Source organism: Aegilops tauschii, chromosome 2, assembly GCF_002575655.3.
Source record: "Aegilops tauschii subsp. strangulata cultivar AL8/78 chromosome 2, Aet v6.0, whole genome shotgun sequence".
Classification (NCBI taxonomy): domain Eukaryota; kingdom Viridiplantae; phylum Streptophyta; class Magnoliopsida; order Poales; family Poaceae; genus Aegilops; species Aegilops tauschii.
Window position 1 is genome coordinate 462,653,611 of NC_053036.3, and position 72,089 is coordinate 462,725,699.

Sequence of the window (72,089 nt, forward strand, 5' to 3'; positions counted from 1 at the left end):
TGTGCGGTATTACAAAATTCACCCAGAGTTTTACATGCGTACATACAAACAGAGATCCCATACAATAGGGCTAGCTTTAGCAAATAAGCAACAACAAGGACCATGCAGGGAGTCCTATGCCCTAGCTACTGCCCGACTTGTCCAAATTACACCAGTCTGGCGGGGATTACAGATTCACGGCCTCACAAGGTCAGCACATGATTCCGGCGACGGAGCCGTAAAAGTACATGGAGTTGGCAAGGGGGTCCATGTCGTAGCTGTAGAGCGGCCGGTAGGGCATGAAACCGCCACGGCACACCGTAGCCTCTCCTTCGTGACCGCGCGAGCGGGGCCGCCCGTTGACGCCGCCGCTCTTGCCTGCCGCACCTCTTCGTTTCGTCCCAGCGGCCGCGGCCGCGTCCTGGCTTCCTGCCGACGCGTCGTTGGCGGCGACCGGCGGAGCTGGATCAGGCTTCGTCGTCTTCGCGTTCTCCGCAGCGGCTGCCTTGGCACGCTTGGCGCCCTTGTTGCCGGCGAAACCCACGCATGCCAGCGGGTTGAGATGCCCCATCGGCTTGCGGCTCACGTGGTTTCTGTGATGGAAGGAAATTAGCTTGCAGCGATGGCAGAATAAGATCAGGCACTTGAGGAGTGTCCTGCGTGGATGGGCTAAGCATCTTAGCGGGATTTATAAGGTTGAAAAGGAAAGGCTCCTCTCCCTTATTCAATCCCTAGATGTAAAGGCAGAAACCACGCTTCTGCCAGTAGCGGAGCTTCAAGCCAAGATGGACGCGGAATTGAGGCTGAAGGAACTTCTTAGGGAAGAAGAGTTGAAGTGGGCGTTGCGGGCCAAGGTCCGGAGAGTAGTCCAGGGGGACGCGAACACTGAATTTTTTCATATGATTGCTAATGGTAAGCATCGAAAGAAGAGGATCTTTCAGCTTGAGCAAGATGAGGGTACAATTGTAGGACAGGAGAACCTAAAATTGTACATTACTGAATTCTATAAGCAGTTGTTTGGTCCTCCAGACAATAACTGTGTGTCTCTGGATGAGTCCAGGGTTGAGGATGTTCCTCAGCTCACAGTTGTGGAGAATGATGTTCTGACGGCTCCTTTTACCGAGAAAGAGGTATTTGATGCCGTCTCACAAATGGAAACTAACAAAGCGCCTGGCCCAGATGGATTTCCAGCGGAGTTCTATAAGAAATGCTGGTTTATTATTAAAGGAGATTTGTTGCCTTTGTTCCATGATCTGTTTGCTGGGCAGCTTCATCTTTTTCAGCTAAATTTTGGAACGATCACCCTTCTTCCTAAGAAAGCAGAGGCAGTGAGAATTGAGCAATTCAGGCCAATCTGTCTTCTTAATGTTAGCTTCAAAATTTTCACCAAGGTCGGGACCAATAGGCTCTCACAGATCGCGCATGCCGTTGTGCAGCCTACCCAAACGGCTTTCATGCCGGACAGGAACATTCTTGAGGGTGTTGTGGTCCTACATGAAACACTCCATGAAATCCACACGAAAAAGCTGGATGGGGTTGTTTTCAAAGTGGATTTCGAAAAAGCGTATGACAAAGTCAAATGGCCTTTCCTTCAACAGGCTTTACGTATGAAGGGTTTTGATGAGACCTGGAGACGCCAGGTAGAATCCTTTACGCAAAAAAGTAGTGTTGGAATTAAAGTCAATGAGGATATAGGTCATTATTTTCAGACACACAAAGGCCTGAGACAAGGAGATCCAATGTCCCCTATATTGTTCAACATTGTAGTTGATATGTTGGCTATTCTCATAGGTAGGGCAAAGAACGCCGGTCAGGTAGGTGGCTTGGTGCCTAACCTAGTTGATGGGGGTGTGTCCATTTTGCAATACGCTGATGATACAATCATCTTTATGGAGCATGACTTGGCAAAAGCAAGAAACATGAAGCTGGTGTTGTGCTTATTTGAACAATTGTCCGGTTTAAAGATTAACTTTCATAAAAGCGAGTTGTTCTGCTTTGGTCGAGCCAAGGAGGAACAAGAGGCTTATAGGCAATTGTTTGGTTGTGAATTAGGGGCTTTACCTTTTACTTACCTAGGTATACCCATTCATCATCGTAAGCTCACGAACAGAGAATGGAAATGTATCGAAGATCGGTTCGAAAAGAAACTTAGTTGTTGGAAGGGCAAACTTCTGTCTTATGGAGGCCGGTTGATTCTTATTAATTCGGTGCTCACAAGTTTGCCGATGTTCCTACTATCTTTCTTTGAGGTTCCAGTTGGGGTTAGGAAACGGCTGGACTTTTATCGGTCAAGATTTTTTTGGCAGAGTGGCGATCTAAAAAGAAAGTATAGACTCGCCAAGTGGGATATTATTTGTCGTCCCAAGGATCAGGGGGGGTTGGGTATTGAGAACCTTGAGGTAAAGAACAGATGCCTACTTAGTAAGTGGCTATATAAGTTATCAGATGGGAATGATGCGACTTGGGCACAGATACTTCGTAACAAGTATTTGCAATCCAAAACTTTGTCACAGGTGACAATGCGACCAACTGATTCGCCATTTTGGAAGGGGCTTATGAGAGTTAAGACAGCCTTCTTTAATAGAACAAAGTTTATAGTCGGCGATGGTAATGATACTCGCTTCTGGGAGGACACCTGGCTTGGTGAGACTCCGTTGGCGTTACAGTACCCAACTCTGTATCGTATTGTGCACACCCCTTAATATTCAGTTTAGGAGGGTGCTTGTTGGTAATAGATGGGAAGCCTGGCTTCATCTGGTGCGTAGACTGATGGACGTTCAGCTACAACATCAGCCCGATCAGTTGTGTTGGAAGATTACTAGGTCTGGACATTTTACCGTTAAATCGATGTACATCGATGTTATTAACTCGAGTGTCATTCCCAATTCCAAACATGTCTGGAAAGTTAAAGTTCCTTTGAAAATCAAAGTGTTTATGTGGTTTGTCCATAAACAGGTCATTTTAACAAAGGACAACTTGGTTAAGCGCAATTGGACAGGATCTACTAGGTGTAGTTTCTGTGATCGGGATGAAACCATTAAACATCTATTCTTTGAGTGCCCGTTGGCAAAAATCTTGTGGCGCTCAGTGCAAATTGCTTTTAACATTACTCCTCCGAGTTTGGAACGTGGCTGGATGGGATAGAGTCCGGTACAGCTAGACACATTCGTGTAGGAGTTTGTGCGTTGTTATGGGCAATTTGGAACTGCAGAAATGATTTGGCTTTTAACAGAATAACTACTATTCATTTTTTGCAGGTTGTATTCCGAGCTACGGCGTTGATCCGTATGTGGTCCCTACTCACTCCGACGGAGGCCAGGGAGCGTTTGGTTACTGGATCTGTCCGGTGGGAGATGATAGCGCGAGATATATTCAACCGGTTTGGATGGCGGTTATGTAATAGGATTGGCAATTAGTTTCCATACCTAGTTTTCTGCCAGCCGGTTGTGGCTTTATGGCCTTTTTAGTATTTTCGTGTCGACGTCTATGTGAGCTCGACGTAGTTTTCTTTTACGACTTTTCCGACATTGTGGAACCTATTTTATTTATCTAAGTGGCCGTATGCATCCACCTGATGCAGAGGCCGGGGAATCACCCCTTTTCCAAAAAAAAAAGCTTGCCAAGCAACAGGCCTGTATATATAGATAGCTTGATACGCTGGTACAATAATCCGAGTATAATTAGAGAAGTAAGTGGAGAAAGACTCGGACACAATCTGCTATGATTGGGCTTCGAGTTCTCGTGTCTGCAACGTGATGATAGGATGGCATCCAAAACTTGGGGGGGCTCCTATTTGACGCTCAGTGCGACCTATAGCGTGCGTCGAGCGCCACTCGGGCCAGCCCACTAGGCAAGCACAGAGCGCAAAAAATCCTACTATAATCATCACTGTAGCACGTTTAGGTACTATACAGTGTACTCTAGCCTATTGATTTTTCAATTACTTCGAACACATTTTGGACAGTACGAACGTTTTTTTGAAAAAAATATAACAAATTTTGAAATATAAAAAAAATAGATTTTTAATTTTTTTTAGTTTGTCACCATTTTACTTAGAACAAGAATAAAAATTTTAAACCTGACTATTTAAATACTGAACATCTTTTGAAAATTTCTTTTAAATTTTGAAAAATCTGAACATTTCTTGAAAAGAGTGAACAAATTTTGAAATCCAAAAACAAAGCATGATTTTCTTGATATTATGAAGCTTTCTTACCATTTTCAAACAAATTTCTAATTTTTTTTACATTTTTACAAAAAGTGAACGATTATTGGAATTCCGAACATTTCTTGAAACAAGAGAAAAATTTTAATTCACGAATATATTATGAAAAAATGGAATTTTTTTAAAATCATGAAGATTTTTAAAATTCCCGAGCTATTTTTGCAAATGTGAATTTTTTATTTTATTAACCAAATTAGAAAGATGAACATTTCTAAAATTTTGGAACATTAAAAATCCTGACCATTTTCCAAAAAACGTGAACAGTTTTTGAAAAATAAAAATAAACTTGAAAAGAAATAAGAAACGAAAAAAGGAAAATTAAAAATTAAAAATGAAGCAAAAAAGGAAACGTAAAGTAAACACATAAACAAAAATAAACAAATAGACTGGAAAACCGGTAAAAGAAACAAAAAAAGTTCACGAACCTTTTAGTTCTCTAAACCGGATGGGGTAGTACCTACTCTATTTACACTAATGGGCCGGCCCATCGGGTTGCTCGGTCGCTTGCCCTATGGCAGGCGTCGCTAGTTTGCCACAATATGTGGCGAATAGGGAATTCTCCAAACTTGGTTTAGGGCATCTCCAACGCGGACCCTCAGACCGCTGGATTGCTCATATTTGTTCGAACCAAGCCAAGCAGACGCATTTTGTCATCCAACGCGGTATCCATTGGCCAGTAGACCGGTCCGAACACCCTTTTCCCGCACACCGGAGGCAAACCAGGGGGCTTTGCGGGAGTACGGACCGCTGCCACGTACACTTCGGACACCGGACCCACCCGAAAACCTGTCCCACATCTGCGCCCTCTTCCATGTGAAGCGGTTGTCACGCATGCATGTCGGTCAGCGTCGCTCTAGAGCGTGAGCGCCGCATTTAGTGTCGCAGACGCGACCTCTTCCTGCAGTTGGCATTGAAGCGGCGCGCTGGCCGAGATCGCCGCCTGCATCGCGTCCCGATATCCGCGTCAGTTCAATGCGAGCGCAACGTGATTGGACTGGATGGGACAACTATCTACCGCATTCAAATCGGTTGCACATCGGTCTGCCTGCGGCCATTGAACATGCACGCTGGCTGCATTGGCACAGTACGTCGGTTGGCCTGGCCGGCATCCCTATTTAAACGAGGTCGTGCTCGACACGATCCTCACCACACCACGTCAGCTTCCCATCCTTCCTCCATCCACTATATCCGCCATGGTCGTGAGCTCTCGCATTTTGTGGGAGAGCTTCTCGATGCAGAAGAAGCATGAGCTGGCCGACGATGACCCGACGATGGAGCGGGCCTCTCACAACGAACCGGCGCCCCTGCCTACGTCGTTCCATGCAGGCTTGACCATGGAGCAGGCGCATGCACACGTCGACACTGTCATGGTGGAAGAGCAACCAAAGTCGTTACCAAATGCTGCAGCCAGTATCGACGTTTCGACAAGCATAGAAGAGCAGCACTACAACCTCGACCTCCTCGCATATCACCAGCTGGAGGAGGGCCAGATCTACGGCGAGTTCGCGAGCAAGGAGGCCATGGCGTCCATGTCCACGGGGAACCCAAAATTCATTGTGGAGCAGTGACGCTCTACAAGGCCACGCCCAACGCTCGTGCGACGGCCTCATATATGCCCAGGCCGTGCAGGCAGCCGCGAACTCGAACACCGCCAGCTGCAAGACGTTTGCGCCGGCAGCTATGCACCATTGGCACCGCCGCTAAGACGACGAGGCTAACCCGTCCACGTCCATCATCGACGGCCAGGGCGCAAACTCCAAGGAGAAAGAGTAGGGCATGGAAGACGGTGGCGCCTCGTGTTCCATGTGGGCCAGTCTGTGTCCCGTGTCCTACTCTTCCTTGTGGGTGACCACACATTCACTTCACAGGGATCACGGCCACGAGATGTGGACACGATGGGGAACAACAAGGACGTGGAGGCCTGACGCTTTCTGGGGCTCATGGCAGCCGACGAAGATTTAGACTAGGTTAACTTCCAAACACTTTTGTTTAGTTGAAATATATCAAAAATGTAATAAATTTGGCCTGGTTTAAATAAAAATCATCCAGTTTGTTAAAATACGGTTTAAAACGTATGTTGACATGGTTGGATGGTCGGCTCCCGTATCACTGTTCGGGACACGTCTGGACGCGTCCACGGATAAATATAATATATGTTTTAGTGGTCCGCGTTGGAGATGCCCTTAGGTATTGTTCTGTAAAAAAGAAGGACATTAGAGAATTATACAGTGGAGTAGTGGTAGGGAAGTATATAAGTAGAGGTAAATGTATTTTAAATGGGACAAAATTATTCTAATGGCTGCACTTTCCCTGAGAAGTCTGTCTTTCTCAAGAATGTTATCAATGATTACAAGCTTAGATTTATTGGCCTTCACGAAACTAAGAAGAGTACTTTCACTTTGCCTATGCTAGAAAGAATTAGTAGCAATGATACTTTTTCTTGAGTTTTGTTCCTGCTGTTGGACATTCAGGAGGGCTTTTTTTGGAGTTAATACTGATTTTTACAATGTTTTAGATTCTGATAAAGGAGCATTCCATGTTAGGTGGTTTGTACTCCCTCCGTCCGAAAATACTTGTCCTAGAAATGGAGATGGCTCCATTTCTAGGACAAGTATTTCCGGACGGAGTGGAGTACAAGATAAGATTACTGGAGAGAAGATGCATTTAGTTAATGTTTATGGTGCTCATCATAATAGAGCGAAGGAATATTTCTTCATGGAAATAGTCCATATTTTCTATTTCAATGACTTTCCCATTATTATTGGTGGGGACTTTAATATAGTTAGAAAGATGTGACTCAAATAGAAATAGGCCCCGTAACAAATGGTCTCGATTGCTTAATGCAATCATAGAGAATTGTGGGTTGAAGGAAGTAGAGCTAGCTGGTAGCAGTTTTACTTGGTCCAACAAATCAATAGGTCCATGTTCGAAAATTTAAATAAAATTCCTATGTCTGTATCTTTTTAGAATTTATTTCCTTTAATGTTTTTTCGAACTCTACCTAGAGTACTTTCTGATCATGCACCTTTACTTGGATTATGGTTTGAGTCTCCCAAAATTACTAAGGCTCGTAAATTTGACCTTTGCTGGTTTTTAAGAAATGGCCTACATGTTGTACTGACAAATGTTAAGGGTGATATTTACTGTGGTAAAACTTTGCAAGATCAATGGCAGAATGGAGCTAGAGAACTTGTGGAAAAGCTTAAGGGTTGGAATTTGAATTATGTTTGGCTTTACAAAAAACAGATATTTTTTCTCACAAAATATATAGATGATATTGATAGAAAAAAGTGAACTAATAGGATTGAGTAGAAATAAATTTTTGATGATGGAGAGTTTAGAGGAAGAATTGCATAAAATTAATAAAGATGAGGAGATCAAATGGTTGTGAGTGACCCAAGGGTTGAGGAACTCTTGGATGTGCTGAATAGAGAGGCCATTCACCAAGCTGATGTGGGTAACCCAAGCATTGTCACTGAGGGCGTCATGGACCCAAATAATTTTCCTCTTGGAAATGTAAAAATGGAGGGAGCCACATCCTTGGCACGAATGCCTTGCAGCCAAGCCATGTTCCAGAACCTTGCCTTTCTGTCACCAACTCTGATCTAAGTGAAAGCATAGAACAACTCTATGTCTCTAGATTACATGGGTTGCCGGTGCCCACCCAAGACCGGTCCGGTGAGGTCCACTCCGCCCACGGCCGTCGCACTCTGAGGGTCCAAGCGAACATCTCTAAATTGAGGACCCCAAGGCCACCAAGGGCGGTAGGCCAGCAAACAGTGTCTCAATTGATCTTGCATTTGTCACCCGAAATTTTGTCCGAGCCCGCCCCAAGTCAATGTATTGCAACACGTTGACATAAATTTCAGTGGATGTAAGATGATACATGGCTAGTGCAGTGAGCACCGCCTTGACTAAAGCGGTGCGGCCGGCCACATTGTATATATATGTGTAAGTTATACCAACAAAACTCACCGATGGATAGTAAAACTGCCATTTATACGTGTGCAGTATTACAAAATGAGATCTCTTACAAAATTCACTCAGATTTTTACACGCGATGTACGTACAAACAGAGAACTCATGCAACAGGGCTAGCTTTAGCAAATACTAGCAACAGCTAGGACCATAGAGGGGGGGGCCTATCTCCTATGCCGGTATGCCCTAGCTACCGCCCGACTTGTCCCAACTAAACCAGTCTGACGGGGCTCACAGATTCACGGCCTCGCAAGGTCAGCACATGATTCCGGCGACGGAGCCGTAAAAGTACATGGAGTTGGCAAGGGGGTCCATGTCGTAGCTGTAGAGCGGCCGGTAGGGCACGAAACCGCCACGGCACACCGTAGCCTCTCCTTCGTGACCGCGTGTGCGCCGGCGCGCGTTGGCGCCGCCGCTCTTGCCTCCCGCGCCTCTTCGTTTCGTCCCGGCGGACGTCGTCGCAGCGGCCGCGGCCGCGTCCTGGCTTCCTGCTGACACGTCGTTCGCAGCGACCGGCGGGGCTGGGTCAGGCTTCGTCGTCTTCGCCTTCTCCGCAGCGGCTGCCTTGGCACGCCTGGCGCCCTTGTTGCCGGCGAAACCCACGCACGCCAGCGGGTTGAGATGCACCATCGGCGTCGCGGTAGCGGACTGACTTGCGGTTCACGTGGGTTCTGTGATGGATGGAAATTAGTTTGCCAAAGCACCAGGCGTGTATATAGATAGATAGCTTGATACGCTGGTACAATAATCCGAGTCTAATTAGATGTAGCAGTAGTTAATTTCGTTATTAGAAGAAAGGACGGACTTGTGCTGGGCCTGCACACGTTGTACGAAGTGGAGAAGGACTCGGAGACAAATCTGGTATGATTGGGCTTCGAGTCCTGGTGTCTCTGCAACGTGGCGATAGCATGACATCCAAACTTGGGAATCATGAAAACTCGCTTTTCAATGGTGTTCTGGTGTCACCCCTCCAAAAAATAAATATATGTTGTTCTGGTGTCTGCTAGCCTGACACCTAATTTGGGGATCATGAAAGTCCCGCTCAGCTTGATCCATGTCACCAGGCAAGAACTCCAAGGGAAAATTCACCCGGTTATTTGGCTAATTCAGTGATAATAAAAAAGAGAAATGTTGGTGTTTTGTTTTCAATTGCTGAAAGAGCAAACACATATACAAATTGTTCTTTTAAAGTATACTCATCCACTTCTCAACCATCTCACGTTCTTAGTGTTCCTTTTTTTAAACATCCTTGGTGTTTTTGGTCGTCAGTTTTAATGATCTGAACATTGGGAGCGGCAGGTTAGTTCATTTTCTATCATTGTCTGAAAAAAAAGTTCATTTTCTTTCACTGTATTTTTATTTGTCCTTGATTGTTTTTTTCATTGTTTATATTTTTGAATATACTACAAATACGTCTATTCTGAAAATTAAATTTACTTCAATCGTTAAAAATCACGAATTTGAAAATTGTTAACACAGTGCAAATATTTGCTACCGTAATTTATAAAAGATGTTGATAGCATTAAAAAAAACTTGTTTGTTGAAAGAAGTTCATACATTTAAAAAAAACTTATGTGAAATTAGGAAAAAAAATTATACAATGTAAAACTATGTACGTGTAATTAGAAAAAATATTTCATACCATTAAAAAATGTAAGTTACACTTAAACAAATGTGTAAGTGTCTCAAAAATATGTTTACGACATTAAAAAAATGTTTATACAATGTAAAAAAAATCCCCATAGTTTAAAATATGATTCATATCACTAAAATAATATTTCAAGATGTATTTGGAAATTTGTAATATGTATTCTAAAACATGTTTTGAAAAAATGTTAATCATATATTTGAAAAATGTGAAACTCATACTTTTTCATATATATACGAAAAATCTTGAATGTGTATGAAAAAAGTATACATCAAAAGATATTTGTAAAACTGTTGTCATGAATTTGAAAAATGATAAATGCATACAAAAAGTTGTTCCTAATAAATATTTAGAAACTAGAAACTATTGAAAAATAAAAACACCAAAACATGAGGAAACCGGTGAAGAAACACAAAAGACCAAAACATAGAACAAAACCGTTGAAAACCGACATAGAAAAGCAAAAGAAGAAGAGATAAAAGAAACTATGAAAGAAAGAAAACTAAAGAGCTAAATAAACATAGAAAACCAAAAACTGCAAGAAAAACTAATACAGATAACACACAGAAAGAACAAGGAAAAACAATGCTAAGCTCTTCTCCCGCAGGAACCAGGCAATAGTGTGCTCCCCTATTTGCATAGGGGCGTCCCAGGTACTGGTTCATTCAATGAGAAGAAAGACATGAATGTAAGGTTCGTCGTGTCGGACTAATTCATTCTATGAAAAAGGGGGAAGGGAGTCACCTGAGCTATGTGAGTCGTGGGCTGAGGAGGAGGTCGCTTTTCCCGATCCATCCCGGAGGGTTTTCCCCTCTCTCGCCCCATGATCCTTACCCATTTTTGCTATCGACTCAGCCCTATCTATTCATCTCTCTTTTTTTACATGAAGTTTTTTGTTCTCTTGTTCATAGATCTTGAAAGAGGATCAATAGAGATTTATCAAAGGATCTATCAATAGAAAGATCTACAATCTCTATCATGAACGTTTTCAACCGGATATTTGTGAAATCTTTAGTTAAGGGGTGCCTCTTGCAAAGGTCACTACCTCACCTTCTCTGGTTTGACAAGTGGCTTGTCGCAACCTGTGAGTCTCCCTTTTTCATAATTTCGTTTTTTGAATATTTAATCTCTTGAACCATGTGTCCAAATACCGAATTGTTTTCATCGTTGGATTTCCCGCCTTGAGATCTTCGAAACTATATCCCAGGTTAATATATTTCCACGATTTTTTCGACAAAAAACTAAAAATAAAAAAACCTTTAAATCCAAAAAATGAATACCAAAAAACAAAATTTGAAACCCCCCAAAAAACTGGTTCGTGCAAAAAAAATGGCGAATACCGAAAAAGGAAGAAAAATATTGAATCCTGGAAGAACGGTTTGCGGTTTTGCACTTTGCTTGAAGGACAGGCTATGTTTTTCCTATATATTTTTTTGGAGAAGCACAACTTCTCACATAAGCAAATATGTGCTTCGCGTGGAAGAACATATTTTTTCCCAAGAAGCACTGCACGGAAGCAAATCCGTGCTTCCATGAGAAGCATTTGCTTCTCGTGGAATCACAAATTTTCTCCCTGAGAACACAAGTATGTGCTTCTCGTGGAACACAATTTTTTTTGTGTTTCGCAGATAAAAAAACTTCAAAACCTACCCCTTCCAAAACAAACTCATCTACAAATGGAAAATGTACTCTAAAAATATACAAATGGAAAATGTGTAAGAAAAAAATGAAATCCAAAGAGAGGGTCTAGCACGCGACATGTCACGACCGTTAGACGCATCTGCTCCCGCATATTGGCTGTCTAATTCGGTATGGGCCACATCTGCTGATGCTTGGGCCTAATGTCGGCCGCTTGTAGAGAGGAAAATTTAAAGCCCTCTGGTCAACTGGGCCTCTAGACAGCCCATTTAACTAACCGAGCCACGGTCCATAACAGTTCGGCCTTAGCTTCCTCCCCTCGGAGAAAGCGGACGAGGGGATCAATCGGTCGTTGCGCTCCTCCCACCCCCTTGGAAAAAGCTCGATGCACCCCCAAAAAAAAAAACTCGATGCGGTCGTCGGCGAGGTTGCGGGGCAGAGCCCAGCCGGCGGAGGCGACGCGGGCGTTGTGGTTTCGCCATCCCGGTCGCGGGCCAACTCCGTGCGGTAGAGGTTGGTTGGGGCCTCCCGGACCGCACGCCGATGTAGATCGACGCCAATCGTAGTTTGGCTACTCGGCTGTTCGTCGAGCGAAACTGCTCCGCGGTTTGAACGAAGCAATCATTCCTCGCTTTCGGGAGGAATCCATGGCGGAATGCGGATGATGCGGCCCCCTTGCCGGCGGTGATTAATGTATGTCTCTCCGTTTTACCACCCTTCCGCTGCTTCAGTTCACGACGCATGTGTATATTCTCGTCCAGAATACTGTATGAACATCCATCACCATGGTTCTCGGCTAGGTTCTGTTCTATATTTGTTTTTTCATGTACCACTCCTTCTTCGACCCAAAGATAACATTTGTGCTAATATCCTCCTAATTCCAATTATGTACAGGCAGTATTCATACTGCTGTGGTCAATTGATTCGGCCAGATCTTTGGAGATTGGTTATCACATTTTTTTTTACTCTCTGGACAGGTAATGACTTCACTTCGGCTGACAGACCTTATCCTTGCATGTTTTTACGGCCTACGATTGCTTCCGTGTGATTCATACCATGGTGCTATTTACTACTGGATGCGACAGGTGGCTTAGAATAGAACAACGTAGTGAAATCGCAAGAAAAATGCAGCCATGCTGTTCTAGAGGGGGGCGAAGCCTCAACGTTTTCTTGCTTCTATCCATAAATGAGAAAAGCCCAAAATATCCGCGTATACTTTGTTTCCTAAATACACGGTGTGAAAATGTAAAGGAAAATCGTTTGGCTATTAATGTCGCTGTTTTGATTGCTTGCAGCGAGTGATGTTCCAAATTGGCATTCTTCATCAGAACTAAGGTATAAGGCGCGCCTTCAAAACAAGGGAACAGTAAGTTGCCAAGTAACATGTGCGTTCAACATCATTTCCCCATTATTCATGTTGAGGTAATCCAGTGAATTTAACTATGATGACCTTCTGTTGGTATTCTCCTGTAGGTATCAAAGAAATGGAATGGTTAGCTTCTGTACTTCTTCAAGAATTTCTGAAAGGATATAATAAACAGGTACCATGTTACAAAGTTCCCTTTATTGATATCGTTGCAATCTTTCGCAGCGTGTTAGCCACCTTATTCTACCAATATATGTTCCAGAATTACTCGGACCAGTTTGTGTTTAGATGAGTGTTCCTTTCCTATTTGCAATGTTCATGATATCGGTAACTGGTACCGTAACGTTCGGGTGCTGAGTAGGGATAAATAAGCGAATTTTCCAGTTATTCGGCCGATAAATCAGTTAATCGTCTTTTCGGTGACCCACCGAGTAACGATTAACTCACTGAGATGCCGATTAACTATCCGATATTTGGAACAATTCCTATTCAATTGACTCCGTGAATATTTTTAATGTATCGGATATAAACAGCAAAGTACTTAGATACCTGATGTGGCATAGGTCACAGGTTATGTACTCTTGTACTACTACTATAGGTTCTGCTATTTTACACACAACTATCTATGAACATACTTGCACATCCATATCTAATGTCAGATAAATATATATGCTCATTTTCCGTTGTTTTAAGGCTCATCCTCAGGTTCATTACATCGAACCAGATGGTTGCAATAATCTCCATTATGAACAATTGTTGGTGTGTTCATGCTGATGCTTGGAGAAATAAATCATTTTTCTAAGCTTTGGTTCTTATTTGTAGAAGTTGGACGCTTAATTAGACATCCCTCCTATAAAAATGAATATTGATGCTTAAAAAATACTCGGTTTCTTTAACTAAGCACCTTGCATTGTATAAGGCAGTGGTGCGGTTGGCGATCCTGCACCCGTCAATACATATTCTACGGCCAACTAGCCAAAATTAACACTAATGGCTATTGTCTACTTTTTTTTTGAGGGAAATGGCTATTGTCTACTAATCTGCCTATGCTGATGGAGGGCCGGGCCAAGGCATGTGCAGCCTGTGCTGCCCGGACAGGGCCCCAAGTTTATAGGGGCCCCGAATTTCATAGGCAGCACATAGGCCCATCCATCAAGCGAACCTCTCGTGCAGGAAAAAACAGCCCATATGCCCAGCAATCTCACAGACAGATCAGCAAAAAGGTAATGCGATTTATTCACTACTCCCAGATTTCGAACCCGCAACCCCGCTCAGTAAAAAAGCTGCGGCAACCAAGCCAGTTGTTGAAGTTTTCTACTTTTATACAGGAATAAATTTTATAAGTACTCCCGCCTCAGTATATAAGTCACTGAGGTGCACGCTTCCTGCCATTTATGGATATATTTTCCAAAATGCCTCTTGGAAGCGTTTTTGTTTGATGGATTAAGACATCTCAAACGCCTTAGTATATCCAATAAGCATAATGGGAAAACACCTTTTTTTGCCATTTTCATCAAAATGCCTAAAAGGAAATCTATATGAAGATTTTAGGCACATATCCTGCACATGGATGACGACTAGGTCCAGCGCCACAAGCGCAGCGGATGTTCTTTTGTAACGAGGTAGGCCCATCTTAGAGTTTGGCACAGGGCCTTGATTTTGCCGGCCCGGCCTAGATTGTTAATTATGACCGTAGCTAGCTTTTTTCACCTATGTACTTCCTCCGTCCCAAAATAAGTGTCTTGTACTAAGCTTAGGACACCTATTTTGGGACAGAGGGAGTACTAAACTACTAATAATATGCGTTTAGTAAATCTCCCTCAGCCCTCATCTTATACATGTCAAAATTGTACAACCATTTGTAGTTCTTTTGATTGTGCGATCGGTGACGCTAATTTTGGAACTTGCAGTTATGAAAGGGAATTAGCAGTTATGTTCTCTTCTCATGAATTTATAAATATTTGATCTTATGGTAAGTCATAGTGGCATATACAAATGTAGCTGTATTCCTATAACGCCAAAGGGGCACATTATCGTTACATTTTATGATAATTATTTTTCTGCACCGGCCTATTATTTTTATCAACTAGGTTTGGCCTTTGCCATACTCAAATCCTGGTTGCGCCACTGGGTCGAGCGGGCAGGCGGGAGAGCGGCCACAACGTTGTTTTGGCTACTCTTGGTTATCGTCCGCTCTTCCTAGATCCATGTGGTTCCTCAGAGAGCTCCGGGTGGACGTCGGCTTCGTCATCATCGGTGGACAGTGACACCACCCGATGGCTAGCCAAGTTCCAATCTCTCGCTTACCTTAGTTGATAGGTTTTGGCGAAGTATTTTTAAGTGAAATTTGTGTTCCCAGCTAGTACTAATATGTGTTCCTAATGTGAAAACTTGTGCTCAAAACTAATATGTGCTTCCAACATGTGCTCCTAACTATTACAGCTTATAGTTATGAAAGGGAGTACTAACTTATGTGCTTTCAACCACACCAAGATGTGTCCTTAGCGTGAACCTCCTTCAACGTGAACTAACATGGTCTCCCACAATTGTGCTTCGAGAAACACATATGTGCCTCCAACGTAAACTAACCCATGCTCTCACCTACGACACGTGGTGGTGCTGAGATTTGCCACATGGAGCGCTCTAGCGCTCCCACCGTGGCAGTAATGCAAAGCGGGTTGTTCCATCCGGCACAAACCATCTACACCACACTAGGCAGGTAAGATTTGAGCTGCTCTTTGAATGATGTGAACCATGACAAGGCTCCTGGTGCGCCTGATGGATTTTCAATGTCTTTATCCGCAGGATGATGAGAATTTAATGGATGACCCAGTTGATGAAGAAGAATAAAAGGTGTTGCATATATACCAAGTCAGTCCTCACGGGCTGACTCTACCGCACTTCAAAAAACTGTACGTCTTGATACTTAACCCACACGTATATGTATATATAAGCTGTACAGTGTCCTACTCGATGATGTACACGTAAGATCTGAGCCAACTAATCTATCCTGATATACAAAAGATGTGGTAACCGAAATTGTACACAATCTGCTCTCTGAATCTATTCGCCTAAACCTCTAAAACTACCTAGTGCCTACACCTTTGGTTAGAGCTCACGAGCTCGAAGGGGCATGATCCATCCTAAAACGTAGCAGGACGTTTGCGCTTCCCAAGTACACCCGGTTCGTCGCCCTCTAGTTCTGGAGCCCACATTGCCTCCTTCTGCTTCCGAGCTAGTAGTATTACATCGCGCTCCGGCGCAACTATACTGTCCATCTGTCCGATGCGTCTCCTTGAGTTTTGCTTCGCACTGGGGGATCCCGGCAAAGGTGCAGGGTGCCGCCACAACCTCGCCGCCTTGGATTTTACGGGCGCAACAAGCACCTCTCCGCCCTGTGCGTCTCGGCGACTGTCCCTCTTGCGAACCTTGCACATGATGTAGGAGTTCATCTGTTCCAGGAATAAGACAGTTTGGTAAGCGATGAGAATTGAGAAAAGATCATTAATCTGAAGCAAGTGGTTCACATGTCCACATGCGTACCTCTGGCTGCGCGAGGTTCCTGAGGTCGCCACGGTCTGCGTTGAGCTTGTACTCGAACATGCTCCACGGGGTCCTGCGCCCGTGCAGCAGCCTGCCGCGGTAGAAGTCCATGGACGTCTTGAAGGCGACGGTGCGGCGGCCCTCCCTCACGCGGGACGGCCGGCCGCGGATCCTCCAGTACCCGGCCGGGGTGGTGTAGTAGCACCCGTTGCTGTACGCCATGTCTTGCTTGTGCACGAAGAAGAACCCCAGTCGCTCTTTGTCTCCGTCTTCTTCGTCAACTGCGTGCATATAGGTGGAAGAGTTAGACTCTTTCATGCCACTGTGTATCACAACGTCCATGACTGCTTTATGCACATGAAAACAACAAATAATTCAATAAAAAGTTGTTTTCGGAACTTACGTCTTATGTCATCTGCGTCCAGAGCATAAATATTGACCAGCTCTTCTATTCTTCTTGGAAGCGCCAGATTCAGGACTTTGGGCTTGAGATAGTGGAGCACGATCTCCTTGTCCGTGGGGCGAAATCTGAATCCTGGTACTAGCCACCATGGTGTACTACTTGTCTCATCAACTTCAGTAGACGTCTCGGTTGCTTGCTCGTCGGATACATCACTATGTTCCGTTGTAATCGAGCTATTCATGCTATCAGAATCGACAATGTCGTCGTTGTTGCTACTCGGTTGCTCTACGGCCGAGCTAGTCAAGTCATCGCTGCTGCCACCAAGCTGTGTTGACGATGACACCATGGTACTGTTCCAAGTCGTCATTGTCGCGCTGCAATGCGTGACGATATTGCTATCAGAACACACAATGTTCTGACCAGGACATGAGTCTTCGTCTTTTCTAAAGATTTTGTTGGTCGAATCTTTGAATGTTCGCTCTATCCAATCGGGTGAATCGTTGTCACTGTTGCCACCAAGCTGGGTCTGCATTGTCGATGATGCCAGGGTACTGTTCTCCATGGGTCGATGCAACAAAAATTCTGCCGACCTCGTTAAAGCCGTCATTGTTGAACTGCATTGCGCGTTGGTGTGGCTGTCGGAACATACACTGCTCTGATCAAGACATGAGTCCTCGTCTGTTCCAAAGAATTCGTCGTTTGAAACTTTGGATATCTGCTCTCTGCAATCGCGTGAGTCTTCCTCCTCCATGGGAATTCCCTCAGAGGAATCACCCTGCCATAGCCGTTCGTCCCATTGCTCGGAAATTCCCACGGTGGAATCTAGGCCTCCGTACACAGTGCACCACCACGATAGTTGATCCCAATGGCGTATGATACTGAGGTCGATCGAAATTCTGTCGTCATAATGTTGACTGAGCTCATGCTGTAGGGCATTGCGGCAGAACTGAAACACCGATATGTCCGACGTCGAAAGGTACTCGTTAGCAGACCGATATCGCCCTCCTGCGCCAGTGGAAGTGCGAGGCTTTGCCTTGTATGCCGGTCTCTCTGATATCATCGGGTGACGGTTCGCCATGGCTCGCCATCGGCTGGCGGTGCTCTCCTCCACGCACGGCAACGTCAACAGTTCGATATCATCACCTGACCCCTCACGTGTCAACAGTTCGATATCATCGTCGTGTCGCCGGGGCACCAAAGTGTATACACCCGCCCCACTGGGTGTAGTCGTCGTCAATGTAATCCTGGCGATATAAGCCTGTACTTTATTGATCATCGCTAGACGGCAATTCAGCTTCGACGTCGTTGCCGGATGACGACGACACGGCGCTCTTCTTCTGCCGGCGGTGCTGTCCTCATCGCCCAAGCTCAGAAACACCTGGTGGGAGTTACACGACGCCGGGTTTTGGCCGCCGTCGGCGCGAACGTCTAAGCTGCCGAAGGTATCCACCTCCCAGCGAACTTTTCCATGGGCGCGGCCGCGTTGGAGCGGCCGGCAGAGGCACTGGAGGAGCAGCGGCAGCAGGATCACCAAAAACGCCTCGAGGAGCGAGCACCCGTCGGCCGGCATGCTGCTGGATATTGTCGCCATATTTGTACGCGGGAGGAGGCTCGGTGTGGATTAATGTCTGGCGGTACGTCGCCTTTTATGAGAGAGAGAGCAGAAAATTCCGACAGCACGCGCCACGATCTGAGAGCTATTGTATGCGTGAGTGTCCCAATTAGCTACGTACTGCTAAGCTAAGCAGCTCGGACTTTGTTTCTTACCATGGAGAACTCGAATAAAACGTCTCATTCCGTCTACTAGAATCTAGATCTATTTCCTGTCGCACTCGGACACCATCGCCTTCCGATTAGAGAACTATAGGGGAATTTGTATAGGAGTCGGACACGGTTTAGGATTTTTTATAGATATAATAGGACACGGTTTAGTACTTGACAGTCACAACGCTTTTCCCTGCTCAAAGGTGCAAAATAGGCCTGCTAAGAATCTATATAGGGGCAATCGTATTTAACGCCCGCAGCGCAGAATAGTTCACAGAGAGCAACCAATCAACGCGTATTCCTTCGGGAGCCCACCGCAAGGGTCACTTTTCGTGCGCCGGGAGTGCGTCACTACAGCCGTCATGTTTCGGGCTCCGGGCGCTCCCTCTGGATTTTGTTTTATTTTTATTTTTCTCTACGCATTTTTGGCTTTTAGATGATTTTTTAGGGTTTTTTCTGCTTTCCAATTTTTCTTAGGGTTTGGACAATTTTACGTGAATTTTTTTCTTCCTTCCCCGAGAGCCACAGATTTATTTCTCGTGGAGGCATGGATTTGCTTCCGCGAGTGCCTCTCAGGACAGGAAAAAAGGTTTTTTTTTCTTCCGCGAGAGGCACAAATTTACTTCTCGTGCAGGCACGAATTTTTTCTGTGAGAGGCACGGTCTGAGAGTTGCAGATTTACTTCTCTCGGAGGCGTGAATTTGCTTTCTCGAGAGGCAGGGTGTGCCTCTCGGGAAAGAAAAAAAACACATTTTTTTCGTGAGAGGCACAGATTTACTTCTAGTTCAGGTATGGATTTGTTTCCGTGAGAGGCACAACCTCGGGAAAGAAAAAAAAACATTTTTCCTTCCACGAGAGACACAGATTTACTTCTTGTGGAGGCACGGATTTGCTTCCACGAGAGTCACAGTTGTGCCTCTTCGGAAAGGGAAAAGACATGCTCCCAGTTTGGTTTTTCGTCCGATTTGTTTTGTGATTTTTTTTGTCGAAACCTATCAACAAGCGATCTAGTTTTGAAGATATCGACACGAGGAATCCCATGGTAAAACGATTTGAGATTTGGACTCACGGTTTAGGAGAGAAAATGTTTTAAATAAATTAATCTATGAAAAAAAGAAAAACTCCAAGGTTGCGACAAGTTGTCGCAATCTGGGAGGTGGGAGTGACCTTTACAAAGAGTGCTTCTTAATTAGTTTTTCTTAAGACATGAGTGCTTCTTAATTAGTGATTTCATATTTCATATACCATAGAAAGCGTGCATTCCTTCTGGCCACATGGGCTGGTCCAATTAGGAAACTCTATGTACGATTCCACCTGAAAGTTTCTGCACGGTTTGGAAAAGGTTTCGGCCTTTTTCTTTCTTTGTTTTCTCTTGGTTTTTACCGGGTTTCTTACAGTTTTCCATTTTATTTCTCCTTTAAGATATTTTATTCTAAAATTATAAAATTCATGAATAATTTTTAAAACCTAGGAGTAGTTTTGCAAATTTCTATTTTTTCTAAAAAACGCATGAACATTTTTGAATTTATTAGCATTTTTAAATTCATCAATATTTTGGATTCATGAACGTTTTTAAATTTTGTGAAAATTGTTAAGTCTTTTGTATATGATGAGCAGAACCAAGCCAACCCATAAATTACAAGTCCAGACAGGCCCTGCTCAGGGAAGGGTATCGCAATCCATTTCCAGCTTACAATTCGAAAAGACTCCCTCAAGAAAAATAAAAGATAATAGCCGACTATCGTAGCCCGTACTTCCTCCATTGTAAAATGAGCACATGATCAATAACTCGCAAACAAAGAAAGTCAAGAGAATTGTTTATACTACACCATTGGCTCATAAAGTCGTAGGTCATAGGTGGCCTTGTATGAATTGGCTCGTTATGCTTTTTCTAATACATAATATAGCATAGAGAAACGTAGAAACTAAGATATCCATCTTTTTTGAAAGGGCGGAGTACTATATATCTTGTTTAGGGGTAAATGTTGTACTTTATTGCTCAATCTGGAAGGAATAGTTCGTTACAGCATCATGTGGCTCAATAAGCCAAACATGTCAACCTAAACTTAATGATAAAGAAAACTTTGCTATACTATCAGCTTCATATTTCCTTCGACGAGATTCATGCACTAGTAAACAAGATTGGAACTCATTTATCCTTGCAATCACCTCCCTAAACCGTCATGTTATCACATGCTATGAGAATTTTTGTCTGCATCAAATCGTCAATACCCACTTTGTCCAGTTTATTGGGCCGGAGGGCTATATGCAACGTCCTTTTTTAAGGCCAAGCAATTTATGACGTTGGGGTGCTACATTCATCTTGTGTCTTCACTGATTGCACAGAGAAAAATCATTGCTAGTCATGCAAAGAGAAACAATACGTTGCATCCATTGGAAAATTCGTGTCTGAGCTCGAGCTCAGATCGGCCCCATATCCTAGCGCTTCAATCGCCTCGGGATGGCCACTGTACCTCGGGATGGCCAAAGAGAAAGTTTGACAGAAGTTTCCTTCATACTTGAATCAAGCTTTTTCTATATCTTCAGGTCATAGGAGCCGTAGTTTTCAGATCATCTACTGATCTACACACCTCACACAAGTAATATTAAGTTGCTAAAAGCAAGAAAATGCAACCACTTTTGCAAGTTTGGCAAAGTTTTCCCTCCATTTTTGAAGCTAGATATCTGTATTTTTTTCTTTTATAGTAAGACAACTTTACTTTCACATAGTGGCACGCTGTGGCACACTGCTGGATACAAAAAGTTGCAACGCACGGCCATATGTGCATAGTCTTATGATATACAAGAGATGTAGTAACCGACAATTATGCACAACCTGCACTCTGCATCTATTCGTTTATTTAAACCTATGGATCATGAAACATAAAACCACTAAAACTACTAGTGTCTACAACTTTGGTTAGAAACTTAGAGCTTACGAGCTCGAAAGGGCAGGATTCATCCTAAAATGTAGCAGGACGCTTGCGCTTCCCAAGAAGTAGGCCTGGTTCGTCGCCCTCTAGTTCCGGAGCCCCCATTGCCTCCTTCTGCTTCCAATCTAGTAGTATTACATCGCGCTTCGGCACAACTATCTTGTCCATCTGTCCGATGTGTCTCCTTGAGTTTGGCTTCCCACGAGGGGATCCTGACAACGGTGCGGGGCGCCGCCACAACCCTTTCGCCTTGGATGGCGCCGCCGGCGCAGCCTCCACCTCTCCGCCCTTGGCGTCTCGGCGACAGTCCCTCTTGCGAACCTTGCACACGACGTAGGAGTTCATCTGTTCCAAGAACAATGACAGTTTGGTAAGCGATGAGAAAAGATCATTGATGTGAAGCAAAATGGTTCATATGTTCACATACGTACCCATGGCCGGGCGAGGTTCCTGAGGTCTTCTCGGTCCGCGTTGAGCTTGTACTCGAACATGCTCCACTGGGTCTTGCACCCGTGCAGCGCCCTGCCGCGGTAGAAGTCCATCGACGTCTTGAAGGCCACGGTGAGGCCGTCGTGCTTCACGCGGGACGGCGGACCACGGATCTTCCAGAACCCGACCGGGGTGGTGTAGAAGCACGGGTTGCTGTATGCCGCGGCTTTTTTTGAAACGAGGCTGTACGCCGTGGCCTTTTTTGAAACTAGGCTGTACGCCGTGGCTTGCTTGCGCACGAAGAAGAAGCCTAGTCGCTCTTTGTCTCCGTGTCCATCAACTGCGTGCATATACGTAGAAGAATTAGACTGTGTCATGCCAATCTGGTAATAAATCACAACGTCCAGCTGCTTTATGCACTGAAAGCAAAAAAATACGGCCTATGCAAGTACAGTGCAACGTACAAGTTGTCTGAAATTCAGAAAATTAGTCGAGTGGATTTAAATAATTTACACGCTATATATACATTTATTTACTGTGTCACATAGTTTAGAACCCAAGTTCTACCCACACGTTTAGAAATACAAAGGGAAACTGTGTTGTGTATCCACAACAGAATTCTCTTTTACTTGTTCGATCACGTGTCGTTGAGTTTGAGTTCAAACGACTGAAATATAATAATAAACATATAGTCTTAGTTTGCTCGATATTTTTCTTACAATTTAGGGCTCACGGTCCCTCCATTTAGTGAGGGCGCCAGCACTTTTTGAAAACCTAGATCAACAAGTGATGGCTTTTAGCCTAGATCTTCACCTGCAGGTGCAAAGTGTCATTGCAGCTGCATGTGCCAACCATGGTAGCATGCAATTGGCCGGAAAAAAAAAACTTCCGTGCAACTTCGGTTCAGTTCATTGAGCTACATTTCTTTTTGAAAATCCAAGATGCATTTGCACTTCACCGGACGAGACCAAGCAAAACAAAAATATTAATAACTCAGTAAAAGATGTTTTCGGAACTTACGTCTTATGTCATCTGGGTCCAGAGCATAAATATTGACCAGCTCTTCTATTCTTCTCCTATATGGTTGAAGCGCCAGATTCAGGACTTTGGGCTTGAGATAGTCGAGCACGATATCCTCATCTGTCGGGCAAAATGTGAATCCTGGAATGAGCCAATATGGTGTACTTGTTTTATCAACTTCATTAGACGTCTCGATGTGGTCATTGTTGCTATTTGGTTGCTCTGATGTCGAGCTAGTCACGTTGTTGCTGCTGCCACCAAGATGCATTGATGAAGATGCCACGTTACTGTTTGAAATCGTCATTGTCGCACTGAAATGTGCGCCGATCTTGCTATCAGAACACACAATGTTCTGATCAGGATATGAGTCTTTGTCTGTTCCAAAGAATTGGTTGGTTGAATCTTCGAATGTTTGCGCTCTCCAGTCGTTTGAGTCATTGTCATTGTTATTGCCAAGCTGGGCTTGCATTGACGACGATGGCATGTCTGCAGGTCGATGCAACAAAATTTCTGCTGACCTCGTCGAAGTTGTCATTGTCGCGCTGCAGTGGGCCTTCTTGTGGCTGTCAGAACACACACTGCTCTGATCAAGACGGGGGTCATTGTCGGAAAATTCGTCTGTTGAATCTTTGAATGTCCGCTCTCTCCAATCATGTGAGTCGTCCTCGTCCTCCACCGGAACTCCCTTGGAGGAATAGCCCCGCCATGACCCTTTGTTCCGTTGCTCGAGAAATCCCATGGGGAAATCTAGGCCTCCATATACAATGAACCACCGTGATAGCTGATCCAAATCGCGTATGATGCGGAAGTCGATCGAAGTTCCCTCGGGACCAGTGCCCATGGAAGTGCCAAACTCTGTCTCCACGTGCCGATCCCAATTGCATACGACACGGATGTCGGTCGAAGTTCTCTGGGGACAATGTTGATTGAGCACGTGGAGTAGAAAGCTGTGGCATAACTGAAGCCCCGCAAGGGTCGGCATCGAAAGGCACTCGAGAGCCGAGAGTCGATATGGGCCTCTTATGCCCGTCGAAGTGCCAAGCTCTGCCTTCACGACGTTGTCTGTGAGTCTCTCCGAGATCGTCCAGCGATCATCCACGGTGGCTCGCCTTCGGCCGGCGGTGGTCCCCTCCACGCACGGCAACGTGCCGTGGAAGTTGTCACCCGACGTCTCACGTGTCGACGGCTCGATATCATCCGCATGTCGCCAGCGCGCCAAAGTGTAGACACCCGGCCCAGTGGGTGTAGCCGCCGTCAATATAATCCCGGCGATGTAAGCTCGTAGTCTATTGATCATCGCCAGACGGCAATACAACGTTGACATCGCCGGATGACAACGACACAATGCTCTTCTGCTGCCGGCGGCGCTGTTCTCCTCATCGCCCACGCTCAAAAACATCTGGTGGCATCTACACGGCGCCGGGCTTCGGCCGGCGGCGCGAACGCCCTTGCTGCCGAAGGTACCCTCCTCCCAGCGAACTCTTCCGTGCGTCCGGCCGCGTTGGAGCGGCCGGCAGAGGCACTGGAGGAGCAGTGGCAGCAGGATCAGGAAAAACGCCTCGACCAGCGAGCGCCCGTCGGCTGGCACGCCGCTGGATATCGTCGCCATGTGTTGCGTCGGAAGTAGGATCGGTGAGGATTGATGTCTGGCAGTACGTCGATGGTCGTCGCCTTATATGAGAAGAAGCAGTAATTCCGACAGCACGCGCCATGATCCCAGCCCCGTCCGGAGGCGGCAAGCATATGACAGCTATGCTCGAGTGTCCCAGTTATAGTTACTCTAAGCTAAGCAGCTCGAGCTTTCTTTCTTGTTATGATGGAGAGGATAATGGCCACTGCTAGCCGTAAACCGGCTGATGCTAGGGATTTATAAACCGCCTTGTCAGCCGTTGATTTGGTTTAACTTGGGTCGTTTGATCTCTAGACCAGCTAGCTATCGGCTATGTGCACAGCATCCTCGTTTCTTCAGGTTGCGGCAGCCCCGTCACAGACTCACAGTCACAGGTCATCTCACGGGAAAACGCCCACGAGGTCGCCATGCACGGCCACAGGTGCAGCGCCAGGTTGCCACAACGACGCTGTTGCAACCATCCATTGAAGCACCGGCGATGCTCTGGCAGCCCGACAATGCTCCAACACAACACCGTGATGCTTCGTTGCAGCACCGACGATGCTTCGGCGGCCGACAATGCTGGAACACAACACCGGTGATGCTTCGTTGCAGCACCGGCGATGCTCCGGCGGCCCGGCAATGCTTCAACATAACACCGGTGATGCTTCGTTGCAGCACCAGCGATGCTCCGTCGGCCCGGCAATGCTCAAACACAACACCGGTGATTCTTCGTTGCAGGACCGGCGATGCTCCGGCGGCCCGGCAATGCTCCAACACAACACCGGTGATGCTTCGTTGTAGAACCGGCGATGCTCTGGTGGCCCGGCAATGCTCCAACACAACAACGGTGCTGCTTCGTTGCAGCACCGGCGATGCTCCGACGGCCCGGCAATGCTCGAACACAACACCGGTGCTGCTTCGTTGCAGCACCGACGATGCTCCGACGGCTCGGCAATGCTCCAACACAACACCGCTGATGCTTCGATGCAGCACCGGTGATGCTCCGGCAGCCCGGCAATGCTCCAACACAACACCGGTGATGCTTTTGTTGCAGAACCGGCGATGCTCCGGCGGCCCTGCAATGCACCAACACAACAACGGTGCCGCTTCGTTGCAGCACCGGCGATGCTTCGACGGTCCGGCAATGCTCGAACACAACACCGATGCTGCTTCGTTGCAGCACCGACGATGCTCCGACGGCCCGGCAATGCTCCAACACAACACCGCTGATGCTTCGATGCAGCACCGTTGATGCTCCGGCAGCCCGGCAATGCTCCAACACAACACCGGTGATGCTTCGTTGCAGAATCGGCGATGCTCTGGTGGCCCGGCAATGCTCCAACACAACAACGGTGCTGCTTCGTTGCAGCACCGGAGATGCTCCGACGGCCCGGCAATGCTCGAACACAACACCGGTGCTGCTTCGTTGCAGCACCGACGATGCTTCGACGACCCAGCAAATGCTCCAACACAACACCGCTGATGCCTCGATGCAGCACCGGTGATGCTTCGGCAGCCCGGGAATGCCCCAAAACAACACCGGTGATACTTTGTTGTAGCAGCGGCGATGCGCCGACTGCTCGGAGATGCTTCATTGCAGCAATGATGGTGTTCCGGCAGCCTCGACGATGCTCCGGTGATGCTCCGCAAAACTCCATCCCTGCAACGGCGATGTTCTAGCGGCCCCCGACAATGTCCATCGCAGCACCGTGAAGCTCTGGCGTTCCGACGATGCTCCGTCACAGCAAAGGGCGACCGGAGGATGCTCCATGGTAGCACCGGCGAGCCCCTGGTTGCAGTCCCGTTCGTTCGCAGCAGCGTCCTCCGCGACATCTCACCACCTGCCATCACCCCCCGCGAGCACCGCCAAACGTCAGCTCGCAGTGGTATCGAGGCGCTCGTAAAAATGTTTTTCCTCCACTCAAAGCACTGCAGCGTGGTTTGTAGCAGCGGTGCTCTCATTGTAGTTCATGCAGCGCAAGTCAGCTTGAGCGAGGGAGTAGTGGCGGAGGAGCGTGTGAAGACATGCCGGCGAGGTCCAAAAGGATGTAGTCAACGCGTGTGGGTGGAAGAAGAACGAGTGGAGGGGCTTCGCTGCATGAGATAAGGCAGAGGAGGTTGAGCAATTCCTGCGCCCACATGGGGACACGTGGCGATCCCTTGAGGCGGTTGATTTTTGATAGAAAATCAGTCGGGCGAAAGGAAGGATTTCCTGAGGATAATTCTAAACTAAAACGTGTCTTTCCGACCAGAACTTAGATCTATTTCCGGTCGAACTCGGACAAGGCTATCGCCTTCCCATTTTAGAATACTAACGGTAGGAGTCGGAGATCGTATTTTTTTAACTTTAAGTACGGAGACGGTTTAGTACTCCCGGGGCGTATACTAGTTCGCAGACCGTAGAAACGCACACCCCTTCCGCCACATGGGCTGGCCCAATTAGAAAACTCTTTGTACGTTTCCAGCTGGAAGCTACTGCTCAAAAAAAAAAAAAAACTGGCAGCTTCTGCCCGATTTGGAAAGGTTCCGGCCTTCTCTCTCTCTCTCCTCTGTTAGCTTTTACTGGGTTTCTTTTTTCCTTCTTTGTTTTAAAATTTTAAAATTCATGAATAATTTTTAAAAACCAGGGACCAGTTTTCCCCCCAAAATTTTAAGTATTTTTAAATGCATCTCTCTCTTCCTGCAAATCCTACATGGCAGAGAGAAGAGAAGCACTCGTTTCTTCGGTGAGAAACGACTTGGGGCACAAAAACCAAGATTGAGAGGAAAGAATACAAGAAGAAAGAGTATGACATGCGGGTTCTATAGGAAAAAAAATAACAAAGAGAGAGGAGATTTCAGATGAGAGATAAGGGATAATATAGAAATGGTACCGTTTGCTAAGAGTGTTTTTTCGGCGGATTTACAGGATGCATAAAAAACCCAGGCCCAAACGGGTCCTGTAAAAATGGGTCGGCCCGTACAATTTTTATGGGAGGCCTGTAAACCGCCCTTGAATTCGCAATGTATACACATCCTTCATTCCCTGTATCCACCTCCGCCACAATTCCACATCTCCGGTGACAAATCCCCTTTTCTCTGGCGGCCTCTTGTGGCGCGCGTAGCCACCTGAACCTCGCCCTGATATCGAGCGCAGGTGGCGAGAGGGGTTGCCGATGGGGGCTCGGCGGCCGCGGCGGCTCACCACCTCTCAACCGCCGCAACGACGACGAGGCCGGGAGCACCTCCCTCCGCTCGTCAATGGAGGAGTGGTGCAAGGAGCAGGCGCGGAAGCGCGTCCCCCCTCTCCCGCAGCGCCGGCTGCCGGGCCTAGAGCAACTTCGACTGGCTGGACCATATCTTCTTGCCCGAACTCAAGCATATCTGGCGGCTGGGCGCTCGTGGTTCAACGCGAAGGTGGTGGCCGCCGCCGGAGACAAAGCTGTCTCGGAGCAGGTGGCGCTGTTGAAGGAGAAGTACGATTTGGCCTTCATACTCTCCAACTCACTGATGGAGCACCACCTCCACGTCAAGGCGCCCGGTGATAATGATAATGAGTAGATTTAAGTTTAATTTCATTTATACTAGTATGAACTCTGTTTTCGTCTGAACTCCGGTGATGTAATATGTAGCGTGAACTGCTAGTTTGAATTGTGTTGTATGTGTTTGAGTTTGTTTACATAACTGATCTTTCTCACCGTCCGGTACCGCAATTTGGAGGACCGCGGTTTGTGGGATCCGCTAGAGATGCTCTAAGTCCCAACCCTAGGGCCACTCCAAATCACATTACTCATTCAACGATGCTAACGTTTGTCAGGGCCAGTGTGAAATAAAATATGTAGCCTAATTTATTTAAATGCACACAACCAAAGATTATTTCTGATGATATGACTTTCACTATTATTTATTTCAATACATACTGGTAATGTGCAATATATCAAGGTAAGGACCTTAATTAATCCCCTGCAAAAACAGGACCATATTCAATCAATAATCTGACATTGCTTTTTACTAGAAAAAAAGCATCACCCTTCAGTATTTTTGAAGTGAAACATTCAATTGAAATATTGAAAATTAAATCATGCATTGACGTGAAAACACTAGAAGATCGATGTTACCAGATCGGCAGTCCCGACGTCCAGCAGGGTGCGTCCATATCGCGCCGGTAGGGTGCGTGCGTGCGGTTAGGCCAAAGAGCCTAAGCGCGGGATCAGCAAGTGGAATGAATGAAGATGCACACAGAGATCGAATTGATCAGTATTGGCAAAAGAAGAATCAACGATCAGTATTGGGTGTCTGACGAGGAGATTGGGAGGAAGGCAACAACGCCAAGGCGAAATGCGGCAGACTGTCGCTGGCGACCAACGAACGAGATGGGCCGGACCGTAACAAACAAGCTACAGTAACCTGTTTTGGGACCTTATAGCAGGTTCCCAACCCGTTATCTCTGGTTTTGGAAATCTTCTAGAACGTTCCCGAACTGGCTTTTTTTCTTTTCTTTCTTTCTGCGTTTCTTTTCCTTTTTTGTTTTTATCTTTTCTCCTAATTATTTATTTATTTATTCTCTCCTTTTTTTCGTTTTAATTTTTTCTTTCCTTCTAGTTTTTTATTCTGTTTCCTTTTTTGTTCCTTATTTTCCAAAATACTTTAGAATTTGAAAACAAGTTCTCTTCTTTTACAAAAATGTTCGAAAATTCAAAAAGGTTAGAATTTCAACTTTAAAATGTTCCCACTTTTATTTTTTCTTCAGAAATTTAAAAAGGTTTGTGAATTTTAAAAAATGTTCCCACTTTCCAATTTGCTCACAAATTAAAAAATTATTCAAGTTTTCAAATTTTGTTCCCAATTCATAAGATGTTTGGGGAATATCATAAATATTCATATTTTTTATTTTCTTTCATGAATTCAAAAAATGTTTGGGAATTTCAAAAATATTCCTGCTTTCCAAATTTGTGCACAAATTCAAACAATATTCATGTTTGGGAATCTCTCTTTCTCTTTGGACACTTCAGCCACCATGGCTGCCGCTTGCAAGCCACCACCACAGCCGCTGTGCCACTGCTTGCTGCTTCGACTCCCTGCCTGAACTTCGTTTTTGTCATGGACGTGGGGTAGCAGCTGAACCTCGCCATGATTCTGTCCAACGCCGCAAGTCCGACGCCAAGACCACCTCAAGTTCGACTACATGTAACACCGAGTACGACTACACACGGCGATGCGTCAAGTTCCACTACCATCGACCCGTGTACGACTACGTGGATTCACCAAGTACCCTTCGGACCGCCAAGTTCCTCTAGCAGCAACCCCGAACATCTACGGTTGTGTACGACTACGAAACGTGTACAGTCTTCCACGACGACCGTGAACGACTACACTGCTTTGATGCAAACCATCCCGAACCGTCTCAAACGCACGCTTCAAAGGTATAACCGCTGGAATCACGCCCGTGGACGAATGCATTGTGTGTATGAGATGCCCGTGTTTGCACCGTGTCCGAGTTGTTCCTTGCGCGTTCCTCGTTGCCTTGCCGTCGACACATGGGAACTCGGTAACCGGGATTACTCCACCATCCTTGCATGACACGCTCACGCCCACTTCCTTTTGCACCGATACCTCCGTGAACTGTCGGAACCGTTATGTTGCCGTGGCATCATTTTCGGATTCACTGCCGTGGCACCCATTCTTTCCACCACAGTGACAAATGGTTCAACAACATTTAAAATGTTTAAAATTGTTGTTTGCTTTAAAAATTGCTAAATGACATGTGGGGATTTTCTGGAATTATTGTTTGTTAATTTCCGGCCTCATTTAAACTTGCCTAAATAGTTAGTTTACTTATGCCTCACCTCTTGCCATGTTAACCAACATTTAATATTGTTGATAGATTAAACGGGAGAGAACTAAATAATTGTTGTGGGGTTCCGTCAATATGCAACTCGTTGCATATTGAGGTCCACTTAATTTGTAGTATTTGTTTGTGCACTTTGCCATGCCATTGCGTCATTAAAATGTACATGCACCATACTTGGTTGTGCATCATGCCATGTTTATGTGATGGTTTTTTATCATATTGTTTGCTTCTTTCCGGTTATGCTTCTCCTTGATAGTTTCGGTTACGTTGCGATTGTGAGGACCCGTTCGACTACATGGGTTCGTCTACTTCATGGATTCGGTCTTCTCCCTAGCGGGATTTCAGGCAAGATGATCCTTATCCTGGATACCACTACTATCTTTGCTTTGCTAGTTGTCTTGATGCTATCGCTATGTCGCGCTACCTACCACTTGTTTATCAAGCCTCCCAAATTGTCATGATAAGCCTCTAACCCTTTCCACCCTCCCAGCAAACCATTGTTTGGCTATATTACCGCCTTGCTCAGCCCCTCTTATAGCGTTGCTAGTTGTAGGTGCAGTTTCAGGTTGTTCCATGTTGGGACATGGAGATCATGGGATATCACAATATCTCTTATTTAATTAATGCATCTATATATTTGGTAAGTGGTGGAAGGCTTGTCCTTTTGCTTGGTGTTTTGTTGCACTCTTGTCGCCCTAGTTTCCGTCATACCGGTGTTATGCTCCTTGATTTTGCATTTCTAACAGGTCGGGGTTTATAGGCCCCCCTTGACAGTTCGCTTTGAATAAACTCTTCCAGCAAGGCCCAACATTGGTTTTACCATTTGCCTAATAACAACTAAAACTTGCGTACGGACTTACTGGTAACCGAGGATAATTAATCAACAACTCGGGCCAGTGCTCCTCATGGGTGTTGGTCCAAACTAGAGCCCCTTGCAGCGCCACCACGGGGAAACTCGAGGACATGTTTTAGTTTTACGGACTGCTCATCCGATCGTGGCTTGAGACGAGATACGCGCGGCTCCTATCGGGGTGTTGATGTGGAGCATTCCACGATCATCCTCATGGACGCATCTACACCTCCAACGACACCACTTGGACCAATGACAAGAGCTAGAGTGAAGGCTATCGAAGATAAGGTGAACTCGCTCCTTTCCGAACTACCACTCTCTATGCATGAGACATGGCTGCTACCTCAAGTGGAAACACTATGTGTGATCAGGTACTCGGAGAAGAGCCACGGAACATCTACATACAACGGACAAGATGGCGAGGACACCAAGCGCGAAGGTCAAGAAGAAGAGCTGCCACGGAAGCTACAGGCTCCGGACGACCGGCCCAGCCCGGACGTCCGACCCCTGGAGGTCACAACAGCCCAAGGAACTCGGCCTGCAAACGCTACAGCGACCAGATGACCGTCCAGGACCGGACGTCCGACACCTTCCAGGCTCCGGACGACCGAACACCCCCGGACGCCCGACGCTACGCCAACAGAACGAAATTAGCGGAAGTCCGTGGAAGGCCGGACGACCGGCGGCCGGACGACCAGACACCTACGGACGACCGACACCGAGGCAACATAACCTAATCTACGGACATCCGAAGATCTACAGACGTTCGGACCCCCGCGAGCCTCCGGACGACCGGCGCCTTACGGACGTCCGAACCCTGGCTGCATCTAGTTTCGGGCCGAAGCCCATGTACCCCTCCACTTCGCCCCTCTTTTGCACTAAGACTATAAATAGACCTCTCTCTCCTCCTAGTTAGGGTTAGCAAAGGATTAGCTCATATTTGTGTGAGAGCTTTGCTCATCCATTACAGATCTACTCCACGAGAGAGACCGCGACCCCTCTACGGAGAAGATCCCCTTGGATTCAAAACCCCCTCTTGGGTGGCCCCATCAAGACCTCACGGAGAAGAACCGGTTACCTATGTATCGTCCCTTGTTTGATTTGGACCGTGTGATCTCTATGTGTTCTTGGATCTAGCATATGTGTGACTATCTCTCGCTGGTTTGAGAGTTCCTCTTGTGTTTTCCCTCGTGATCCCCCTCGTGTTCTTAGTTGGGATCCGCTCCTTTCGTGAAAGATCGGCCGTATAGGGTTCCACCCTACATCATCTTTGTATCATGAGCCACGTTGATCACGATTTCCGAGCCTCCCCTCTTTGTTTTCTAGCTTGATTTTGGTGTGTTCTTCCCTAATTCAAAAATTCCCCACAAAAATAGCCCCAATTTTTTTTGTGATTTGTTGGTGTGATGAAGTTTTGTTGGATTTGATCCATGGATTTGCTTTGCCTTGAGTGGATCTAGCTTTCCCCCATCATCTCCACCTTTTCCATCCACAAAATCGCCCGGATTTGACCAATTTCGCCACTCCCACCTCAAACCCTAGTAGTTCATCCCGTGCCCGAAATCGCCCAGACACCAGACGTCCGACAGCCTCCGGACGTCCGACGACCGGACGACCGCAATTCCTCGGACGTCCGTAATACCCCGACGAAACTGAATTTTTCCCCAAAAAATTTCAGCCACAGCTACGACTTCCGCATACAACTTCCTATACCACCACCACTTCCGCACACCTCCACCATAGTTTTTCCGCTACCCAACTCCGACGATTTTGACACATTTTGGTCTTGGAGAATTTGAGTTGTGGTAACCGTGTCCTTTTGTGTTTCGGCTATCTAGGTATGGTTCGACATCGACATCACCGCCACTCATCTTCGCCACGGACTCGTCATCATCGGTAACCTTATCTCGGTATCGTGATATCATCATACACTCTTGCAATTGCATTGATAACCCCATAGCCTTACTTTTTGCGTAGCTTACCCATCGAGACTAGCCTTTGAGTATTGCCGGCAACGTGACTTGTGCACATTAGTGATCATATCCCATAGCATACATACCATATCATCGCGGTGCATATCTTGGTATCATCTCTTGTGTCACAAAGTTGTCATCGCATACACAATTGCTATCTTGGTTCGTGAAGCATTGCATGAGAAAAGAGCTCATACACAAAGAGCCAAACAAGCTTTTAAGCAAAAGGGAAAGATAAGAAAAGAGCTTATAAACAAGAATCATAGCATCATACAACATGAAGATTGTCATACTCGAACAACTACGTCACCAAGCTACACCTATTTGGAACGCAACGAGCCTTGCATGAAGAGCAACTAGCAATGAGCGACCGCATCAACAACCTCGCCACCGACTTGCGACTCTCCGAGCAACGTACAAGAGACTACTTCGACCACAAGCTCGACGAACACAAGCATGAAAATGACGCAAGAATGGATGAGATTCGTGCCTTGTTGGTCAACCGCTCTTCTACCACTTCATCCTACTCAAGACGGAGCCGCTCGATTCGACACTCCGACGACACTATCTCCGGCTCAAGTACCCCGACATCGAACACTCTTCGTCGTGCCGCGCGTCAAGATCGTCAAGCAAACCACAATCCTCTACACGACACCAACTCTCAAGAGAATCGACACCATCAAAACCAAGCTACATTCGCGCAAGCACAAGAACGGCAACGCCAATGACAACAAGAACAAGAGGAGCGCGCGTGACAACATCAAGATGCACAAGACGCCGAGGCACAACGTCAAGAACAACAACTACGTCAAGCTCAAGCACTTGAGGCGCAACGTGCCCTTCGTGATTCAAGTCGTGCCGTAGCCAACCGAGGACGACAAGCTCGTGAACATCAAGAAGCACTTCGCGATGAAGTTCAAGAAAGGATTTTTCAAGCACGTGTGCATCGTCACGCTCCTCGTCAAGCTCGACAAGCTCCTCCACAAGCTCGCCAAGAACATCAAGTTCAACAAGAGCACCATGACAATGGAAATCCTCCAAGACAAGAGCAACATGAGGTCGACAACCCTCCTCGACAAGAGCAACATGAGAGTGTCAATCCTCACCGACATGGGCGTCATCATCCCAGACCCCAACACAATGACGATCAACGATATGGCAAGCTAAAGTTCACCATGCCCAAGTTCACCGGAAGCAATGACCCCGAAGAGTACATCTCATGGGCATTGATGGTTGACAAGATCTTCCGCTTGCACAACTATGACGAAGAGAAGAAGATCGCGATGGCATCCCTTGAATTCCAAGACTACGTCCTCATTTGGTGGGAACAAGTCATTGAGCGCCGAGAGGCCAAAGGTGAACCACCAATCACCACTTGGGCGCAAATGAAGGATGTCATGAGAGCACGTTTTGTGCCTAACTACTACAACCGCGACCTCTTCAAGAAACTCCAACTACTCAAGCAAGGAACCAAGAGCGTTGAAGAGTACTACAAGGAAATGGAGATTGCCATGATATGAGCCAATGTCACGGAAGATGATGAGCAAACTATGGCACGTTTCTTGAATGGACTCAATCATCCTATCAAGAAGATTGCCGACTTCCAACCATACTCGAACCTCATCGAGATAGTGCACCAAGCTACCAAAGCGGAACGTCAAGTGCAAGATGACTTCAAGTACGCCAAGTACTCATCCAAGTACTATGGCTTCTCCAACAATCAAACGTCACCGACTCCGACACCTTCTACCTCCACCAAGCCATCTACAAGCAATGGCGACAAGTCAAGTTACAAGAAAACTTCGACAACCCCAAGTCGTCCTCCTACTACCAGCAACTTCAAGCCGAAAGCCTCATCATCATCTACCCCAACCGATGAGACAATCAATACGAGTTCCTTCAAATGCTTCACATGTGGCGGCCGAGGCCACAAGTCCTTCGAGTGCACAAACAAGCGCACCATGATCCTCAATGACGATGGAACCTATGACTCCATGAGTGAAGAGGATATGGAAGCCCTTGAGCAAGTGGCCATGCACTGGCGCGTGAACGAAGATGAAGATGATCAAGTCTTTTGTGACGAAGATTCAAGCCCCGCTCTCGTTGTCTCCAAGGTCTTGACTCTTCAACATCGACAAGAAGAAGATCAAAGATGCCATATCTTCCACACCAAGGCTGGCATCAATGGAAGGTCCGTCAAGGTCATCATCGATGGAGGGAGTTTCCATAACTTAGCAAGTGAAGAACTATGCTCCATGCTCCAATTGGTCAAGATGAAGCACCCGCACCCTTACAAAGTTCAATGGCTAAGCGACACCGGCACCATCCAAGTCGAGCATAGAGTACACGTTTCTTTCAAGATCGGAGCTTACGAAGACACTTTGGAGTGTGATGTCCTTCCGATGACCGTTTGCCACCTCCTTCTTGGACGGCCATGGCAATTTGACTGAGGTGTCATCCACAATGGGCGTATAAACCACTATAGCTTCAAGATGAAAGGGAAGGAGTATGTGCTACGACCTATGTCTCCAAGCCAAGTGATGGCCGACAAGCAAGCCACCCATCATGGAGAGAATAGCGAGCGAGCGAACCACCAAAAAGAGAGTGAGCGCCACAAGCCAAAATTGAGCGCCTCCACGAAGAGCGACCAGAAAACCTTAGTTCTATTTGCCACCAAACGTGAGATGAGAGAAGTGTGTGAGAACCCATCAAGTGTCATGCACTATGTTCTTTTGTGCAAAGATGAGGCACCAAACGCTAACACCTCTCACATTCTTCCTCTAGTGTTATCTTCTCTTTTGCAGGAATTCCAAGACGTTTTCCCCGATGAACTACCTCCGGGTCTACGTCCACTACGAGGCATCGAGCACCGCATCGACCTCATCCCCGGAGCACCTCTTCCAAACAAGGCCCCATACCGCGTCAACCCCGAAGAAACCAAAGAAATACAAAGGCAAGTAAAGCATCTCATAGATCATGGACATGTGCGTGAAAGTTTGAGTCCTTGTGCCGTACCAGTCATTCTTATGCCAAAAAGAGACGGTAGCTTTCGCATGTGTTCCGACTGTAGACCTATCAATGCTATCACCGTTCGCTATAGGTACCCCATTCCACGCCTTGATGATATGCTTGATGAACTTAGCGGTGCCACTATTTTTTCCAAAATTGATCTTAAAAGTGGTTACTATCAAATACGCATACAAGAGGGTGATGAATGGAAAACCGCTTTCAAAACAAAGTTTGGTTTGTATGAGTGGTTAGTCATGCCTATGGGTTTATCGGAAGCACCTGGTACTTTCATGCGTCTTATGCATTATGTGTTTCGCCCTTATATTGGTGAATTTATTGTTGTCTACTTTGACGATATCCTTGTGTTTAGCAAATCTCTCAAAGAGCATGTCACCCACCTTCGAACCGTGCTACAAACTCTTCGAAAAGAGCGTCTCTATGCTAATATGGAAAAAATGCCTCTTTGGTATTGATAAGCTTGTTTTCTTGGGTTTCGTAGTATCTTCTAAGGGTGTTCATGTTGATGAATCTAAGATCAATGCTATTAAAACTTGGCCCCAACCAACCAATTTGCAACAAGTGCGTAGTTTCCTTGGTTTAGCCGGTTTCTATCGTAGATTTGTGAAGGATTTTAGCACTATTGCCTCACCTTTACATGCTTTGAGCAAGAAGAATGCACCCTTTGTTTGGGGACCATCTCAAGATATCGCTTTCAATGAACTTAAGAATTTGCTTACTCATGCTCCCGTGCTTGCATTACCAAACTTTGACAAACCCTTTGAGATTCATTGCGATGCTAGTGGTAATGGCATAGGAGGTGTGTTAACGAAAGAGAAGCGCCCCATATCATATTTTAGTGAGAAACTTTCCGGCACGCACCTCAATTACCCCATCTATGACAAAGAGCTATATGCTTTAGTGCGAGTTTTGCGTGAATGGGAACATTATCTCCGCCCTCATGAATTCATCATCCATACCGATCATGAAACACTTAAATACCTTAAGGGTCAAACTAAGTTGAACAAGCGTCATGCTAAGTGGAGTGAATTTATAGAGTCATTTCCTTATGTCATCAAGTATATTAAAGGTAAGGAAAATGTTGTGGCGGATGCGCTTTCCCGTATATGCATGCTTGTTACTCAACTTGAATTGAATGTCATTGGCTTTGAGCACATAAAAGACTTATATGCGCATGACCCTACTTTTGCTATTCCTTATGCAAAGTGCTTGACGCATCCATCTTGGGAACGCTATTACATCAAAGATGGTTATCTTATGAGAGCTAACAAACTTTGCATCCCCGAGTCTTCTCTTCGTTTGTTGCTTTTGCAAGAATCTCATGGGGACGGACTAATGGGACACTTTGGACGCGACAAGACGCTTGCTACGCTCTCCAAAAACTACTTTTGGCCCAAGATGTTTCGCGACGTCAACCGCTTCACCAACCGATGCTCTACATGTCGCAAAGCTAAGTCTAAAGCTCAATCTCATGGCCTCTATATGCCTCTTCCAATTCCATACCAACCATGGGAAGATATTAGCATGGATTTTGTGCTTGGTTTGCCTAGGACTAGAAATGGCAAGGATTCCGTGTTTGTTGTTGTGGACCGATTCTCTAAAATGGCACATTTCATTCCTTGCAACAAGATAGACGATGCTTCACATGTTGCCAATCTCTTTTGTAGGGAAATCTTGCGCCTACATGGAGTGCCAAAGACAATTGTCTCGGACCGCGACGTCAAGTTCTTGAGTTACTTTTGGAAGACCTTATGCGCCAAGCTCGGAATCAAGCTACTATTCTCCACGGCCTACCATCCACAAACCGACGGCCAAACGGAGGTGACGAACCGTACACTCTCCACTCTACTACGCGTGTTGATAAAGAAGAACATCAAGGAGTGGGAGGAGTGCTTACCTATCGCCGAGTACGCCTACAACCGTGCAAGACATTCGACTATCGGCAAGTCCCCTTTCGAGGTCGTCTACGGCTTCAACCCGTTGTCCCCATTGTACATTCTTCCTCTACCACTACAAGAGCGCATCAACATGGACGCAAGCACCCGAGTCAACTACCTCAAGAAGATGCATGAAGATACAAGGCACACCATCGAGTGCCAAGTACAACGACTCGCAACCAAGCTCAACGTCAACAAACAACCCATGATATTCAACATTGGAGATCTTGTGTGGCTACACCTTCGAAAGGACCGCTTTCCCAACAAACGCAAGTCCAAACTTCTACCACGAGCCGATGGACCCTTCAAGGTGCTAGCACGCTACAACAACAACGCTTACAAGATCGACCTCCTGCGCGACAAGTACAACGTGAGCGACGTATTCAACATCAAGGATCTTTCGCCTACCATGGTGATGAAGATTTCGATCCGAGGTCGGATCTTTCCCAAGGGAGGGGAGATGATGCGGAGCATCCCACGATCATCCCCATGGACGCATCTACACCTCCAACGACACCACTTGGACCAATGACAAGAGCTAGAGCGAAGGCTATCGAAGATAAGGTGAACTCTCTCCTTTTCGAACTACCACTCTCTATGCATGAGACATGGATGCTACCTCAAGCAGAAACACTATGTGTGATCAGGTACTCGGAGGAAAGACACGGAACATCTACATACAACGGACAAGATGGCGAGGACACCAAGCGCGGAGGTCAAGAAGAAGAGCTGCCACGGAAGCTACAGGCTCCGGAGGACTGGCCCAGCCCGAACGTCTGACCCCTGGAGGTCACAACAGCCCAAGGAACTCAGGCCTGCAGACGCTACAACGACCGGACGACCGTCCAGGACCGGACGTCCGACACCCTCCAGGCTCCGGACAACCGAACACCCCCGGACGTCCGACGCTACGCCAACAGAACGAAATTAGCGGAAGTCCGTGGAAGACCGGACGACCGGCGACCGGACGACCGGACACCTACGGACGACCGACCCCGAGGCAACAGAACCTAATCTACGGACACCCGAAGATCTACGGACGTCCGGACCCCCGTGAGCCTCCGGACGACCGGCGCCTTACGGACGTCCGAACCCTGGCTGCGTCCAGTTTCGGGCTGAAGCCCATGTACCCCTCCACTTCGCCCCTCTTTTGCACTAAGACTATAAATAGACCTCTCCCTCCTCCTAGTTAGGCTTAGCAAAGGATTAGCTCATATTTGTGTGAGAGCTTTGCTCATCCATTACGGATCTACTCCACGAGAGAGACCGCGGCCCCACTACGGAGAAGATCCCCTTGGATTCAAGACCTCCTCTTGGGTGGCCCCATCAAGACCTCCTCACGGAGAAGAACCGGTTACCTATGTATCGTCCCTTGTTGGATTTGGACCGTGTGATCTCTATGTGTTCTTGGATCTAGCATATGTGTGACTATCTCTCGTTGGTTTGAGAGTTCCTCTTGTGTTTTCCCTCGTGACCCCCTCGTGTTCTTCGTGTTCTTAGTTGGGATCCGCTCCTTTCATGGAAGATCGGCCGTATAGGGTTCCACCCTACATCAGGTGTCGACACGTCGGGAGGTCTTGCTGGTTTTGTTTTACCATTGTCAAAATGTCTTGTGCACCAGGATTCCAAGTTTGATCGGGGTGTCCCGAGATGGAGATTTGCCTCCGCGGATCGTGAGAGTTTATCATGGACTAAGTTGGGACACCCCTGCAGGGTTTAAACTTTCGAGAGTAGTGCCCGCGGTTATGTGGCAGATGGGAGTTTTTAATATCCGGTTGTAGTGAACTTGACACCAGATTCAAATTAAAATACACCAACCGCGTGCGTAACCGTGACCGTTGCTTTTCGAGTGAGTTCGAGAAGAGAACACGGTGGGGTTATGTCTGATTCGTAAGTAGTTCAGGATCACTTATTGATCATTACTAGTTGCGACCGTTATGCATAGTAACTCTTCTTATTCTTGTACTCGTAAGTTAGCCACCATACAATGCTTAGTGCTTGCTGCAACCTCACCACTTTCCATTCCATACCATTAAGCTTTGCTAGCCTTGATACCCATGGTAATGGGATTGCTGAGTCCTCGTGGCTCACAGATTACTACAACAATAGTTGCAGGTACAGGTAATGCGATGATCTGACGCGAGAGCGATGCTTGATTGCTTTTGGAGTTCTTCTTATGCTTCTTCTTCTTCGATCAAGGGATAGGTTCCGAGTCGGGAGCCTGGAAATAGGAGGGTGGATGTCGTTCTTCTTTTTCGTTTGATTTCATCCGTAGTCGGATCCTGCACTTCTGTATGATGATTGCTATGTATTGATGTATTGATGTATTCATGCTGTAGCTTGTGGCGAGTGTAAGCCTTTATCTTGTATTCTCATCTATTCAGTACATGGTATGTTGTAATGATATCCATCTTGTTGTGCGCTCGAAATGCGATTGTGCCCCAATCATGAATTCATCACGTGATTGGGATAGAATCGCATCTTGGGCGCTACACCGACGCCCAGGGCGAGGCGCCGAGCAGCAGCAGCAGGAGGAAGGATCAGATTGGGGAACCCGGCCCGGGGTTCGCATACATTTTATGGTTTTTAAGGCTAGGGTTCGGGTACATATGGTACTCGCATCGCTTATAGTGGCAATCCCCAACACGAGGTCAAGGGTGGGCCGAGGCCCACAGAGATGGGAATGAGAGAGTGGTAGTTTTGCGCCGATTTTTGGAAGCATCTACCCAGTTTTGAGAAGTTTCCGACCTGTATTTTTTTCTTTTCTGTTTCATCTTTTCTGTGTTCCTCTATTTATTTTATGATCGGTTTTTATTTTTTATTTTTTTATGTTTTTTGATCATTTTCAAAATGCATCCATATTTTTTGAATTCATGAACATTATTTTTGCAAACATTTATTTGAGTTTGAGAACATTTTTGTGTATACATTTTTTAGTTTCAGGAAAGTATTTTAATTTTTTGAACATTTTTTGGAATCCTTGAATAAATTATAAAATTCATGAATATATTTGTGATGTTTTACATTCTAACACTTTTTAAAATTCGGGAATATATTTCCAAATTTGTGCTTATGTTTCAATTTCGGTAACATTTTTTCAGATTCATGCACAATTTTCCAAATTCATGGACATTATTTCAAAACTATGAATTTTTTTCAAATTCATGAACACCTTTTCAAATTTATAAAGTCTTATTCAAATTCATAAACAATTGTTTTGAAACTAGTGAACATTTTTAAAATTCATGACCTTATATAAGTTTAAGACTTTCTTCAAATTTCCAAGCAAATTTAAAATTCAAAAATATATTTTTATCAAAGTCATGAACATTTCAAAATTTGTCCGTATTTACCATAACCTGGATTTAGAAATGACGAAAAGTGGGGAAAAGGTTTTGTGGAAACGAACCGAAGAAAATTGTTTCCCTGAAGAAGAAAGAACACAGAGAAAACTGCTCCCAAACCTCTGCCGGTCCTGCCCTGCATTATTGGGTCTTCGTCGGTCCACGTAGGAAGCGATCGCTAGCGACAATGGAAAACATGCAGGACGTGTTGTCGTATTGCCCGTTATATGTAACAGTGCCCCACAATACTAGGACGGGCGTGATTCCATCGTTTGCTGGTCAAAGGACCTTTCTGTAATTTGTTTTACTGCTGAGGTGTTTTGTACTGCAGATGTATCTTCTATATAAATCCAGGGACCTTTTCGCAAAAAAGGACGGGCGTGTAGGACGAGCGGCATGCGATGGTGCGGCCTGCTCGTTTTAGTTCTTCTTCTTACTGGACTTTTTATTTTATTTTATTGTTTAGGAATAAGTGACACCTACAGATTTGGGGGATCCAAAATTTTGAGGGCCATGTGGGATCGGCCAATTTGTCCTTCCACATTGAGACCCCAAACAATTGTTTAGATTCCCAGGACGCTAATGCATCAGCAGTGTAGGTGTGGTGTAATATTTGGCTCAGTCCTCGACCGAGCGGTGTTTACGACGTACCAGGGAGAGCATCATCCGATGGATTTGGATATATCTTGATCTATCCGATCCGTGGTCTAGTGGTTGTTGCAGTCTGGCGCTTTAGTTTGTTTGGGTGGCGGCAGCAGCAGCAACTCATTGAAATCCTACTCCCTTTTGCTGGCTCATCACTAGGTCTTCCGGGTTGGGCATCCAAAGACCATGTTTCTCCTCTTCATAATTTTTTTGGTGAATACGCTTAGCAGCGTATCATTTCATTGATAGAGTGGGAAAGAAGTTGGTACAAGTGGCATCCATGCAGACGTACACAAGAAGGCGTCTGAAGGGATGCAGCGAGCAGGGGAAGGAGGATGCTCAGCCTCGTTACATATGATCAGGTTACAGGAATAGTAGCGGCTAGTCCCTTGGCGCCGGCCTTAGCCCATAGGCGAGCGTCATCTTGGATGGAGAGCACAAGATCATCGGTAGAGGGGTGAAGGCCGTCGAAGATGACGGCGTTGCGGTGCTTCCAGATGGCCCAAGCGGTCAGAGTGATGATGGAGTTGAGCCCTTTACGCAGGCCGCTCGGCGAGGTGTCGGCCGCGAGCGCCCACCAAGCGAAAAAGGTCGTCACGCTATCCATGGGCGGGGTGACGAGCCGGCACCAGGCCAGGATTTTGTGCCAGGTGACCCGGGCGAAAACACATCCAGCTAAGAGGTGGTCAATGAATTCTGTCTCCTGATGACATAGGATGCAAACGGCGTCGTGCGTGAGGCCGTGGCGTGCACGGCGTTCGGCCGTCCAGCACCGGTCCAGGGAGGCAAGCCAGAGGAAAACTTGCTGTTGGTAGGTGCCCAGCTCTTCCATAGAAGCTTCCATGAGGGCGGCGTAGTGGATCCGTGGAAGAGAGCATGATAGCAAGATTTGCCCGAGTAGATGCCATTTGTCGTCCAAAGCCAGGAAATCTTGTCAGGCGTGGGGGTTAGGGTCATGCCTTGGAGCTTACGCCAAAGATTGACGTACTCAAGGACCTCCGGGAATCCAAGCGTGCCATGGATGTCGCGTATCCAAGCATGCTGCTCAAGGCCCTCCCATACCAGGGTTCGCCGCCTGCGCCGATTTGGCACGAGAGTGAAAAGGCCGGGGGCGAGGTCGGAGACGGCCTGGCCGTCGAGCCAGTGGTCGCTCCAAAAGAGGCAGGTTCTCCCGTCACCAAGGTGCCAGGTTGTGGATGCGCGGAAGAAGCTGGACGTCACATCGTCGATTGGGAGCTGAAGATGATGTCAAGGCCGCGATGGGTCGGTGGCTTTGAGCCAAAGCCAGCGGCAGCGCAGGGAGATCTCGGTGAGGTGCAAGTCGCGCACGCCAAGCCCGCCGAACTCGAGAGGTCGACAAACGCGCGGCCAGCTAACGAGGCAGCTGCCGGATCTGGCGTCACGCCGGCCATGCCATAGAAAGTCGCGAATGATCCGCGTGATCTTCTTGACAATAGTCGGGTTGATGGCGATGGCCATGAGGATGTGCACGGGCATGGCGGAGAGCACGTGGCGCACGAGCACAAGGCGTTCGCCACGGGCCAGGAGTGCGGCTTTCCAAGTGGCCAACTTCCGCGAGATCTTGTCCATGAGCGGCATCAAGGACGAGGAGGGTGTCTTGCGCACGGACAGTGGGAGGCCCAGGTATACCAAGGGGAAGCTGGTGACTGCGCACACGAGTGTGGAGCTGATGATCGGAGCCACCTCCTCGTCGCACCGTATGGGGGTGGCCGAGCACTTAAGAAAATTCGTGCGGAGACCCGAGGCCTCGCCAAAGATCCGAAGCAGCTCGCGGATGATAGCAAGCTCCGTGGTGGTCGGGTGGCAGAAGATGACCACATCGTCGGCGTACAGAGAGATGCTGGAGGCGGCATGTCAGTTGGTAAGCCGTTGCAACATGCCCGCGCGGACCGCATGCTGGAGGAGGGAGTTCAGGGTGTCGATCACGATCGCGAAGAGGAGCGGAGACATCGGGTCGCCTTGGCGGAGCCCGCAAGCATGGTCTACCGGAGGGCCTGGGTTGCCGTTGATGAGAACCCGCGTGGATGCAATGGAGACAAGGATGCATACCTATTCGCACCAGCGATGCCCGAAGCCAAGGTGGCGAATAGCTTGAAGAAGAAAGGGCCAAGAGACGGTGTCGAACGCCTTCGCAATGTCGAGCTTGAGAAGGATGCGCGGGGCCTTGAGATTGTGAAGCAGGCGCGCCGTTTGCGGGACAAGGAGGAAGTTGTCGTGCACACTCCGGCCGGCGATGAATGCGCTCTGGTTGGTGGAGACGATCTGGCTCATCCTAGGCGCAGACGAAGGGAGAGGACCTTGGCGAAAAGTTTGGTGACGATGTGGATCAAACTGATTGGCCTATAGTCAGAGAGCGCGGACGCATCCGGTTTCTTGGGAAGCAGAACTAGCAATGCTTCGTTAAGCTTCTGGAATCCCATGCCATTCATGGCGAAAAGCTTGTCGAAGGCTTCACAGATGTCAGACTTGATCGTGGTCCAGCACGCGCGCAGGAATTCCGCCGTGAACCCGTCCGGTCCGGGTGCTTTGCCCGTAGGCAGATTCTTCACGGTGTTCCAAATCTCATCCTCCGTGAAAGGTTGCTCAAGGTCGAGGAGATCAAAGTGGCGGGGGTCGATGCCATCTAGGTCGAGGGAGTGCTCTCTTTGGGCAAAGGAGCCAAGAATGGAGGTGAAATGCTCGAATGCAGCTTTCGCCATGTCCACGTCGTCGGTGAGGACGCGCGAGCCCACCCGGATGCCGGCCATGTAGTTCTTCTGCGCGCGGTGGGCAGCCTGGATCGTAAGGAACGCGACGTTAGTGTCGCCATCATGGAGCCAGCGGAGGCGAACCCGTTGCCGGAGGATAGATCGCTCAAGGGAAGCGAGACCGAGGTAAGCCCGCTTGAGCTCGCGGCGCAACCATCCCTCAGCTGGCGTGGGGGGGCGGTGATCTTGGGCCACATCCAGGCGGAAGATGAGCTCGCGCGAAATCCAACTGAAGAGAGATGTTGCCAGTAGTGCGCGCCCCCAGCTTTGCAGCCGATGTGCTGTGGCCTTGAGTCTGGCATAGATGCGTCGGAACGGGTCGGGGTCGGCGCAACCATCCTCTTCATATTTGATCAACTCGTGGTGGTGGTGGCGGTGTGTCTTTTGAAGTGATGGTAATATGACGGTGAATCTTCCTCAAATTTTTACATGGAGGGTTATCAACCACCGTGCCGATGGGTGTTTCGTGAAGCTTTTGCCCTGACATCAGTGTCAGGCACTAGTTGCAGCGCCTTTAGCTATTTGGAGTTTGTTGTGTTGGTGCGGGTTTTGCATAGGCTCTATTACTAGCTCCTCTCGACGATGGCTTGCTCTGGTGCATCCCACTTCTTGGTTTAGGCCAACTCCACCGCACGATCCCAAATGGACGTTCGTTTTGTCCGGATTTCGTCCGTTTGGGATGGCAATGGGGACGAAAATGGACATGCATGTCCGGCTTGTGTTCGAGGCGCCCAACGCGGTAGAGCGACCCAAAACGTCCGCCCCCATCTCCTCGCCGCGCCGCGCCCGCCATGGCCGCTCGCGCTCGCTCGCGGGGGCCGCCCGTCCGCGCCCTGCTCCGGTCCCGCCGCAACGCCTGCGCGGCTGCAGCCGCGCCAACCCGCAGTCGCGCCAGCAGCCGTCGCCGCTCCTCGCAGCACCCGCACGCGCCCCCCCGCTGGTCGCCGCGCCTTGCCCCGCCCGCGTTCGTCCCATCGCGGCCGCATGGCCAAACTGCCAAGCGCGGGCTAGCTAGCTAGCTAGCAAGTTCGCGGGCGGGCGAGCTTACTTGCTAGCTAGCTAGCTAGCACGCTCGTCCCCGCGCGCGCACGCCCGTCCTCGCGCCCCGCCTGCGCATGCCCGGCCCCGCGCGCCCGCCGCGGCTGCCCACCCCCGCTCATCGCCGCGCCTCGCCGCCCGCGCGCCCCGCTGCCGCCGCGCGCGCTCGCCCACGCGCCAGCCACGTGCTCGCCGCAACCGTCGCCGTTCGCCCTGCGCACCCGCCGTGCCGGCCCTCCCCCTCTCGTCGCCGCGTCTCGCCGGCCGCGCGCCCCCGCATGCCGCTGCGCGCGCTCGCCCATGCGCCGGCTACGTGCCCGCAGCAGCCGTCGCCGCGCGCCCGCCCACGTCCGCCGGCAGCTGCTACGCCCGCGCCCGCTGCTCAATAGGCCGCTCGCGCGCCGCTTCTCGCCACCCTGCCGCAGCCCTGCGTGCTCGCCGTCTGCCAGTCACGGCTGGCGTGGTCGGGAGGCTGGCGCTGGTTGGCCCGCCGGCGGGGAGGCAGGGAGGCCGTGCCCATGCCCTGCTCCGGCGGCCGTCGACGCGGTGTGCAAGGAATAGTGGAAATGGAGGAGAGAGAAGGGATGGGTGGGTGGGTCCCTCAGTTTTCAATGACAGGTGGTCCAGACTCATGTGCAGACGAACACATGGGACAACAGGGACGCAGAAAAACGTCCGGCTCATGTCCGCTTTGGACCCAAAGTGAGACCAACTTTGGTCCAGGGATGGGATGAAACGGACGAAAAGTTAAAATGGGGTCTGCCGCTGGGTCGTCTGGTATGTCCGTTTTACCCCAAATGGACGCACCCGGACAAAATGGGGTCGTGCGGTGGAGTTGGCCTTAGTAGTGTACTAGAAATATACGCGCGCCTTGCTGCGCCGTTTTACTTTTCTACTATTTATTTGTTTGATTGTTAATTCACGAATAGATTCCTTACAGCTCTATTTGAGGGTCGGAGGTTGTTGTTCGTTTCAAGGGCCTTCTGTGTTTCGGCTTGAGAACCCCCTTTGTTGCATTGCAGGATATGTTCGAATGCTAAGACACATCATCATTTAGTTGGTAGGATATTACTCATTTTTTTACAACTATTGTTCTTGACCTTGGCCCACCTCCCCAAGCAAAAATATTGCTTGACTTTTTGTAATATTTTGGCTACAGAAAATCATTTCCCTTCTAGCCCAAAAATGCACTTTGTACAGCAAGTGTATTTTTCCATGATCCTTTGGCCCTGGTTTTTCTTGGGCCTCATTACCCTCCTAAGTAAACCCTAACCCCAGGAGATCAGCCCTAATGGCCTTCTAGAAGCCCTCCAAACATAGCGGCCAAGTTTCTGGCCAGAAACTTGCCAAGAAGCTTGAGTCACTTCTGGTCGGCCTGGCAGTGAGTCCTCAGCCTCCCTAGACCTAACACTGCATGGACTATAGCCCAGACAAGGTTTGGCCGAGCGTGGGCGTCGTTTTGACCATGCCAGGGCGGTGACCGCGTGTGGACACGGGGTCTGGCATGTGTTCGACGCGCTCTGCGTCGCGCCAACGCCTTTGTTCGGCGCGTGCTCGAGCCAGAGCTCGCCGACGACTGCCGTGTCGCGCCACCAACTTCGACTCATCACCCTTGACCTCTCCCTGGCGCTCGCCGCTGCCGGAGACGCCGCAGCGAGCACGGGCACCTCGCAGCCAAAAGCCACAGTGCGCTCGTTCCCTTGTCTTCTTCTCCCCAGCCTCCTGTGCTCGTCCGCAAGCGTGGGCAGCTCCCGCCCGAGCGCTGAGCCCTTGCCCCCTCTCACTGGCGTCCTTCGTCGTCGCTCGCCGGCTGCCAGAGAACTCCGGTGGCGCCACGTACCCCCTCCTACTCCTGCTATATATAGAGCCCCTCCCTCCGTTCCGAAGCCACACACCGCACTTCTCAACCACCATGACCACGTAGGATAGCCGTAGCCCGGTCGGGCAGGCCTCTGGCCGTCGACCACGACCAGATTCGCCGGCGATCCCCGCAGCCGCCTGGAAGCAGCAGAGCCCCTGGAGCCGCCCCTCGCCGTCGCCTTCTTCCTCTCTGGCAAGCCCCGACCGCCACCGCTATTTGCGAGCTTGGTTGCGAGCAGCTCCGGCCATCCCCCGACAAGCCACGGGTACGGGCAGGTGCGCCGTGACTGAGGGAGTCCTGGACTAAGGGGTCCTCGGGCGTCCGGCCTGTTAGCCATGGGCCGGACTGATGGGCTGTGAAGATACGAAGACCGGAGACTCTACCCGTGTTCGGATGGGACTCTCCTTAGCGTGGAAGGCAAGCTTGGCGATCGGACATGAAGATTCCTTTCTCTGTAACCGACCTTATGTAACCCTAGATCGCTCCGGTGTCTATATAAACCAGAGGGTTAGGTCTATAGGACCGAATACTCATTACCATAGTCAGACAGGCTAGACTTCTAGGTTTTAGCCATTACGATCTCTTGGTAGATAAACTCTTGTAATACTCATATTCATCAAGATCAATCAAGCAGGAAGTAGGGTATTACCTCCATAGAGAGGGCCCGAACCTGGGTAAACATTGTGTCCCCCGTCTCCTGTTACCATCGATCCTAGACGCACAATTCGGGACCCCCTACCCGAGATCCGCCGGTTTTGACACCGACAGTGACCCGCCCTCCACTTCTATCCCTCTGGCTTCGCCCAAGAACCTCTCATCGCCGGCGTAAGCTCCGGCGGAGCACCGCCGCACTCTGTTTCTTCTCTCCCCTCTCTCTTCTGACCGGTGGGCCCGGTGTCAGTCTCTCCACTCGCACCCGAAGCGGTACGAGTGGAGGCATATTCCGCCTTTACGCCATCGACGTCACCCCCAATTTTTTGTTTTATTCAAATCAATTCAAAAATTTGACCACAACTTTGACCAATGATAATTTCTAGTCTATAAGTCCAAATGAGTTGATTCTTTTTGTATTGTGTTTGTTTCAGAAAGCTCTAGCAGCACACCAAAATGTGGAATTTTCCGTGCTGTCTAGAATTTCTGGTGATTTTCAGATTGGTTTTCGACATTTTGTTTTGTGGTTTTTAAATATTTTCAGAAGGAGAGACTTGCCTTGAAGATAAACAGGAGGAGTGTGACCCTCCTCTTCACTAAGGCAAGCCACACTAGCATTTGGATGGTGTCATTTCAATATCTATGATTTTTCTTACCTGAATATGAGTTCTTTTATGCATTTAAAATTTGATAAATAAATTTGGTTGAATGCTAGTTACCTTGTCATGCTTGAAATGTTTGTTAAGTTACTGGTTGAATGCATGGAGTAGTTTGGTCTAGTAGAATAGAGTTTGACTTAGTTATATTGCTATGATAAATAGTGATAGTTCTTTTTGCTTAATGAGAATTTCATATAAATTATGAGTTAATCAAAATATTGCATGATCAGAAATAGTGAGGTAGAACCAGTAAAATTTAATGATGAGTTATTGCGAAAAAGTTATTGGTAAGGTTGATCAGTTCTTGTGAGTTGCATGTTTTGCATACCGATTAGTGCATGCTCATGGCATCGTATGACTTGGCATAGTAGTTTTTATTTCAAGTTAAACCTGATAATAATCCATCTTGAAGATAACATTGATCAAGTCATGGTGCCACTGAATTAGGTTTTTCCTCAGTGCGACCACATTTACCTTTATGGGGGGTCTTGATTCGGTCCCTTGTCGTGCCTCTCGCCGGTGCCTCCAACGAGGGAAGGTTATGGGCGTGCGGTACCCTGGCCCGGTAAGCAGGCATAACCTTGTGTGCCCGTTTGTTTTCATGGTACCTTGCCCCGTTTGGGACCGTTTTTGCCACAATGGTGGCCGTTGATGCCTTTGGTAGGCACGGGGCCACCCAGGACTTAGCCCTGAGAGGGAGTTGGTCGGAGTGGCTGGGAGAGTGTCATGGCAAGGGGAGGGTTTCGTCGGAACGCCGTTGGTCCACCCGAATGGGAGTGCGAGGCCATGGGTTCCGTGGTGTGGGTAAAGTACGCTACCTCTGCAGAGTGTATTCAATCTATCAATTGTCGCGTCCTCGGTTATGGACACAACTCGGGAGTAGATCACACATGGATCAACATTTATAATTAATCTTGCACACTAAATATTTATTGTTGGCACTGGTTTTGTGATGATTTGTGAGATCATGAGCTGATCATGAGTGATTGGCTTCAGTTGTGATCCGGGTATGATCACCGTTTGGTTACGAGGTAACCCGTCTAGTAAGCGAGTCCGAGGGACTCGATGCACATGTTGGTTTCATCATATTAGTAGCATTACTTGCATTGCATTAACCTGAATAACTGTCATGATATTGTTTGTCATCGTGCTTATGTTTGTTGTGAGCTTGCAAGTACATTCAATGTACTGACCTGGCGTGTCATGCCAGATTTCAGGCAAGTCGTACCGCATCGGAGAGCTTCCCGCGTCTAGGCCGTGTCCACGTCAGTGTCCCTGTGCTATGGAGTTCCACTCCGTCGTCATTCCGCTGCCGCGTAGTTTATGTGCTCGAGGCCCCTTCATGTTCATTAAATAATGTACATACTGTTCAGCCGCATTGTGTGTGCCGCTTGGCCTCTTATCTCGATGTAATATCAGACCTATGCACCCGCTAGCATCAATAAAGCGGTTGTTTCTGTACCATGTTGTTGTGTGTTGCCAGAAGACTTGATCTCTGGGCTGGCAATGCAAGGTAAACCGGTTGCTCTAAGGCGGGGTGCCACAACGCTTGGTATCAGAGCCGCGCTGATTGTAGGACACACTAGACCGTTAGTGCGGTAGTGGAACGGTAGATAGTTTCGTCTGAGTGCCGGTAGTTATAGACATTGATTGCTGCATTGCATGCATGTTTATCTGTTGTTATTACTAACCGTATGGTAATTGTGAGTGTAGATGGCTCCAGTTCCGATCTTGTATCATCCTGAGCCAGCTCCGTACACATCGCCGCACCTGCTTCAGAACGTGTGGCGACGACTCTACCCAGAGGGTGCTGATCCAGTGTATCGGAAGCATCTAGCCGGTTCTTTGTATGAGTATTATGCTGAGGTCACTCTACACCACAGTTCCCCTTCCGGCGCTTACACTCGTTCTTGTAAGGGTGGTCTCGCTTCTACACCATCTCAGGCGGTCCAGTTTGCTACAATCGAAGCTCTTGTAGACTTGCGCTACAATGAGGTTCACATGCACACCCACCCAGGTTTCTTTTACTACCCATCTCTGCACGAGAATGGGCGTATCCGCTTTCCTTTGATTAATCCGGCGTGCGATCGTCCTTCTAGCCACCTCTCTCGTTATATCACTGCCAGTTATCTCCTGATCTACCAGTTAGCTCGGGAGCTAACCCGAGCCCGGATAGCTCTCGCCGCTGCTCGGAATAGGAACCCTCTACCTACTATCGGTTTCACTCCATACGTTCCTCCAGCCTCGACTACCACTCATGGTACAGTTAACCCTTTGGCAGTGACCCCTCGCAGTGCCCCTGCTGCGTGGGCCTCCCTTGTCGCTACTCCTGCAGCTCCTATGCTTAGATCCCATCCCGCACCTGCCCCTGAGGGAGAGTCCTCGAGGCAGCGCCGTCGCGTCTCCCTTACCCGGAGGTCACCACTATCAGTTCAGGATCTGGGTCCGGCTCAGGAGAGGAGCCCGCAGCAGCACCATCCGAGCAGTAGATCACTAGAGTATCACCGTCGTCATGAGTATGATGTATGGATGTAGTCGTACGAGTTGTGATGCTTAGTTTCATGTATGCGGGTAGTAAACCCGTCATGATGTTTAACTCTTATGTTGAGTCTATGTAAAATTATGTTGGAACTTTCTTTTTATTCGCCTTGGTTTCTTTCGCTGTTTTCTTCTGGGATTGTCGCTGGCTTTCCTCCCATTCTTGGATATTTCTCATCGCGGTTGTTGTGTATTGGGAAAATAAATAATAGGATGACGCGGGGAGGCAGCAACAGCCAAGCGTGTGAGGATGTCCCTGTTCGTCGCTCCGCAAGACAGGCAGGACATTCCCCCGAGCCGTACCAGCCACCTCCGCCTCCATCACCACATCCGCCTTCCACTGAGCAAATCATGCGAATGTTTGAAGAAAGGAGGAGCAACGATCTGCTGGAACTATTGAAAAGTGTGCAAGTTATGGTTGGGCAGAATGGAAATCAGAATGGTCATTACTCCAAGCTGTCAGATTTTCACCGAACCAAGCCTCCTAGTTTCAGTCAAGTTCTTGATCCATTGGACGCTGACGATTGGTTAAGGACAATTGAGAAGAAACTGGAAATTGCTCGCACTGAAGACGGAGACAAGGTCCCTTTCGCAACACATTATCTCGAAGGAGCTGCCGCGATATGGTGGGATAATGCTAAAACCATGTGGCCCACGGACGAGGAAATTACTTGGACTAAATTCAAGGATCATTTCCGCAAGTATCATATTCCCGCCGGAATTATGAAAATCAAGCAGCGCGAATTCCTCGCTCTCACTCAAGGAAGCATGTCAGTAAGTGAGTATCCGAATAAGTTCAACCATTTGGCCCGCTATTCTCTCTATGATGTGGCCACCGAAGAACGGAAGATCGACATATTTCTTGGAGGACTGAATCAACATCTCAGGTGCACTCTCAGTATGTTTGATTTTTCGGACATTCAAACTCTGGTGAACAAGGCCCTCATCGCAGGAAGGGAACACAAGCTCATGCACGACAACAGGCCAGCTAATAATGACCACAAGCGCAAATTCGAGCCTAAGAAGGATATGCAACCCATGCAGAAGGCTCGTACTTGGCAACAGACTCAGGTTGACTACAATCCCAACTGGCAGCAAAATGTCAACAAGACCACCACTCAAGTCAAGAATGTTGTGACCAGTCCGATACGGGAAGAATGCCAGCGCAGCAATTCCTGTGTCAACTGTGGACAAACCGGACATTACGCCAGACAGTGCCCCAAGAACAGCAAGCCAACAGCTCCATTCCGTCTGCATGTCAACTACCTGGAGCCATATTCCGTCTCGAGTGCCATCCAAGGGAAAATCCATCATATCTCCGCCGATGAAGCCCAAGAGGACCCGGAAGTCGTCATTGGTATGTTTCCTATTAATAACATACCTGCCATAATTTAATTCGACTCTAGGGCTTCCCACTCTTTTATTTCGTGGAGTTTTGCTGCCCAAAACAAATTTCCTTGCTTGATTTTGGGAAAACATATGTTGGTACAATCCCCGGGATCCTTGCTCAGAAGCAACCTGGTCTACCTTAATTTGGAAATTGATATCAAGGGAGTCAAGTTTCCGACGTCTCTGATCATCATCTGACAAATTGGATATTATTCTGGGAATGAACTGGTTAACCCAATACCAAGTATGCATCAACTGTGCGACTAGAGAAGTTACCATGGCAAGTCAGGAGGGTCGCACCGCAAGTTTTTATGCCCGCAAAAGTATACCCAAGAAGGATATGGTTTTCACAGCTGTGGAGGAAGAAGTGGAATCTATTCCAGTGGTCAGTGAGTATCCAGATGTATTTCCTGAGGAATTGCGAGGAATGCCGCCAGACAGAGAATTGGAGTTTGCAATTGAGTTGGTGCCTGGAACCACACCGATACACAAGAAATATTATCGGATGCCTTCATCAGAATTGGTGGAATTAAAGAAACAGCTGGATGAGATGCTGCAAAAAGGATACATCCGCCCAAGCTCTTCACCGTGGGGATCACCCGCTATATTCGTGGATAAAAAGGATGGCAGTCTTCGGATGTGTGTGGACTACCGACAGTTGAATGACGTCACCATAAAAAACAAGTATCCTTTACCAAGGATTGATGATTTGTTTGATCAACTCAGTGGGGCCAAAGTATTCTCCAAAATTGATTTGAGGACCGGGTATCATCAACTCAAAATCAAGAAGGAAGATATTCCCAAGACCGCATTCACTAGTCAATACGGTCTTTATGAGTATACCGTTATGTCATTTGGTCTCACCAACGCCCCTGCCTTCTTTATGCATATGATGAATAAGGTGTTTATGGATTTCTTGGACAAATTTGTGGTGGTGTTCATCGATGACATCCTCATTTGTTCAAAAAGCAAAGACGAACACAAGAATCACCTCCGAGCAGTTTTGAAAAGACTCCGCGACCATCAGCTCTACGCGAAGTTCAGCAAATGTGAATTTTGGCTCAAGCAAGTGGGATTTTTAGGGCATGTTCTCTCAGCAGAAGGAATAGCCGTGGATCCAAGTAAGGTGAAAGATGTGCTTGATTGGTCTGCACCCACGACAGTCTCAGAAATCCGGAGTTTCCTTGGACTAGCCGGGTATTATCGCCGCTTTATTGAAGGATTCTCTAAGATTGCCAAGCCAATGACAGAACTCCTAAAGAAGGATAAGAAGTTTGAATGGACCGAGGATTGCGAACGGAGTTTCAATGAGTTAAAAATCAGACTGACGTCAGCACCAGTATTGACTCTTCCCGATATCTACCGCAGTTTTGATGTCTACTACGACGCCTCCAGAAAAGGACTGGGATGTGTACTTATGCAAGATGGCAAGGTTGTTGCCTATGCATCCCGACAACTACGGCCGCATGAAGGAAATTATCCCACTCATGATTTGGAATTGGCTGCGGTGGTGCACGCTTTGAAGATTTGGAGACACTATCTTATTGGAAAGAGGTGCCAGATATTTACCGACCACAAGAGTCTCAAGTATATATTCACTCAGCCCGATCTAAACCTTCGGCAGTGAATATGGCTTGAGTTGGTTAAGGATTACGACCTCGGTATAAATTATCACCCGGGTAAAGCTAATGTGGTGGCTGATGCTCTCAGCCGAAAGCCTGCCAACCTAAATGCTCTAATGGATTCTTTGCCTCCTGAACTTTGTGAAGAAATCGCCCAGCTAAATTTGGTAATCGTGGATGCCAGTCTTGCCAGCATATTGGAAATTGCTCCTACCCTCGAGGCAGAAATTCGCAGCGCTCAAGCAGGTGACAAATCATTGCAATTATATGCCAAGCATTTGCAAGAAGGACAGACACAAGATTTCTCTAAGGATCAGCAAGGTACGCTAAGGTTTCGAGGAAGGATTTGCGTACCCAACGAAGAAAGTCTGAGAAAGAAGATATTGGCAGAAGCACACGAATCGTCATACTCAATTCACCCAGGTGGCACCAAAATGTACGAAGACCTTCGTCAGGTATTCTAGTGGGATGGAATGAAGAAAGACATCACTTACTTTGTGGCTTGTTGTGATATATGCAACAAGGTAAAGGCGGAACACCAAAAACCTGCCGGACTCCTTCAACCCTTACCCGTATCGCAATGGAAATGGGATGATGTCTGCATGGATTTCATCACGGGTTTACCAAGGACTCACCGAGGAAATGACGCAATATGGGTCATAGTGGACACATTGATGAAGGTAGCCCATTTCCTTCCCATCCGGACCACCTACCATGCTGATCAACTTGCACAATTGTATGTGTCCAGAATCGTCAGTCTGCATGGAGTGCCAAAGACTATCACCTCAGGTAGAGGATCTCTCTTCACTTCAGCATTTTGGTCCCGACTACATCAAGCCTTGGGGACTGCCCTGAAATACAGCACATCTTACCATCCCCAGACAGATGGACAGACTGAGCGAGTAAATCAAATACTCGAGGATATGCTCCAAGCATGTGCATTGGCCCAAGGATCCAAGTGGTAAGACTGTCTGCTGTATGTCAAGTTTTCTTACAATAATAGTTTCCAGACCAGCTTAAACATGTCACCCTATGAAGCCCTGTATGGCCGTAAGTGCCGCACTCGAACTGGTCTCAAACCGGAGACAGCCGTATTTTCGGGACTTATTTAATGATCGAAGCTGAGAAGCAAGTCAAGGAGATCCGAGACAGACTGTAGTTGACCAAGTCACGACAGAAGAGTTATTATGACGCAAAACATCATCAGATCAGCTTTGAACCCGGAGAACACGTGTATCTCCGAGTCACCCCTATGAAAGGAGTTAAGAGATTTTAGATCCGAGGAAAATTGGCACCCAGATATATTGGTCCATTTCCAGTCATGACCAGAGTCGGAACAGTTGCCTATCAGTTGGAATTGCCACCAGAACTGTCAGAGGTACACAATGTGTTTCATGTCTCACAGCTAAGGAGATGTATCTCGCCACCGGAGAAAAGGACTGATATGGCAGAGATAGAACTGGCTAAGGATTTAACATATGAGGAAAGACCGATCAGAATATTGGATGAGACAGAAAGAGTCACTCGCAGCAAAGTGATAAGGTTTTACAAGGTTCAGTGGGAGCATCACATCGAGGAAGAGGCAACCTGGGAAAGAGAGGAAATTTTAAGGACTGCTTACCCAGAACTATTTTCCCGAGCAACCGTATCTCGGGGACGAGATTCATCCTAAGTGGGAGAGGTTTGTGACAGCCTGGATTTTGCCTTCTCTCTTTTTCCGGACTTGATTTTGCCTTTGCCTTGGATTTGAGTTTTTGGAATCAATTCAAATGGACTTATCACTTGGGCATGCCCTTGACCTTCACCCAAGTGACCAATCTACCTCTCATTCAATCTCATTTCTCTGAAAAATCCCAAAGTGGTCAAATGAATATTTTTCATAAAAGAAAGATATTCAATTTCTCTTCTGAAACTCATTTCAGAAACTAGTGCTCCGAAGCAACCCTCACTTTTATTGCTCCAAAAATCTTGAAATAATTCCTGAATATTCTTTGAACCTTGGCCCACCTCCACAAGCAAAAATATTGCATGACTTTTTGTAATATTTTGGCTACAGAAAATCATTTCCCTTCTGGCCCAAAAATGCACTTTGTACAACAAGTGTATTTTTCCTTGATCCTTTGGCCCTGGTTTTTCTTGAGCCTCATTACCCTCCTAAGTAAACCCTAACCCCAGGAGATCAGCCCTAATGGCCTTCTAGAAGCCCTCCAAACGTAGCGGCCAAGTTTCTGGCCAGAAACTTGCCAAGAAGCTTGAGTCACTTCTGGTCGGCCTGGCACTGAGTCCTCAGCCTCCCTAGACCTAACACTGTGTGGACTATAGCCCAGACAAGGTTTGGCCGACCGTGGGCGTCGTTTTGACCATGCCAGGGTGGTGACCGCGTGTGTACACGGGGTTTGACATGTGTTCGACGTGCTCTGCGTCGCGCCAGCGCCTCTATTCGGCGCGTGCTCGAGCCAGAGCTCGCCGACGACTGCCGCGCCGCGCCACCAGCTTTGACTCATCACCCTTGACCTCTCCCTGGCACTCGCCGATGCCGGAGACGCCGCAGCGAGCACGGGCACGTCGCGCCCAAAAGCCACAGTGCGCTCATGCCCTTGTCTTCTTCTCCCCTGCCTCCTGTGCTCGTCCACGAGCGTGGACAGCTCCCGCCTGAGCGCTGAGCCCTTGCCCCCTCTCACTGGCGCCATCCGTCGGTGCTCGCCGGCTGCCAGAGAACTCCGGTGGCGCCACGTACCCCCCTCCTACTCCGGCTATATATAGAGCCCCTCCCTCCGTTCCGAAGCCACACACCGCACTTCTCAACAACCACGACCACGTAGGATAATTGTAGCCTGGTCGGGCAGGCCTCTGGCCGTCGACCACGACCAGAGATCGCCGGCGATCCCCGCAGCCCAGCCACCCTACTCCAGAGCCCCTCGAGCTCAACCAACCTCTCAGCCACATCATTGGAGGTCCACTGGTGTCGCCTGGAAGCAGCAGAGCCCCTGGAGTCGCCCCTCGCCGTCGCCTTCTTCCTCTCCGGCGAGCCCCGACCGCCACCGCCGCTTGCGAGCTTGGTTGCGAGCAGCTCCGGCCAACCCCCGACAAGCCACGGGTACGGGCAGGTGCGCCGTGACCCCCTCTCCAGTTCTATCCCTCTGGCTTCGCCCAAGAACCTCTCATCGCCGACGTAAGCTCCGACGGAGCACCGCCGCGCTCTGTTTCTTCTCTCCCCCTCTCTCTCCTGACCGGTGGGGCCCGGTGTCAGTTTCTCCACTCGCACCCAAAGCGGTACGAGTGGAGGCGTATTCTGCCTTTACGCCATCGACGTCACCCCCCGGTTTTCTGTTTTATTCAAATTAATTCAAAAATTTGACCACAACTTTGACCAGTGATAATTTCTAGCCTATAAGTCCAAATGAGTTGATTCTTTTCACATTGTGTTTGTTTCAGAAAGCTCTAGCAGCACACCAAAATGTGGAATTTTCCTTGCTGTCTAGAATTTCTGGTGATTTTCAGATTGGTTTTTGACATTTTGTTTTGTGGTTTTTAAATATTTTCAGAAGGAGAGACTTGCCTTGAAGATAAACAGGAGGAGTGTGACCCTCCTCTGCACTAAGGCAAGCCATACTAGCATTTGGATGGTGTCATTTCAATATCTATGATTTTTCTTACTTGAATATGAGTTCTTTTATGCATTTAAAATTTGATAAATAAATTTGGTTTAATGCTAGTTACCTTGTCATGCTTGAAATGTTTGTTTAAGTTACTTGTTGAATGCATGGAGTAGTTTGGTCTAGTAGAATAGAGTTTGACTTAGTTATATTGCTATGATAAATAGTGATAGTTCTTTTTGCTTAATGAGAATTTCATATAAATTATGAGTTAATCAAAATATTGCATGATCAGAGATAGTGAGGTAGAACCAATAAAATTTAATGATGAGTTATTGCCAGAAATTTATATTGATAAGGTTGATCCGTTCTTGTGAGTTGCATGTTTTGCATATCGATTAGTGCATGCTCATGGCATCGTATGACTTGGCATAGTAGTTTTTATTTTCAAGTTAAACCTGATAATAATCCAACTTGAAGATAACGTTGATCAAGTCATGGTGCCACTGAATCGGGTTTTTCCTCAGTGCGACCACATTTACCTTTACGGGTGGTCTTGGTTCGGTCCCTTGTCGTGCCTCTCGCCGGTGCCTCCAACGAGGGAAGGTTATGGGCGTGCGGTACCCTGGCCCGGTAAGCAGACATAACCTTGTGTGCCCGTTTGTTTTTATGGTACCTTGTCCCCGTTTGGGACCGTTTTTGCCATGACGGTGGCTGTTGATGCCTTTGGTAGGCACGGGGCCACCGTGGACATAGCCCTGAGAGGGAGTTGTCGGATCACGGGTTCCGGCAAAACCCTCAAGGTTCGAACACTGGGGTGCGCACGAAGATCTCTCCTCTCCCAAGCTCTCTCGCACTCCACGATCTAGCGGACTAACTCGCCGAACCCAAAGAACACTGAGACACAAGATTTATACTAGTTCGGGCCACCGATGCGGTGTAATACCCTACTCCAGTGTGGTGTGGTGGATTGCCTCTTGGGCTGGGGATGAACAGTACAAGGAGAAGAACAGCCTCCTGAGGCGAGGTGTTCTTGTGCTGATGAGCTGGTTGGACGGAATGGATCAGATCCAAGATCCCCTCTCCCCTACGGTGGTGGCTAGGTCTATTTATAAGGGCCCGGGTCCTCTTCTCAAATATTGAGCGGGAAGGGATCCCACAACGGCCAAGTTTAAAGGGGAACATCTAGTACAGCTTATCCTGACAAAAGCGGTCTTCGCCTGCCAAAGGCTCTGGTGGTGATGCCGTCTTGGGCTCCATAGTGACCTCCGTCCTGCCATCCTGCTGGTCTTGTTCTCGTTGCACCAATATGGAAATCTTTGCCTGATGCCTCGGGACTCCGCGCCTGCGCTTGCCCCTTTAGCACCAAAGAGGGAACAAGGACACTGCGCGTGCGGGAGCCCGCTTGGTTGCGGTCGTCATTGCTTACGTCATTGGAACCTCACGAGGTTTGCCCTGCCGTGATCTCTCCACTCCTCGCGAGCCAGCCTGGTGAGGCTGCTCCTGAGGAGGTCTTGTGTCGTCCGCCTCGCGAGGCTTGGCCCCTCGGAAGGGTTTTGAGTGCTTGCTGGTGAAGATGGGCCGTATGGACCCGCTGGTGGAGCCACGCCGTGGGCCGCAGGCAAGCAAGTCTAGGGACCCCCGTTCCCAGAACGCCGACAGTAGCCCCCGGGCCCAAGGCGCGCTCGGGCTTGGCTTCGAGGTGAAGCCAAAGGGCAAGTGCGGAGTGCCGCGGGCCCCAACAGCCTGCGGCCTTGGTCGACGCGTGGTGATTGATTGGACGTGGGCGTCTCCGCTTCCCCGCGCTGCCTCGGCAACTGCCCGACTTGACGAGAAGGCTGGCACGGGCTACTCTTGCCTTCATTGCTTCCCTACTTGGTTGAGGCACTTGAGGAAGTCGTGAGCGGCGTCGACCCCATGGCAGAGGAAGAATCTCGCGTCCTTTCTTCAGCTGCACTGACGCGCGTCTTCAGCCACCTCCTTCTTCGTGATCCTACCGCCCGCCTTGACGAGCTTCTGGAGCCTGTGGGCGACGAGCACTGCGCAGCTGCTGCCACAGCCATGAAGGGTCAGGTGGAGGCCCTGCTGAAGAAGTTCCGCGCCTTTTCTCCCGTGCCTTTGACCAATGGTGCCACTAATCCTGCAGCCCTGGCCGGCGGTGCAGGTGAAGGCGACGCCACCAAGGAAGGAGCGCCTCTTGCTGGCGCCAGTGGTGCCCAGGGATGACTCGCTTGCGGCTCTTTTCCTGTTTAAATTCATGCAACATGTATCGTGCCTCGTGGAGGCGTTTAGACTTGCGTTTGATATTCGGAGAACAATATGTCTTGTAATATTTGCTTTGAGATTTTGCGATTTCCTTCCTGTTTGCCTTCATGTTCTACGTCGGCAAAGCCCGACCCCGCGCATACCTCAGCCGCCGCTGGCTCGACCGGAAACCAGGACGAGGCCAGGGGGTGAGGGGCTACGTGGCCAGTTAGGCTCCTGAGTCGTGATGCTCAGGAGTCCCCCTTGATGCGCAAACAGGTTACAGAAAGGAGATGCAGGAACAGGCCTTGGTGTTCTAGCTCGGCAGGGCCCGGCCCCGCGCATACCTCAACCGCCGCTGACTCGACCGGAGACCAGGACGAGGCCAGGGGGTGAGGGGCTACGTGACCAGTTAGGCTCCTGAGTCACGATGCTCAGGAGTCCCCCTTGACGCTCAAACGACCTTGAGGAGGAAATGCAAGAGCATGCCCTAGCGTTCTGCGTTGGCAGGGCCCGGGCCCGCGCATACCTCAACCGCCGCTGACTCGACCGGAGACCAGGACGAGGCCAGGGGGTGAGGGGCTACGTGACCAGTTAGGCTCCTGAGTCACGATGCTCAGGAGTCCCCCTTGACGTATGAACAGACCTCATACCTGTCCTCGCCGGGCTTTCGCTCGGGAGGGTTGCGCGACGACTAGGTCCGAGGGACCTGGTGGGGCGTATGCCAGGCGTGACCTGAGCGCAGCCCCCGTGCCCAGCCCCCTTGTGCTACCCTCCCGAGGGGAAGCAGCGCGGTGAGGCTAGGCACTGAGCTCAAGGGCTCCCTGAGGTTGATACGGCCGTGGGGCCGCCCTCGGTTGTTTATCACCAGCGCGGAGCATAGCACTTCCGTACTTGCATGGGCATAGCCGCTCCTTGGCAGTGTCGACGGCCAGCGCGGAGCATGGTGCTTCCACTGGTGCGTGGGAGGGGACTCCCTACTGCGGAGAGCCCCCGGGACGTGTACAGCCCCGCCCTGACACGTGGCTTGCATGGCAGGGCTAGACGAGGTGTGTCTGGGCACTCGTGAGCCAGTGCGGGACTCACGAGGCCCTACCTCAAGGCGGGTTGCGCCTGGTCTTAGTTCTTGTTGACTGCGGTGATCCTGCGAGATGGTTAGGCAACCTGCGCCGAATGAATCCCCTGAGGTTATCGTATGAGAAGGCCAAGCACCAACGACCCCAGGAGGTGACGTGAACGGGGCCGGCCCGCGAGACAGAGCTCAGCCGTTGGATTTATCGATGCTGCAGGGACGGGCCCGAGCACAGACGCCGTGCTTAACCTTCTCATGCGGAAGATCCTGAAGAATAACAATTGGCACACAGCTCCCGTGGTGGGTGACAATCAAGCAGGTGATAATCATAGATAGACCATGCATGAGAAGGCAGACTAGCTTGGGTAAATTCAAAAACGACACATGCCACTGGGTAGGACCCGAGCGGCTTGGGGATGATGCAGCTCGAGGGGCGCCCCCAGCAAGGTAACCTAAAGACATAGAAGGATACATGCCGCAAGGACGGACCCACGCAGCCTGGGAATGATGCAGCCCGAGGGTCGCTCCCAGCTAAATGAACTTGGAAAATGTCACCTGGTTTAGTTGCTGACGAGATGTTGGTGCAGCTGAAGGTGCGCAGTGACGAGGCTGTTCCTCACGAGCCACCCGGGTCCTGAGCCTCGGGAGGCTCTGGGGGCCCAGGCGGTTCCTTGAGGACCGTCTCCATCTCCGCCAGGACTGCGTGATGCCTGGCCTCCTGAGCCGCCAGGATGCTCTGCAGGTTGCGCTGGAAGGCGGACGCCACGCTCGGCAGGCCAAAAGGCATGCGAACGCAGCTGTGAGGTGGGCCCTCGCAGCGTCCCACGCGCGAAGACAGAAGCGCTCCTGATATGCGGCCCGGTTGAGCCCTGGGATGTCGACACAAACGCGCAGCCCACCATCCTCGCCTGGATGGGGGGCCGCACGAGGTGGGCGGCGATCACCCCGCATGGCCTTTGCATTTTCCAGCTCCTGAATGGTCTTGTCGACGAACTCCTGAGCACTGAGCGCTCCTTGCTCGACGCCTTCCTAAGGGAAACGTGCCGCGAAGCACGCCTCCACGTGGTGCCCGAGCGCCTCCCTCGTCACGTTGGCGAGGTCAGAGGCCCTCCAGAAGAGAGCCCCCGAGCCCTGCCCGAGGATGGTGCCGGGCGCGCTTTCCTTTGCACGGGAGGGAGGCGCCCCGCCTGAGGGCGCTGGTCTTGAGGTGGTGCTACTGGTGGTGTCGCCCTCCTAAGGACCGGCATGGAGCAGCTGGTTCTTCTTCTTGGGGGTGGTCTCAGGAGGGTACTGGATTCCTTCGTTGTTAGGGTCTTCAATTGCTGTGGCTTGGAAGGCGCGCTCGAGGGAGCACACCACATCTCTTTCTTCGCAGGGGACCGTGATGATCCTGCCGCTTCCAGGCATCTTGAGGACGTTGTAGCCGTGACGAGTGACCGCCATGAACTTGGCCAAAGCTGGGTAACCGAGGATGGCATTGTACGATAGGCGGATATGGGCGGCGTCGAAGTTGATGAGCTTGGTGCGGTAGTTGTTGCGTTCTCCAAAGGTAACAGGAAGGCGGACCTGCTCTATCGGGGTGGTGGAGCCGTCAGTCACCCCTGAGAAGGGCTTGGTAGGCTGCAACTGTTCCTATGGCACTTGGAGGCTGTCGAACGTCTTGACAGACAGAACATTGAGTCCTGCTCTGCCGTTGATGAGGGTCTTGGTAACTTGAACGTTGCTGATGACGGGTGAACAGAGCATCGGGAGGGCGCCGGCAGTTGCCGCGCACTTGAGCTGGTCAGCCGAGCTGAAGGTGATGGCACACTTGGACCACCTGAGTGGGCGTGTGGCCTTGAGCCTGGGAAGAGCCGCGTTCACCTCACGAGCAAACTGCTTGAAGATTCGCTGAGAGGCTGGGGCTTGAGCTCCACCCAGGATGCAGGTGATGGCACGAGGTTCCTGGAAGCCCCCAGCCCCCTTGTCCTGATGGTGGTCGTCGTTCCTCCTTGGTGGTGGTGGCAGTGGAGGAAGGCCAGCGTTGTCCTGAGGGCGATCCTCGCGAGGCTGATCCCTCCAGTTGCCCTCACGAGGCTGGTCCAGCCAGCGGTCCTCACGAGGTCGGTCGCGCCACTCTTGGTGAGGGCTGCGGTCGTCCCAGCGTCCTCCGCCTCGTCCTCCTCCTCGACCGTAGCCCCGGTCGTTGCGCTCGGGGCGTCAACCGAAGCGTCCATCTCGAATGGACCTGAGCTCTTGACAGTCATTTGTGTTGTGGCTGTGCACGTTGTGGAAGGCGCAGAGCGGTCGGCTGCCTTTGGACGACTCGGGAAGGTCCTGGCCGCGCTTCGTATCCGGCTCCGCTGCGAGTATGGCTACTCCCTTGCGCTTCACGTCCTTGGCCTTGGCTTTCTTGTCTTCGTGCAGGGAGGGATCGAGGCGAGGTGGCGGCAGGGTGGGAGGAGGAAGCGTGGACTAGGGTCTCAGATTCGTGATCCTGATTCGGGGGAGGGGGCCGAGGGAAGCCAGCCGGGGGCCCGATCGAGCGACCGAGCGGTCGGGCCGGCCCACCAGCAGGTGCCCGCGTAATGGGCTGGCCTGGCCGAGAGACGGCCCGCGATGGAGCATCAGGCCCAGACACCGCATGGCCCATCTGGGCTCAGCCTAGCCAGCAGGGCGGGGAGGCGAGAGCTAGGGTTTCCCCATCCGCCGCCACCACCACCGCAGCGAGCCAGGAGCGACACGACGAAAGGCTGGGTGAGAACCGGAGGCTTGAGGACCCAAACGTCGCAATGAATGGCCTGAATGGGGAGCGGCGAAGGGGAACTGGGGGACATGCCGGCACAGCGGCCATGCGGCTCACCGGAACACCGGGCGAGCAGGCGACGGGAGCAGGAGTGGCGGAGCGCCATGACACCCGGGCACACCCTTGGTTGGACCGCTCCACGACACCCCATGCCGGAGCGTGGCAGCAGCGAGTAGTCCGAGAGCCCAAGGAGGCCCTTCTGCCCGGCGTCAGTGGGGGAGCCGCCGTGGTGCGCCGGCACGACCGCGAGAGAGTGCCCGAGCTACCACGCCGAGGTGGCAGCCCGCTCTCCGCGCTGGTCACAGCCAGACGCGCTGGGCGCTCCCGGCGCACGACCGGCCGGCCAGCGGCCACGTCGTCAGCCTCCGCGACGTCAGCCCAGCGCAGCTCCGAGGCTGGCGTGGGGGGTCGGGGAGGGTGAGGAGGGGGCGGCAGGCAGAGCATCCAAGGGGAGGGCGGCCGCAGGGCGGCGCTCTGGCGCCAGGGACGCCGGCGACAGGTGCGGGGGCGGCGCGTCGCCCTCCAGGGCGCAGGAGCGGTAGACGGAGTCCATCTTCAGAGTATCGTGGTAGTTTGAAGCCTCCCGTAATGTTCTCAATGCTTATTCATTATTAGATATCCTCATAAAAATGCTTTGGCGCAAAGCATATAAACGAAGTAAGACATACATGATTTCTGCTAATATCAATCATGATCTAGACACTTTGGAAGACAAATCATATAGGGTTTTGCCAGACAAATGACTAATCATAGTTAAAACCTGTCACCTTGGAATCCATGATTTATTCACTAAACTCCTTGATTCTTTGCAAGGCTCCCATGATCTCATTCGTTGTATCTCACACATGTTAAAGATTTATGAGTTATTATCCATCTGTTCCGAGGATGACAAGTTGATATCCTTATTCAAGAGGAAACTAAAGAAAATCATTGATGCACACCATCACTTCCACCATCCAGGCATTTGTACAATATTTGCCAAGGCGGTCTTGTCTTAATTGTTCATGACATTTTGAGACGACAATAACATGTACGCAACAGTTTCTCTATTGATCTTACCTGTAACATTAATGCCGAGGGCTTTATAAATTTATGTGATTTTTATATTTAATAAGGAAATGCAACATGATTCATATAGAAAATATATCCATAAAAATAGGAAACATGTTCCAACATCTTCTGTCAACACAAGGTGGTAAAAAATATGCCAGAAGGCAGGCGCCTGGAATGTAGATCAAACAAACTTGTTGTGACCTTGGTGGAACATAAATGAAAAGTAGACATAGATTTAGAGATTGTTAGGGCATATTTCTTCCTCAGTGGTTTTGGTGATTGATGACAATGCTTTTGCGGACTAATCGTGTGCATTGAGCATTTCAGATAATCTATCATATGGCACAAGACGATTCGAGCCCTTCGGGATTATTACGAAGACGGTGTTTTTCTTACGTTTCATTTTCAGTGGATTTGAGTCGTAGGATCACCGTACTATTAAGAGGGGGCTCCGCTTTGGAAATGTTTGCGTGGAATCAACACGTACATAGTCCTTTTGCACCCTCCTTCTTTGCTAGCAGTTGACCTTGTCCTCCCTTGTGCTTGGGCTTTCCGTAGCACCTTAAGCGGTAGTACCGCTCTGCTCAGCGATACTACCGCTTTAGCGGTACTACCGCAGTTCAATGTTACCCTCACTTCCGCTTATTTTTTTATGTTCTATATGGGCGGTAGTAGAGTAGCAGTTCAGCGCAGTAGTACCGCTCCAGCGGTACTGCGGCCCTGACTGCCACCCCACTACAACAGGTTTACTGGGCATGCTTCAGCTAAGTGTAAGTACCGCTCCGGCGGAACTACCGTTGTTCCAGTATCGCACGGAGTACCGCTTATATTTTGCTCTCTGGATAGTTATGTCCCTCGAGCGGAAGTTGAGCGGCAGTTGCTAGTGGTAGTACTGCCCCAGGCAGCAGTACCGCCCTGCCTTTATCTACTACTGCTGGTGGGAGCGGTAGTACCGCTCTGGTGGCACTACCACCTCCTTGGCCGGATTAGTTGAACGTCGTGCCTGGAACTTCCGTGCCAGCGGAAGTACCGCTCCCCTGAGCGGTACTATCGCTTGTGCATGGGCTGTGGGTGCATAACGGTTAGGTTTCAGTCCCCACTATAAAAGGGAGTTATCTTCTCCAAGTTGACTTATCTCTTCCTCCCCCAAGCTCCACTGTTGCTCATAAGCTCATTTTTGCCTGATCTCTCTCCCTAGCCAATCAAACTTGTTGATCTTTAGGGATTGGTTAAGAAGACCTAGATCTACACTTCCACCAAGAGAAATTTGATTCCCCCCACCAATCCCTTGCGGATCTTGTTACTCTTGGGTGTTTTAGCACCCTAGATGGTTGAGGTCACCTCGGAGCCACATTCCATTGTGGTGAAGCTTCGTGGTGGTGTTGGGAGCCTCCAATTCGGTTGCGGAGAGAGCCCCAACCTTGTTTGTAAAGGTTGAGTTGCCGCCTTCAAGGGCACCACTAGTGGAATCACGCCATCTCGCATTGTGTGAGGGTGTGAGGAGAATACGGTGACCCTAGTGGCTTCTTGGGGAGCATTGTGCCTCCACACCACTCCAATGGAGACGTACTTCCCCTCAAAGGGAATGAACTTCGATAACACATCCTCGTCTTCACCGACTCCACTTGTGGTTACTTCTTACCTTTATTTTGAGGAAGCTTTACTTGTGTTGTATCCTTTGCTTGCTTGTGTTGTTGTTGCTAGCATCATATAGGTTGCTCACCCAGTTGCATATCTAGACAACCTAGTTGTTGCTAACCCTAATTTGTTAAGAAAAGCTAAAAATTGGTAGTTGTCTAATACGTCTCCGTCGTACTACTTTTCCAAAAACTTTTGCTCTTGTTTTGGACTCTAATTTGCAGGATTTGAATGAAACTAACCTAGACTGATGCTGTTTTTAACAGAACTACTATGGTGTTGTTTTTGTGTAGAAATAAAAGTTCTGGGAATTGGTTGAAACTTTTTGGAGATTTTTTATGGAAGTTTCATCTTGTTTTATGATATGGAGCCGCCTCCACCTCCTGTTCTTCATCTGGAGGGCAGATCTGGAGTCCGTTCTGGGCTCCAGAGTGGGGGATTCATCATCATCATCACCAACCCTTCTTCATCAACAATTTCATGATGCTCGCCACCGGGTGTGAGTAATTCCTTTGTAGGCTTGCTGGACGGTGATGGGTTAGATGAGATTTATCATGTAATCGACTTAGTTTTGTTAGGGCTTGATCCCTAGTATCCACTATGTTATGAGATTGATGTTGTTATGACTTTGCTATGCTTAATGCTTGTCACTAGGGCGCCAGTGCCATGATTTCATAGCTGAACCCTTTGTGTTTTCATGAATATATTTGTGTTGTTGATCCTACCATGCAGGTTATACGCACCTATTACGTGTTATGATACACATACCCCAAGGTGACAATAATTGGGATTCTTTCCGGTGATTACCGTAGTTTGAGGAGTTCATGTATTCACTATGTGTTAATGCTTTGCTTTGGTTCTCTATTAAAAGGAGGCCTTAATATCCGTTAGTTTCCTTATGGACCCCGCTGCCACGGGAGGGTGGGACAAAAGATGTCATGCAAGTTCTTATCATAAGCATGTATGACTATTTACGGAATACATGCCTACATTACATTAATGAATTGGAGCTAGTTATGTGTCGCCCTAGGTTATAACTGTTACATGATGAATGTTATCCAACATAATTATCCATCACCAATCCTATGCCTATGATCTTTTCACATATTGATATTTGCTAAGTTACTACTTTGATGTTGTTGTTACAATCACTACAAAACTATTGCTATTATTATTACTGTTACTATTGCTATGATTACTACCGCTAGCAAACTATCATATTACTGTGCTACTGACCACTCTGCTGCAAATATTTAGTTCTCCAGGTGTGGTTGAATTGATAACTCAACTGCTAATACTTGCAAATATTCTTTGGCCCCCCTTGTGTTGAATCAATAAATTTAGGTTGAATACTCTACCCTCCAAAACTGTTGCGATCCCCTATACTTGTGGGTTACCAAGACCTTTTTCTGGCCCCGTTGCTGGGGAGCATTGCTTTATTTGCTGAGTCACTTGGGATTTATATCTGTTGATCACTATGAAGAATCTTAAGGATGATAGAACCAACATCGTTCCCTCTAAGACGAGGGGAGGTAAGGAACTACCATCTAGCTCTGCACTTGATTCACCTTCTGTTTTAAGTAAGCTTGCGACACCACCACCTGCTATTAATTCTGATATGTCGGAAATAATTGATGATGCTACTTCTGCTATGAATGATGCTAGTACTTTGCTTGATGATAATGTGCCACTAGGTGAATTTCTTGATGAACAACTTGCTAAGGCTAAAGAATTTGAGAATGATGAAAGTCTTGAAATTATTGAAACAGATGAAATTATTGAAACTGGAAATTATGATTCACCTATTGGACCTAGCCCTAATAGATATGAATTTCCTAAGATACCTGAGGGTTATGTTATGGATGGAGAAATAGCAAGAGAATTTCTTGCCTGTAATGATAGAGATGATCTTAATAAATTACTAGCCAAGCTGAAAGAAAAATCTCTGAATGCTAGAATGAAATATGATCCCAAGTTTGCTATGCCACCTATCTTTGTCACTGATAAGGATTATGAATTCTTTGTTGATCCTAAGTTAATCACATTAGTTGAATCTGATCCTTTCCATGGATATGAATCTGAAACTGTTGTGCCACATCTTACTAAACTGACTGATATTTTCAACCTATTTGCCCATGAGAAAAAATTCGCTACTACTATATTCTTAAGTTGTTTCCTTTCTCATTAAAAGGTGATGCTAAGACTTGGTTTAATACTCTTACTCCTAGTTGTGTGCATAGTCCCTAGGATATGATATATTACTTATCTGAAAAATATTTTCCTGCTCATAAACAACAAGTTGCCTTACAGGAAATATTTAACTTTGTGCAAATTGAAGAAGTGAGTCTTCCTCAAGCTTGGGGGAGGATTCTCCAATTACTTAATGCTTTGCCTGATCATCCTCTTAAGAAACATGAAATACAAATATATTTTATAATGGACTAACCGATGCTTCTATGGAATACCTAGATAGTTGTGCTGGTTGTGTTTTCAGGGAACAAACTATTGAACAAGCTGAAGAACTGTTGAATAATATATTGAAGAATGATAATGATTGGACACTTCCTGAACCACCACCTAAACCAACTCCCTAGAAGAGAGGAATTCTATTTCTCAGTCCTGAAGATATGCAAGAGGCAAATAAGTTTATGAAACAGAAAATTATTAAAGCTGAAGATGTTAAGAATTTGCCACCTGTTGAAGAAATACATGGTCTTGACACACTGACACAGGTAGTAGAGGTACATTCTCTTATAAGATTTGATGAAGGTGATATTCCTTATAATAAACCTGCTAGTCAATGCTTGTTTGAATTTGAAAATTAAACAATATCATTTTAATGTGTATGTTATGAAACAATTGAAATGTAATGCCTACATGATAGATCGTTTGACTGACTTGTTGTTTAGAATTGCTAATGATGTTAATGGTGTAGGTAAACATGCTTCCATGGTCCAAACTCAGTTAGAACAAGTTGGTAAATCTCAAAGTGGTTTGCTTAATGAGATGAATAATAATATGAATGATCATGTTGTTAGAGTAATGACTAGAGGGGTTAGAATGACTCATGAGCCACTTTATCCTGAAGGTCACCCTAAAAGAATTGAAGAAGACTCTCAAGGAATTAATGTCGATGCACCTAGCTAGTCCATCTAAAAATGAAACAAAAAAGGAAAATGATAGGACTTTGCACACTTCTAGTGAACCTAAGGTGGGAAAACCTTCTGAGAATAGTAATGATGTTTCTATTTCTGATACTGAAACACAATCTGGTAATGAACATCACCTAGTGATAATGATAATAATGATGTTCATATAGATGCTCAACTAGACAATGATAAAGAACCTGATAATGAGGTTGAAATAGAACCTCCTGTTGATCTTGATAACCCACCTCCTAAAAACAAATGTTATGATAAAAGAGACCTCATTGCTAGGAAACATGGCAAAGAAAGAGAACCATGGGTTCAGAAACCCATGCCCTTTCCCTCTAAACCATCTAAGAATAAGGATGAGGAAGAATTTGAATGATTTGCTGAAATGCTTAGTCTAGTGTTTTTGCGTACTCGTTTGACTGATATTTTGAAGATGGCCCCTTATGCTAAATATATGAAAGATATTGTCACTAATAAAAGAAAAAATAGCCGAAGCTGAAATCCCCACCATGCTTCTAAACTATTCTTTTAAGGATGGAGTACCTAAGAAACTAGGAGATCGAGGAATACCAACTATACCATGCTCCATTAAAACAAATTATGTCAAAACTACTTTATGTGATTTGGGAGCCGGTGTTAGTGTTATGCCTTTCTCTTTATATAAAATACTTGATTTGAATAACTCACACCTACTGAAATATCACTGCAAATGGATGACAAATCAACTGCCATACCGATCGGTATTTGTGAGCATGTGCCGTTGTAGTTGCAAACGTTACTATCTTAACATACTTTGTTATACTTGATATGCCCAAGGGCGACAATATGTCAGTTATCCTTGGTAGACCCTTTTTGAATACTGCAGGGGCTGTTATTGATTGCAAAAAAAGCACGATCACTTTTCATATCAATGGTAATGAGCATACGGTGCACTTTCCGAAGAAACAGTATCAAGTGAATGGTATTAATGTTATTGAAAGAACTCTGACATTTACTATTGGAAGTTTTCAACTCCCTCTCCCTACTATCAAAAAGAAATATGAAACACTTATAATTGGGGGATGCATATCCCCGTTGAGGTAACTTAGTGTTACCCGAAGATTCTTCGGTTTCATGTTACTCGGAAATAGTTTGTTAATAAGACTTGACCAACCTTATTAATGGATTTTTTGGGGCATGTTGTCGGTGAATTTAGCAAACACAACTTCCTGGTAGCTCTCTCTCTCTCTCTCTCTCTCTCTCTCTCTCTCGTGTTCTTGCTCCCAAACCTGAGATTTTCGATCTCTTTGCTCGGAGCTCCATTTCCCAAACTATTTTGGGGGATTGCTACTTGGTATGTGGCTCATCCATTGCTCCAATTAGTTTTTGCTCTAGTGAGTTATATTTTGCATAACTAGCTGCTCTTGGTGCTACTGAAAATGATCATGCATGTTGAATTCTTTGAGTTCCAAGTAGTTTGAATGCTTGATATAGCCTCTAGACATTCATATGAGTAGTTGCTATCAATCTTGTGAAGTTTTATTGGTATCATTTTGTGACCCAAAAATTCCAGAATATTGTTCGCAGACAAAATGAACTTCTTCAGGAGGTCCTCGAAGGGAGCGAGTGAGAGCTCGATACGATAGGCCTATGTTGAACCAAGGGCAAGCTCGGTGTGGATTACCGATACCAAATCATGTCGATGGCCATGCGACGAGCTCATGATAGGCGTGGGTATTTGAGAAGAATTTGACCAATATATTCATAACACCGAACTCGCTCTCTTCATCGCAGATAAGTGCACGCAACACTACAATCTCACCATCTCATTCACTAAAAAGTTTGAGTTTCATCCTCGCACCCCTAGAGTTTTGTTTCACTTATATGACCGAGTTTA

At 48.1% G+C, this 72,089-nt stretch overlaps 1 protein-coding gene and 1 long non-coding RNA gene across 8 annotated transcripts; one reads left to right on the plus strand and one right to left on the minus strand.

Annotated features, from left to right (window-relative positions):
• The first annotated feature begins 10,559 nt into the window (after positions 1 to 10,559).
• On the plus strand, positions 10,560 to 23,858 carry LOC120973589 (uncharacterized). Of its 7 annotated transcripts, none has more exons than XR_012203057.1 (6): positions 10,561 to 12,161; positions 12,363 to 12,445; positions 12,764 to 12,853; positions 12,942 to 15,553; positions 15,640 to 15,746; positions 23,419 to 23,858. It is a non-coding gene; the product is annotated as an uncharacterized lncRNA (long non-coding RNA). The 7 variants fall into 7 exon arrangements; XR_006670394.2 differs by lacking the exon at positions 23,419 to 23,858 and adding an exon at positions 16,848 to 17,436; XR_005768746.3 differs by lacking the exon at positions 23,419 to 23,858 and having other exon boundaries at positions 10,580 to 12,161; positions 12,942 to 14,057; positions 15,277 to 15,553; positions 15,640 to 15,834.
• An 18,644-nt stretch (positions 23,859 to 42,502) lies between these two features.
• LOC141041120 (uncharacterized) lies at positions 42,503 to 42,988 on the minus strand. The gene has a single exon (XM_073507230.1). The coding sequence runs from the start codon at positions 42,986 to 42,988 to the stop codon at positions 42,503 to 42,505; it is 486 nt and encodes a 161-aa protein (XP_073363331.1).
• Positions 42,989 to 72,089: the final 29,101 nt, after the last annotated feature.

What these genes read in the sequence shown, in the direction of transcription:
- LOC141041120 (XM_073507230.1), bottom strand. Translation starts at nt 42,988, where the DNA reads ATGGAAGCTTCTATGGAAGAGCTGGGCACCTACCAACAGCAAGTTTTC.